The sequence below is a fragment of the Wolffia australiana genome, chromosome 7, assembly GCF_029677425.1.
Source record: "Wolffia australiana isolate 7733 chromosome 7, ASM2967742v1".
Lineage (NCBI taxonomy): Eukaryota > Viridiplantae > Streptophyta > Magnoliopsida > Alismatales > Araceae > Wolffia > Wolffia australiana.
In genome coordinates, this window is record NC_135841.1 from 10,514,095 (window position 1) to 10,585,867 (window position 71,773).

At 37.4% G+C, this 71,773-nt stretch overlaps 4 protein-coding genes and 1 long non-coding RNA gene across 13 annotated transcripts; 3 read left to right on the forward strand and 2 right to left on the reverse strand.

Annotated features, from left to right (window-relative positions):
• The first annotated feature begins 8,627 nt into the window (after positions 1 to 8,627).
• LOC144706070 (endonuclease III homolog 1, chloroplastic-like) lies at positions 8,628 to 12,142 on the forward strand. Of its 5 annotated transcripts, XM_078578949.1 has the most exons (12): positions 8,628 to 8,775; positions 8,881 to 9,116; positions 9,268 to 9,353; positions 9,470 to 9,542; positions 9,914 to 9,988; positions 10,150 to 10,268; positions 10,499 to 10,565; positions 10,779 to 10,870; positions 11,028 to 11,165; positions 11,411 to 11,515; positions 11,592 to 11,675; positions 11,812 to 12,142. In XM_078578949.1, the coding sequence occupies exons 2-12, from the start codon at positions 9,110 to 9,112 to the stop codon at positions 11,971 to 11,973; spliced, it is 1,008 nt and encodes a 335-aa protein (XP_078435075.1). In that variant the 5' UTR covers positions 8,628 to 8,775; positions 8,881 to 9,109; the 3' UTR covers positions 11,974 to 12,142. The 5 variants fall into 5 exon arrangements, with proteins under 5 accessions (XP_078435075.1, XP_078435074.1, XP_078435071.1 ...); XM_078578948.1 differs by having other exon boundaries at positions 8,881 to 9,353; positions 9,923 to 9,988; XM_078578945.1 differs by having other exon boundaries at positions 8,645 to 8,787; positions 8,881 to 9,353.
• Positions 12,143 to 16,293: 4,151 nt separating this feature from the next.
• Positions 16,294 to 19,197, reverse strand: LOC144705696 (uncharacterized). Of its 2 annotated transcripts, none has more exons than XM_078578468.1 (2): positions 19,093 to 19,197; positions 16,294 to 17,751 (listed from the first exon to the last, which is right to left on the reverse strand). In XM_078578468.1, exon 2 carries the CDS (start codon positions 17,694 to 17,696, stop codon positions 16,701 to 16,703), a length of 996 nt encoding a protein of 331 aa, XP_078434594.1. In that variant the 5' UTR covers positions 17,697 to 17,751; positions 19,093 to 19,197; the 3' UTR covers positions 16,294 to 16,700. The 2 variants fall into 2 exon arrangements, with proteins under 2 accessions (XP_078434594.1, XP_078434592.1); XM_078578466.1 differs by lacking the exon at positions 19,093 to 19,197 and adding an exon at positions 18,702 to 18,966.
• Positions 19,198 to 24,335: 5,138 nt separating this feature from the next.
• Positions 24,336 to 28,665, forward strand: LOC144705790 (uncharacterized). Of its 2 annotated transcripts, none has more exons than XR_013582108.1 (2): positions 24,336 to 28,305; positions 28,384 to 28,665. It is a non-coding gene; the product is annotated as an uncharacterized LOC144705790 (long non-coding RNA). The 2 variants fall into 2 exon arrangements; XR_013582109.1 differs by having other exon boundaries at positions 28,397 to 28,665.
• Positions 28,666 to 38,678: 10,013 nt separating this feature from the next.
• Positions 38,679 to 41,155, reverse strand: FTA (farnesyltransferase A). Its single transcript, XM_078578766.1, has 5 exons — positions 40,877 to 41,155; positions 40,372 to 40,481; positions 40,092 to 40,212; positions 39,746 to 39,841; positions 38,679 to 39,263 (listed from the first exon to the last, which is right to left on the reverse strand). Exons 1-5 carry the CDS (start codon positions 41,147 to 41,149, stop codon positions 38,835 to 38,837), a joined length of 1,029 nt encoding a protein of 342 aa, XP_078434892.1. The 5' UTR covers positions 41,150 to 41,155; the 3' UTR covers positions 38,679 to 38,834.
• A 9,293-nt stretch (positions 41,156 to 50,448) lies between these two features.
• Positions 50,449 to 63,478, forward strand: LOC144705378 (protein SEMI-ROLLED LEAF 2-like). 3 transcript variants are annotated; one of them, XM_078578007.1, is made up of 20 exons: positions 50,449 to 50,649; positions 52,372 to 52,550; positions 53,535 to 53,609; positions 55,112 to 55,227; positions 58,038 to 58,152; positions 58,269 to 58,397; positions 58,586 to 58,633; positions 58,974 to 59,146; positions 59,247 to 59,440; positions 59,524 to 59,816; positions 59,978 to 60,127; positions 60,211 to 60,573; positions 60,637 to 60,786; positions 61,326 to 61,401; positions 61,559 to 61,683; positions 61,955 to 62,131; positions 62,193 to 62,315; positions 62,722 to 62,823; positions 62,930 to 63,124; positions 63,190 to 63,478. In XM_078578007.1, the coding sequence occupies exons 2-20, from the start codon at positions 52,416 to 52,418 to the stop codon at positions 63,346 to 63,348; spliced, it is 2,898 nt and encodes a 965-aa protein (XP_078434133.1). In that variant the 5' UTR covers positions 50,449 to 50,649; positions 52,372 to 52,415; the 3' UTR covers positions 63,349 to 63,478. The 3 variants fall into 3 exon arrangements, with proteins under 3 accessions (XP_078434133.1, XP_078434134.1, XP_078434135.1); XM_078578008.1 differs by having other exon boundaries at positions 60,643 to 60,786; XM_078578009.1 differs by lacking the exons at positions 50,449 to 50,649; positions 52,372 to 52,550; positions 53,535 to 53,609 and having other exon boundaries at positions 55,112 to 55,214.
• The last annotated feature ends 8,295 nt before the right edge of the window (positions 63,479 to 71,773 follow it).

A 71,773-nucleotide genomic window follows, 5' to 3' on the forward strand; every position in this document is an offset into this window, starting at 1 on the left:
AATAATTTACGAATCATTAATGATTGTATTCTCATCTCATCATTGATTCAATTAACGATTGCATACTTTTAAGGAATTCAAGGTACGACAATAATGAGTCAGTTTTTATTTCGATGAGACATGAAGTGTGATTGACTTACAGCCACATAATATCATTTTAGAGTCAGATTTAGATGTGTTCTGTAAAAAAAATATACTATCCTTTTAATAATTTTTTTTCCTGTATCAGATATTTCAAAAAAATATCCAAATAAATTTAGTTATATTTAAATAAATTAATTAACTTAAGAATAATAAATATTTCTAAAAATTGACTTTTATTAAAGTATTGGAAGTAAACTATCCATGCAAATGCTAAAATTTCAGTAAATGATAACATAAAAAATTTATAAACAGCGAACATGATATTACTTGAAAATTACCTATTAAATTGCGTATACATTATCTCGAATAAAATATAATTTACATGCCTTATCAAAAAGGTTCCTAGGTCTTTAACTTACATGCATATATTTTGAAGCATAAAATAAGTCTTGACGATTAAAATTAAAATATAAACATATATTTACTTTTTATATGTGTGTTCTTATAATGATTATTAGAAAATTTTAAGTTATAACGATGCTTTTTTGAGTAAATAAAAAATGTATTTTTTACGCAATGGGCTTTTGTTAAAATATTGGATGTGAAATCTGATGGATTCCATTATTCATCATGTGTTGAAGTGGCCAGAAACTTAAAATAAAAAAAGTACAAAATGTTTTTGGCATAGAATGACCTTTGACTCATTTTCAAGCAGATGTGCTAGAATTGTTTTACATAGTTCTTCTTATTCATCATTGAAATATCCCAAATAATGGAAAAGGTAGTATGAACAATAATATAATACATGTTATAACAATAAAATGGTTGGCACATGTGCCGTATTTGATTAAGGTGATGATCTTAGCGAGAGATAGTAAATTGAGACTAGAGTATGTCTTCTGTTGTAATTAATGTGGATCGATATAGAGAATTAATGCATTTTTATATAATAATATCTTTAATACTATGAAAACACATTCAAACATATATTTTTATTACTCATCCCCAGCATGGGTACAAATTAATAGTATTAACAAATGAGGGAACTTGTTCTGATATAGGATGGAGTTTCCAATTTATAGTGGAGATTTATTTTTATGGCGTAAATAAATTATCCACTTCACCTTGTATTTGAGCCTTTTTGGGAGAAGAATAGTGAATCTTGTAAAATTCAACAGCCTAGTTGACTGTTATTTTTTGGCATTCCCTTTATAGTAATGTTCTTTCTGCCATGAAAAAATGGTAAAAATGATTTCATCTCCTAAATACAACACTATGACAAAAACATATGGTAAAAGTTTTGGAAGAGGCTCATACAAAAAAAAATCATCACACCCTCCTTTTTCTAGGTATTTGTTCATCAAAATTGTGAAAAAACAAAATAAAAGAAATCAGACATTCAAAGAAAAATATGCTCAATAATGTAAACTATATAATATTTTTCATGATGAAGTATTTTACCCATTAGATAAAGATGTAAAATTATCCATAAAGTTGAGTTAAATATGTTGTTTAGGTTTTGGATTATGTAATTTTTTATATTTTTTACTTTAATTTAAAGCAAGGGTGGAGTTCACATGGAGCAAATATTGAATAAGCTATTTTTAGTTTTAATTTTTATTTTTGGCATTTAATTTTCTTATGAATTAAATCTTATTCAAAATAAGATGGTGGGAAAATATTTTATCCTAATTAAACTAATTATTCAGAATTCATATAATAATTTTAAGCATTTCAGCAGAAAAGGATAGACAATTACTAATTAGTTCTAATAAATAACTTCATGCCACTTTGGCTACCTGGGGTGATGGATGACAATTTTATTGGCTCTAGTGGGGATAGAAATGGAGGCCGCGGAACGGATTTGGAGGTGGTCTACATGATGGTGAAAACCTAGGTGATCGGTGATGATAACCTAGAAAAAAAGAGCAAGATTTGAGTCAAAAGAGATGAAGATCATCATAACCTCATCGTCACATGTCTGACAGACCTAAATGAGATTTTGAGTGGGAAAATCACTGTATAAGTCCAAATCACACATACTTAGGTACCAAAAACTTGGTCACAACAGTTCCATATTTTGTGGATACGGCCTAAATTTAAGTCTGTTTCTATTTTCCAGATGTGAACCAAAAAAGGGCGTAAATTTGAGTGGCAGATCATCTCATTTTGAGAATCCATTCCTGGGGCATCAAAGTAGAAGAGTTCAGGGGCGTTTGTTGGAACGATGTAATTCTTTTCTCTCATATGTATCAACTACTAACTATCGTTGGATTTTTCTGCTAGTAGCTAACCTTGTGAAAAAAAAATAATGGTCCATTGTTGTTTAATAATGCATTGGAGAAGAAGTTTTAGGATAATGGATCAATGATTTTGGTGTAAGAAGCCATCCAACTAGGTTTGTGTCATCTCCATCATTAATCTTCTTAAACATTGAATTTCATGCTTGATTATTTTGTGCATATACATGCTATTAGATATCAGAACACAGCTTAAACCAACACCAGATAACAATAAACAATATCAGATATCGATAATACTAGCTTTTTAAAATAGTATCATTATCAATTTTCCAATAAAAATATTTCATGACAAAAGGTGCATATCCTTTTAGCTATATAATTGTCATCCTTCCCATTCCTGTCCAGGATATCATTTTCATATCGGTATTAGGATGGGTAAAATCTCATTTTGGAGTAAAAATGATAATGTTCTGAGATATCCTACTCCCATTCTTTGGGAATAGTGGCTCATTTTTTATTATATTCTCTACTATAGCATTCTCTACAATACCTTAAAATTATATTAACGATTCAATATGATGAATTTTTCCAAATTAGACCATGTTCCTTCAAAATTATTTACCTACATCTTATTATGCCCTATCAAGTTGATCTAACTCCTAGTTTCATTTTTTGGAACTGATCACACCTGAATTCCATATTCTAATTGATCACTCAACTATTCTCTTCTTCTTAAATGAAATCCCCATTCTATTATCATTCCCAATGAAAATCTACATCATTTATTTTGAAACTCTATATTTTCCTATATTATCCTTATCAGATTTTTTAAAAATTTAGGTTGAATCAAGGATTGAAATTATACTCTATATCCTTATCTAATATCATTTTTTCTTATAACATATTTCTCTTATTTCCTTTAATTCTTTTTTAATGTCCTGATTTCACTCTCATTCTATTTTATAAATTCATTATATGTTTATGTTAGTTGAAAGTCCAGAGCCCATATTCTATTAAAACCAAAGAGTTAATTATCTCGCAGTAACTATTGTCATTTTGTATGGCACTTCCTTTTCCCTCAAACATTTTTCTAATTCATCAAAATTTACGCAATTCTAAAATGTCAAGCCCTGAATTCCCCTGTGGATTAGCCTAGGCTCATTTTTCACCATTGTAAATTTATTACCAGACTTAGCTTGTATAAATTATCTTGATTGACATTATTTAAGAAATATGAGTAATTATCTCTCAACCAATATGATGTACATATAGTCCATAACAGGCATCAACTCAAGATCTCAAAGTGCCTCCAAATAGGTCATGGGTAGATGCGGAAGGAGAGATGGAGATAAATTTAGTAATGCTATTCAAAAACTTTTGGCTTTTTTGATGAGAAATTAGCAACTCAATATTTAAAGATCAAGGTGGAAGAATACCTGGTAATTGGAAAGACATATTAGTAACTGATGAATATTAACAATGCCTAAAGGAATCATTTGATGAATCTTAAAAATTGATAAGGCCTTTTTCTCATTAATCAAAATTAAGCCAAAATAGTTTTGATCTGGTCATCTCTTTGCCAAATAATACCCCAATATGGACTATGGGCTTTCTCACACAAGGCAAAGCGCTGGACTCAAGTTCATACCTGAAGTTTTATGTACAACTCAGGTAGTCCCCTATGCAACCCACTTAGCAGTAAGTTTATTGCCCATTTATTGGTACACAACCCACTATGCATTGTTACTTACTTTTTTCTTCACTCTCGTCTGTTTATACTTAAATTTTACTTAATATTCTAAGCCAAAATGTTAATCAAATAATCATTTAAGACCATACCATAATTCATACATGTTCTTAATTGCACTTCTTAAATAAATTTCTTTGTTGATTATCTAAAATTTATGAACTTTTACTGCCATATGTTTATGAACCATTCACATGAATATGAATAAATCTTAGCATGTATTCATCGTACCAATTAAATGCAGTATCTGATGCTAAACAAGATGTTGTTGTATCATAATATTTATGTTACCAGCAGGATGCACCATGTGGTTATTTTTTATTGGGCTGGAGACTATTATGTGTCTAGCCCGCATGACGGTGCAGAGAAAAATTTTGTACGTTGTGATAAATTTAGACAATAGTGGTGTGTGGCAGTCAACAGGCTGAGGGGTACGATGTATTTGTCAACAGAAGAGAAATAAGCAGTAGGCAGTGGATATGGAGATCAGTAGTGGGCTAACATATTGGTTTATATATTTGTCAATGATTAAGTGGATTAAGTGAGGATTCAGAACTAACATGGAGCACCTTCAAACCTTAAGAGATGAACGCTGTCAATCTGAAATTTATAGTGTTTAAGAGGAGAGAAAATTAGATAGAAGATGAAGAGATTAACAACACAAAGAAAAAGGATCAAGAGTGATGGAAGTAAAAACTGCTAAATATCCACATAATCTAAAGAAGGAATTTTAAATAAACCATACTAAATCAGTTCTCATATTTTTAAAATATATATTTATAATTGAACTCATGTTATTAATATTTCAATGATATTAGAGCTGAATAATCCTTATTATTTATTAGGTTTGAATGTGCCTTTAGGTGTTGAAAAATCCAATTTGATGTGTGAAATTATACAATTTTTTAGTCATTTTGGGATTATTATGTTAATCTTTGACTGATTACAATGTGAAAGCACATTTCATGCATTAGTTGCTTCATTGTGTTAAATTACGCACAATTTTATTTATGAATTTTGTATGATTTACAGAACTTATATTTTATATCATGGAATCATGTTTATTTTGATAAAATGGTTTATATAGATGGGGGAATTCTTCTATGGATTTCTATATTTTATGGGAGAATGAAAATAAAAAAGAGAGAAAGACAAAATATTGTTGTCGATAATAGACTATGGTGGCTAGCCTAGCAGGCACTCGAGCTAGCCGCCAGCCAATGAGCGAATTAATGCTCACATCGACGGCAATCGCCGAGCACAAGTACATGCAAGCAAGCTGAGCACGACCAATGGTGACACAATGTCCACAGACCATAAACCCCTTGAAAAGAGCCTGATATCAAGGTGGAGTCGGCGCCCATGGGGGGAGGGTTATTTTCAATTCAAAACCAATGAGCCTGATATAGCGATCATACGTTTTCATTTTTCCCATATGGGGTTAAAATGATTTTTCTTTGTTAGTTTCAGCACGTGCTAGGTAGCAAAGATCAATATAAGAATCAAGACCCAAAGGTCGGGATCTTAAGGAGATCAGATAGAAAAAATAATCGGCTTTGAGCCAACCTAACCCAAAATTGTATCTTTATGAGCCATTACTTTAGGTAATGGTAAAGCCATAGCTATCCGATCTTATCATGTAAGATTGGATGGTCTGATTTAAATGTATGACTTAGTTGTATTTTATTTCCTTTTGCATGTGGGTGATTCAGGGCGGTCATTAACTGGGATCACTAGGCGACATGCATAATGAATCGTGATAGGGCAGAACTGATGTGGAAAAAGGGTGCACAATTATTGAAGGATCCATGGCTGCAATTTAAGTACAGCCATTGCCCATCACGAAAGATAGGAGCAGAGTCATCCATTTCTAGCCTGAATGGTCTGTTGGGTCATGTACCTTGATTCAACCATAGAAAATATGGTTGGTTTCCACGATGTGAAAGCGTGTTATCAATTCTCAATAGATCTATAAAATCAATACATCACATGTACCTTACGGCAAACTTGTTTCACCCTTGACCTGGTCTCTTTAAGATCATTCTGAAGCCGTTCATGTGCCGTACCTCTAGAAGTATCCATGCGATCACGTTGCACTTGGATATCTACTTCTTCTTCAGCTCTCATTGAAAAGCTTCAAGATCTTCTCACCATGAAGACACTCTCCTTGGTTGAGTAGAGAAGAGAGCAAAGTGGAGAACGGGTGGGCTCTCAATTATGGTGGGCTTGGGTGCTTGAAATGAGTGCCTCTTCCCTATTTATATTTTACTTGAGTCCCAAAAACCTATTAAAGTAAAATATATTCACAAATGCCCCTATGATCCTATGTGTGTAACCCATATATCATTCTAGTTAATAACTTTAATTGTCTAATAATAATTATTGACTAGCACTATTAGTTCACTATATCAGCATATAAACTAATTAAGTAAAGGATTAATTTAACCTAATCCATAGGTTGATTTTCCAGACCGTGGAGTGCCAATCTACACCTCATGCTCTTAAAGATACAGAGTAGTATTTGAACTCTCTTATGGAACCTTTACCATAATCAGTTACCGTTTATGTTTAATCCATCATCCGCACGAGACTCTTGAACGACTTAGGGTATGGTTGATTTTCAAACCCTAATTCTTCATTTGATTAGTACTGATGCGTAGAGGGAATCATTGGAGAACAACTTCTCCAATATCCTAGAAACTCTGGCCAAGGATTTGCTGCATCGTCTTCTTTGAATCAATCTCCTCGTATACCGAGGGTGAATGATCCAAACTTGACAACTCAATCAGCTTTGTAAACTTCTTCCTACGTCCGAGCTATGACTTGTTTATCCCATGATTAGAGGCTTGTAAGTGGTAGTCAAAATGTAGTTGTTCATCCATGAGATGTCCTTTGTGTCTCAAGTCAATGGATTACTTATACAACTGTGACATGAATCAACCTGATTGACGTTTAGGTATAATACTATTCAGAGATTGATACAGATCAATTTAGTGAATTCTTTCTCCAAAAATACCCACTATCTATACTTAGTGTTGCCACATTAATAGCCACAAGATCAACTATACTCATCATATAAGTAGGATCAGTAGGTGCTATTTTATCTAGATAATTTGATGCCCATCTCTACTATCTATCGAATACGAACATTTAGAATACATGAGACTAGTGATCATTGTATTATGATCTCTTCATAATTAATTATGTCATCGCACGTATTCATGGATTTCTTTATAAACATCACACTGGAATAATAATGAACATAATATTTTATTCAATGACCTTAAATAAAGATGAACATAATATTTTATCTATCATAATCATCTTCCCTTGTTCGGACTGTGATTTTTGAAAGAGGGGATTGCCAAACGGGATCTAGTGGCGCTCAATAAACATCTGGATATGTCTCACACCATCAACCAACATTATTTTTTATGAATTGTCCTTAATTTGTGAAAAAAGGCAATGTTTCATTTTCTTCTTTATCTATCTCTCCAACTCAATAGGAAAGGTGGATCCAATCTGAGGGATGAAATGTTCAATCATATTGAGCACTTGATCGATTGAATCCAAACCTCACTCGGATCAGATTATTGTCAGGGACTTGATCCAATCCATTGGGTCAGACTTGATCGAAGCACATTTCATGCATCAATTTGAACCGCCTGGTTTGGATCATCTAATTAATTAAAAAAAGTAAACATGTATGATAATTGATTTGAGAGATAGAGAGAGAACAAACAAGCCAGAGAGAGAGCACATGAGAGAGAGAACAAGAGAGAGAACAAACTAGAGAGAGAACCAGAGAGCTGGATAGAACTAGATAATGAGAGATGGAGAGAAAGAGAGAGAGAGAGAGAGAGAGAGAGAGAGAGAGAGAGAAAACTAGAGAGAGAACCAGAGAGCTGGATAGAACTAGAGAATGAGAGAGAGAGAAAGAGAGAAAACTAGAGAGAGAACCAGAGAGCTGGATAGAACTAGAGAATGAGAGAGAGAGAGAGAAAACTAGAGAGAGAACCAGAGAGCTGGAAAGAGCGAGAGAGTGAGAGAGAGAGAGAAAAAGAGAGAGAGAAAGAGAGAGAGAGAGAGAAAGAGAGAATGAGAGAGAGAGAGAGAAAACTAGAGAGAGAACCAGAGAGCTGGATAGAACTAGAGAATGAGAGAGAGAGAGAGAGAAAACTAGAGAGAGAACCAGAGAGCTGGATAGAACTAGAGAATGAGAGAGAGAGAGAGAGAAAACTATAGAGAGAACCAGAGAGCTGGATAGAACTAGAGAATGAGAGAGAGAGAGAGAGAAAACTAGAGAGAGAACCAGAGAGCTGGATAGAACTAGAGAATGAGAGAGAGAGAGAGAGAGATAGATCAAAAGGGATCGAAAATCAAAATAGAAAGATTCAATCTGTCTGGATCGAATTTGCTCCTATTCGATCGAACCGTTCGATCAAAATTTAATTGATCCCGCTCGATTTGAACCCGGATCCCTAAAAGTCAAAGATAACTTCAAAAAATAAAAAAATCCATGACGAATTATACTATCAAATAATGTAAGTATCAAGCCACCCAAATAGATTCTAATTGTCCCTAAAATTTTCTGAACCACTGCAGAACCCAAACTTCCAACGGTCCCTCCGGCAATCAGAGTACGACAAGCTTCTTCTTCCATGTTCAATCGAGCTTCTCTGCTATAATCTTCAAATGGGTGTAAAATTTCTTGCAAGATTCCTCTCAAATCTTCCAACTTTAGCTTCTTCGATCGCCATACCATTCTCATATCTCCTTCCTGTCCGTCTTTCACTGTATTTTCAGCACCTGTCGTCGATGTCGGGGGAAACACACGTCCCAGCGATGACCATTGTTCATCTGATTGCTGCTTTGTGATATCTCTCTTTCTCCAGCGAACAATCGGATCCTTCACCATCTTCACCAGTGATATTTGTCCTCTTAGCCGCCGCCTCCCACTAGTTTCATAGAGATTGAAGTCGGTACTGCTGCCCTAGCCTATCATCAGCGAAATCCAGAAGAGAAGGTCGTCGAAATGGAAGGCACGTTATTTGGTGTCATCCCTTGATCGGTTTATGCCCTCTAGCAGACTATTATTTTCAGAAACTCGGGTCATTTAGAATACGATGGATTTGAAGATTTTGTTGTCGTTGCCTCTGGCGCCGAAATTACTCATGGGTTCTCTTAAAGCAGAATTTAGAACTTACGTGAGGAAAAAGAGGAGTAGAAGAGGATTGATTACTAACGGAGACAGCCTGCAGGAAAAGGTCCTCAAAAAGGTGATTTCAATTCACTTCTGTTCGAACATGATTTTTTTTTGGTTACCCATCTGCTTCTTTTTCAATTTTCGATGTGGTTGTATGATACATTTGGCTTAACAATGTCTTGTATTCAGCCCATCAAACAACCGGATGTACTGCCTGACATTGAGGAATTCGCATACAAGAGAAAGGATATGACTGTCTCGAGTAAGAGTTTTAACCTTCAGGCGCCATCGATTATGGAATGCCAACTGAATTTTGCTTTTTTAAGATATTGTCATAATGTTTCTGCTTTTCATTTTTTGTTTTTTCAATCATTAATTATTCTTCTCTTGAGTTGTTGATAACCATCATAGGGTTTCGTAACCATCGTTTCTTCTGATTGTCTTGGAATTACATCAATGTGATCGATAAATTAATGCAGCTGATTCGCGCCTGTATTTCTGAACACACGTCCATTAAACTCCTGATAGAGTTATAAAAAGATGGTCTCTACCCATGAAATTTGTTGGCGCTATTATATTCCGTCATTTAATATCTCTGGCTTCTGTTCTAATTTTTTATGACTTTTGCGAAAGAAATTTCAGGTGAAGAACAAAATTTAATGCCTCTATCACCGCTCGAGAAACACGTTGTTTCACCTGAAACAAATGGTAATTGCTTTCTTCATCCGATATTTAGTAAACAATTTATACATGATTGATATCCTTCTTGATTTGTTTTTTTTGCGCTCAAATTACTTAGGCATTTATATAATAGATGCATTGTTATTTTAGCATATTCTGAATGGAGGTTTAAACATTAAACCTTACAGTGGACTCGCCTTTTAGCTGGAAAGAAGTTCTTGAAGGGATTCGGCATATGAGATCTTCAGGAGATGCCCCAGTAGACTCGATGGGGTGCGAGAAAGCTGGCATTTATCTACCACCAAAGGTAAAATGAAGTCATCTCTTTTATTGAGTTTCTCTGGAATTTTGGCCCGTGAGAATCTGAGATTTTTCTCTATTAAACTGTTGTTTGTGTAGGTCTAATGATATTTTGGATGTTTAAAATATTCTCTTAAAAAGCCATTTGGTGTGAACTTGAAAGAATGAAAGACTTGTTTGGTGCCTTTTATTAACCTTTTTCAAGGAACTAATACATAAATACCTTATAATTTCTAGGAAAAGAGGTTTGCTGTTCTTGTATCTTCTCTTCTTTCCAGTCAGACCAAGGATGAAGTTACGCATGGCAAGTATAGTTTCTTCTCAGTTTTTCTGCTGCTTCTCCCTTAAAAATATAGAAATACTGAGTTGCAAATTGATTTTTATCATTTTTTCTGCGGCTGCAAACAACTCCCCCACTCCCCTGCTGGGCTACCTACCCCATTAAGACTTAATCTTTATTTCATAGCATTCATTTTTTTAACGGTCACAAAACACTTACTCAAACTGAATGGCGCAGGAGCTGTCCAGAGGCTTGCTAATGCTGGATTACTTGACCCCACGGCCATTGTAGAGAACAATGAGGAAACTATCTCAAGCATAATTTACCCGGTAATCTTCAGAATTCCTGGTATTGTGAAAACATGATTAGTATATGAGGGATTTAAATTTATCTATTTCTTTCTTTCTTTCCATCTTAAAACCTTTTCTATCCATTTGATGTTTCATAGAAGTTTTTGTCTGTCACTCTCTTCTTGTTCTCGTTTAGGTTGGTTTTTACACCAGAAAAGCTCAGTACCTCAAGAAGGTTTCTCAAATATGCCTTGAAAAGTACGACGGTGACATCCCCAGTTCTTTGGAGGGCCTACTCTCTCTTCCTGGGATAGGCCCCAAGATGGCACATCTGGTAACACCCCAAATATTCATTAACCCCTAGACTCATGATCCCCAGACATTTGGCTGACCTCTCTCTCTCTACCTCTCTCTCTCTGTCTCTCTCTCTGTCTCTCTCTCTCTCTCTCTCTCTCTCCTTCTTGCTTTCTCTTTTTGGCCTCTCTCTTTTTCCTTCGTGCTCTCTCTTTTTTGCCTCTCTCACTCCCCTAATTGCTCTCTTTTTGCCTCTCTCTCTATCTCTCTCTCTCTACCTTACAGGTCATGAACGTTGGCTGGAATGACGTTAATGGCATTTGTGTTGACACTCACGTGCATCGGATATGCAACCGACTAGGGTGGGTCTCAAAGCCTGGTACTAAGAGGGTTAGTGAACAAATCATTTCAATAAGGTTCCTACCAATGCTGCATTAAAACTTTGAATGATTTTACAAAATGGTAGAAAACATCGACTCCAGAGGAAACGAGAATTTCACTGCAGACGTGGCTACCCAAGGATGAATGGGTTGCAATCAACCCGTTGCTGGTACTGCCACACTCTTGTCGCACAACTCCGTGTCATGTGTCATTATGTTTTTTATCATTCGTTCTTTCTGTTACTTTTCGTTTTTCTCTTTAACTTCTGTCTCATTTGTTCCTTGTTTTTTCTATTTTTTCTTAAGGTTGGGTTTGGGCAGACAATCTGCACACCACTGAGGCCCCGTTGTGCTGAGTGTGGAGTGCAAAATCTCTGCCCATCCGCCTTCAAGGAGACGGCAACGGCAACAGCAACGGCGACGGCAAAGTTGAAGAATTCAATTTCAAGCCCAAAGAAAAGGTCCTGATCTGTTATGCCATTACTTTTGTGGCTTCTCATTCCTAGCCGTGGGGCTTATTCTCTGTAAATTTTGCTTATCAGACTATACCATCATATTGAATGATGAACATATACGATAGAAATGAGACCCCAGAGAAGCATTTTTTGATAAAAAATAAAGATTGGTTTGAGTGATCTCTCTTTCTCTCTTCGTGTAACACTACAATCATCTGTAGGACTCAGCTTCTTCGATGATGTGACAAGAAGACAATGATGAGATATCATCATCCTTGCCATTTTTCTGTGCCAGCAGGATGATGACAATGACAAGGATGACTGATTTGTATGCATATGTAGATGACAAGTACAATCATGATGTGGTAGATGGACTATGATTTCAGCTCTCGGTCAAGAAGAACTGTAATGAGTAGAGAAGAAGATAAAAAAGATTCAATATTTCTATTCAACATAAGAGGGACCGATACAAAATTATCATTAGACCTGATTAGATGCAGCCCAATAAGTGTATAATGGTCATGCATCGCCTAGTCTGGCCTCAAACTGCGAAACTCAGGTGCAACACAATACATCCGTAACAAGGAGTATAATCTATATAAATTAATTTTCCCTTAGTGTGACTATATAGCTCTGCTAGAGACCTTGATGCAAGTCCCTATTGTGAAGGGAAACTATTGAAGTACCAAATGAAAAATAAGTGGATAGATTGAGAAATGGAGCAATAAAAGTCAAGAGGAGTTGCTGTACAGGCTGTGCTGGTATACTTCTATGGAGCATTGCCATCAGCATATGGCGCAGGACAATGTTATTTGTGGAAAGATGATGAAGATCATAATCAACTTCTGAACATTACACACCCATGTTTTTTTCAGTTTTTCAACAATATCATGTTTTAAATAGTTTGATTCTTACATTACACCAATGATGGATGTAACTTTCTTTTCTTATTCTCCATGGGGGAGAAGAAAATTTATGTATGACATTTTAATCAACTAATAATTACATGATAAAAAATTAATGCCGATTGACCATTACTTAATAATATGATACTTCATAAAGCCAGTAGGCAATATAATTGGTTCTGAGTTTAGATTCTAGTGACTTGGATAGTGACTAATAATTCCTTCTGACACCCAAAATAAACTTAATGATCTAACACTAATGTAGTAGAAACAAGGATTTATGTGAGGTGTTAAACATGATGTGCATTAAAAAGGATAATGATGAGTAAAGTTCTCAAACACATGTGAGTTATTTATGGACAACATCGTTTCTCCCTCCCTCTCATATCACTCCCACCCATGCTGACTCTGTCCCCTTCTCTTCCTCTCTCATATCCTCTCCCACTCATTCTGTCTCTCTCCCTCTCTTCCTCTTGTATATTCTTCGCCACTCATTCCCTTCCTCCCTCTATCTCTCTATCTCGCTGTATGTCTTTTGTTAAGTCTCCCTCACATCCCATTTCCATTTCTCCGTCGTATCTCTCTCTGCACTCATACTCTCTCCCTTTCTCTCTCTGCCACTCATCCCGCATCCCTTTCTCTCTCATATTGTCTTCACTTCTCTTTTGTGTCTCATCTCCCACTTTTCCCTCTCTCTCTCTCTGTCTCTATCTCTCTCTCTCTCTCTCTCATTTTCAATGTCCTTCACCCTTTCCCTCTCTCTCTTTCTCTCTCTCTCTCTCTCTCTCATTTTCATTGTCCTTCCCCCTTTCCCTCTCTCTCTCTCTCTCTCTCTCTCATTTTCATTGTCCTTCACCCTTTCCCTCTCTCTCTCTCTCTCTCTCTCTCTCTCTCTCTCTTTCTCTCCTCTCTCTCTCTTTCAGATCTATTATGTCCAACTTTGTTCTCCATCGTCATCTAAGTGGATGGATGACTGATTACTTATGATGGAAGTGACACTTGGTACCCTTGGATGACGGATGATGATTTAGATGACGGAAGTGTGAATAAAGTTTTCAAAAATGTAATAATTTTGTTTTAACACATGCATACTATATTAGAATTACTATATTTAGATATAAAATTTTGTATTGTACAATTAATATTATTATGATAATGACAATGTCAATGAAGGAAAGGATGGTGGCCGCCAGAGATTGGCACGTCAAGTTATAAATGCGGGCTGTCCATGACAGGGACAAGAGTAAAAAAAACCATTAGATGATGAATGTGTTGGGTATTTTGGCCTTGATTTGGATGAAATTGAAGGGATTTCTATAAGGAAAGGTTCTGAACAGAATTATAACAACATTAAAAACAGTGCTAATCAAATCACCTGGGCACGAATCAGATGCACGATTGCTTGGATCCTAGAGTGAGATATGTTAAGCTTATCAAAGTGTAGCCTCTATACCTATCCATGCAATCCCTGGCACATCGAATCTTCTCTATCCTAGCGAGCCCCATCATCGCTCTACCAATTGCATCGGGAATGGAGAGGAGGCAAAAGGAGGAGAAGATAGGTAGGGACTTGAACAATTCTGGCAAGGGATAACGTCATTCAAGGCCTTCCCCTATTTATACTAAGTGAGAATTTTCATTAAAACCCTTAGACCTTAGGTATACTTTTGACATTAAAATACCATTTGCATGTGACCCTCTATGCTCATGTATTAGTCTATTTTATAACTTTGGTGGTCGAACAACCTTCATTGACCTTCCAAACTAATAAACTATATTATAGTATATGTTAAATTAATGAAAAATCAATTTAACAGAATCAACAAATTGAGTCTCTAGCCCATGGAATGCCAAGTTACACCATGTGTTCTAAAAGATACAAAAGAGTGTATTGACTCACTCGTAGAACCTCCTTCATTGGTTACCTTATACATATGGTCCCTCATCCGCTTGATGCTCCTAGGATGATTAGAGTATGTTCAACTATCAAACCCTAATTGGTCATCCAAGTTAGTTCTGATGAGTTAGTACATAAATCATTAGACAGCCCTTCTCAGATAGTCTATTGCCCTTAGACATGTATTTCATCTTCCTTGAGCTGTCCCCTCTTATACCTAGGGTAGATGATCCCATCTTAACTACTCAATCATCTTCATTAACTTTTAAAACAGTATAAATAATTTTGAACAAAAACATAATTAAAAAATAGTCTTCACTCTACTCACCCTGACTTATAAATGTTTGGCAGACATATATCAGGTCCTGTTGTCCATGTTATGGGGCCTTTAAGAAATATAATAAATACTCCAACCTACTCTATATATAGCTCCTTATACCTTAGTTACACATTTATAAATTATTTAAAATGTATTTCTCTTTATATGTCTAATAAAGGTAAAGATGGATATCTTAAGACTTGGACTTGTTGGATCTCAATATGGGCTTACACATAATGTGCTGTATATCATGGTTATTTTTACAAATATTAATCACATTTAATGTGGTTTTATAAGGATGGGATTAAGGCATCATTGATATTGCTATGGTTGCACATATGTGTAGAATAGTGTTCGCCCGTCCCGATACCGGTACCGGGTGAAGGTATCGGGACGGATGCTGTATCGGATACCGAAAAGGTAATTTTCGGTATCCGTTCATTTTGATTTCCAGATATCGGATATCGGTTGCTACAGTGCTGATATCCGATACCGATATCTGTCTCGATGTCGAGATACGTCTCCGTCTCAGGGTGAAGGATGACGATATCGGCTATCGGGTGTGGATATTGGTTTTCGATATCCCACACCGATATATTTTATAAAAATATATTTCATTCATTTTCAGAGAGCGATTAGGCGAATCAACTTGCGGTAGAGGGTATTTAGAGCTTTTAATATGTTTATTGGCTCTGTAATATATACAAGTCGAACTTTTTTTTTTCTTCCATATGGGATAATAGCAGGATTCTGAGATTAACAAACTCTGAATACTTTATCCCATATGGAAGATAAAAGAAATTTAGGCCTGTATTTATTAGACAAAGTATTAATATCATAAATATATATTATATATAAGCCGATTATAATATAAAGAAAATCTATCGATTTAATATTAATTCATTTAATATATATACCTTATATAATATATACAGCGCACGATTTTATATATCTTCCATATGGGATAACAGGATTTGAATTTAAATGTAAATTGCGAATCCTGTTATCCTATATGGAAGAAAATAAAAATATTACACTGTATATATTAATCGAGGTTGATAACTTATCAAAACATAAGTCCTTAGATTTAAATAAACCAATGAATGTGGTAGATAGCTTAATCTTTTTCAGTCGATACCCGTACCGATATCCGGATATCGGTTCCGATATCCGGATATCGAAAACCGATATCCGGCATCCGGTGTCCGTCACGTCCCTCTACCTACAGTATCCGGTACCGATATCCGTCTACCCCTCAGAGACGGATATCGTCCGATGTCCGATATCTGATATCTGGCCCCGTCCCATTTTTTCCCGCATAACGGTACCGGAAGACAGACGGATATCGGTTGGGCAAACCCTAGTGTAGAAACAGTGTCAGTTACATAACTGATATGGGTGGTTTTGTAAACTGATATGCCCATGATGCATTAATGGGTGAGACCCTTCATTGGTCCACTCCAAGCCATCCAAGAGATGGACACACGTTATTTTCTATCAGGACGTCCCCATGTCGTTGACAAGAGAGCGCGAAGCCCCATCTAGAAAACGAGCAATTATTATTCATCATTTCGTTGACATCTTATATCTTTGCCCATGAAACATCTCAGGAAACTCCATCAATGGCCGTCGAATTCTTCCAGGCCAACCAAGGCCTCCACAGAAATCCCTCCGGCAAGGAATACCTGAAAGTAGCCGGCTTCAAACTCCAGCAGCCACTGCACCATAGGCGGCTTCTTGTTCACCCCAGGCTTCTTCCTGATAGAACTCAGCTTGTGGCGATTCCTCCTCTCAGCCGGCGAGCTCTCAGAAGCTACACTCGATCTGCTCAACCTCGACGGCCCTCGAGTCGTACGCGAGACCTGGCTGCATGAAAGCTTAGTCTTCTCTGGCCTGCGACTTCCCAAAGGCGACCGGGAAGCCCGCAAGCTGACGGTGATCCTGCTTGCAATCCGCCGTGAATTATCCTCGCTGCTTTCGCGGACTCTGATCTGCACGGGCTTGAACGAGCTCCGCCGTTGGATCCTCATCACGCTAGCTCTAGGAGAGATACCCAGATAGTTTCCTTGGAACTCCGAGTAGGATCGCTGGTTGAGCGGCCAGAACAGCGGTTCATCCCCGGGAGGGCCTGCAGGAGATAGCTGAAATATGGAGAACGGAGAGGCTGGAGAACTGCCGCCGCTACTGCCACTCCCCAATAAGCTGGAATACCTGGTCTTGATTTTCCGTCGAATGCGGTAAGATGGACTGGGGAAGTCTGGGCCTAATCCTTCGTCTCCTTCTCTTGCCCATTCATCGCCCTCCTCGTCGAGGTCGACAAGCGAGGCTGAGGTGCTGCTTCTTCGAAAGGTTATGTCTTTCATGGCGTCGTGAACGTGAAGCTGGGAGTCGAAGGAATAGTCCATCTTTGAGGGATTCAATGAGTGCAAGTATTCTTCTTTCTCTGAGATTAGACAAGGGTTTGAAGCGTCTCCGGGGCATAGCCAGGTGAATTCATGCTCGTCGGTTAGTCCTTGCTCGGTGCAGAATAAGTGGTTGAAATCTGACTGAGCATAGTTGTTATTGAAATCTAATAGGACGTTGCATCCTGTTAGAGGATAATCAGGTGAAAGCATCTTTTCTGGAAAGCGAGGATCTTTCCTTGGGCTGTAAGTGCCTATACTGTAAAACCTGCGCGCAAGTTTGAGCACTTTTCAATCAGTATGAGAGGCAGGTTAACTCGTCGATAAAGTTGGGAGTATAGACGTAACTAATGAAACAATGAAGTGTTGGGGTAAAAGCGACTTGGTTTGCTTCTAGTTTTGGGCTCAATGAGAGGTTAACTTTTCAGGAGTCGATGAACGCGAGCTGTTAATCGTTGTTCACTCATTATTATTTTTTTGCATACGGAGGATGTCAAAATAATGGTACAAGAAATTAAATTTGAACTTCTAAAAAGATAGTTTATTTAATGTTTGAACTTTAGTGTCTCTCGTGAGGTACTTCGTTCTGAATTGGATTGATGTACATACAGCTTACACGTTCCATTTTCTCTAAGCGAAAACCAACAGAGGAACAAAATTATTACATGCGCAGATAATCGCGATATGTCTGAAATAATAGTGTAAAAGTAATAAAAAGTATTGTAATCATGATAAGTTTTTTAACAATCAAGGAATACATATCTCAGAAATCTTCGGAATGTTACTGAAGACAAATAAAGAAATTTCGGCGTATCAAGATTCAGTTTTTTGAGGGTCGATGTTAGAATTCTATTTCCCTACGTGTCGTTTTCGCGGACCCATCCCGCAGAGACGTAGCCAATGTCTTTGATTAAGCCTTGCGAAACGTGAGTTGTGTCTTAGAAATAACATAACCCAGAAATACTTTTCTAAATCGTAAAGTTGGCTCAAGGGGTTGGCGTTAAACTATTTGTTGTAACAATTCTCAGAATCATTCATCATAATAGACACAACAATGGACAAAGAAGAAAGATGATCACCCTATCGAAAGATTCTATAATCACTGAAAGCGTATGGAGTAAATCAAACAGGTGACCTTGTTTCGTTTTCCACCCACTGGTAAAATTATACGCTTCTACGCAAACAGATTTCGAACAGAAACTTCTACAGAAAACTTACTTCTGCGATTGATGACACGAGATGAAAATTTCCGCATTCCTCACGCGGACAAAGGGTGTGCAATTACATGAAAATCTTGTCAGGAAATTACAAAACCGACATAAATCTAGATGGAGTGCTTCAGAGTGCAAACCCCAGAGTTTTCTTTGATCCATGACATAGAGGTGAGAGTTCAAGGGAACATCATCTTGGTTTTGGAAAACTATAGCAGTACTAACGCGCAAAATTTCCCCTCAACATTATTAACATGGATTCCACAGAACTGGATGGAAAGGCCAAGCCAAAAAATCAAACGTTGTGCTGATTCAGGAGAAACATGTGCATCGTTCAACCTAAAGTGACGCGAAAAAGATAATTAAAGCCACAAAGTAACTATTAGCGGAAGACATACCACGGGATATGGCAGCATGGAGGTCACTCCAACGCCTGTCTTCCTCCAAAGAGGGAGAGGGAAGGAGGAGCGACATCTGTGCGTTCCCCCATTATTTATTAGCTCGAACGAAGCCGGGACAAACAGACATCTGGTGTAATCGTGCAAGCCAGCGAATAATATCCTGTAGATCTAGAATTAGCGGTCATTTATTTTAATGCCCCACGTTAAGTTATTTTATTTAAAGTGAAATCTAACACCGTTAGCCTTTCGATCTGGCTGGACTCTCCGATTTTCTCTCTCTAATGTTCGATCCTTAACTCACTCTCCCTTAAATAAGTTCTAGCGCTTTAGCTCAAGAACAGAACAGAGATTTTCTTGGACCGTTGGGAGACATCCTGTCGCTCCCTCTTAAAAACTTTCTTACCTCCCAATCGACAGACATCCCGGCAAACTAAATTTAGACGCTGTTCTGATTCCTAGGCGGGGGAGCTCTCCTTCTCCGTTAATATCGGCCATCTGTGTGAAAGGCATCATGAACGGGAACGGGAACTCCTCGGGGTTCTTTCTACCACAGACATTCCATGCGATGTAGGGACATCGTTAATCTGCCATTGGTTCAGATTTCCTGAGAGTGAAAAATTCTTTGAGAATGTGATTTTGATCATTTACATCAGATTGATGTTTTCGTTGGTGATGCTGAATCACCAACTTATTTTATTTTAGGGAATTTGAGACGAAGAAAAAGACAATATTGAGAAGAGGAAGAAGAAGCCGAAGCAGCGCAATGTGAAAGAGTTTGTTCCGCTCAAGAACAAGATGAGATGAGAGGACAAGGAAGAAGAGAGGAGAGAGAGAAAGATGTCGAGTTAGGATTGTGGTTTACCCATAAACTTTGGTGAATGACATTGGTTTGTTTCTATAGTTGTCACACGGTCAAATCCCGAGCTAGGTCTCTTGCTCTAATCTGATGTGTGCCGGCCTCAATGCTCGGAGCAAAACACTGAGCAGCCTTGATCTCTTGCAGCGGAAGTCTTGGTAATTGCTTAAGGTCGCATAGAAGGGGTTAGCGGAGATGGTGGGGACGCAGCCCCGTCAGGGAGTAGAGTCATTGCATTTATATCATGAAAGGTTACATCGTAGTTGGGACAATTACATGGGGGAAGACGAGGGTTGATACAAACGAACAAAACGAGGTGCATCGCACCATGGTAGTGTCGCCTCTCCGCCTCAAGGCCGCCGCTCCGTGTGCGCGTGCCTGCTCCGCCCCTACCCATGTGCCCGCGGGCGTGGCGATCACACACGCCACCCTGCCTTGATGATCACACATGCCACCAGCACTCGCACCAACACCATCGCGCGCAGTTTGCGCGGCGCCGCCGCATTCGGTGCCTCGAGCTCGACGTTGTGCACCCAACACTACTCGCGGGAGCGCTACGCGCCCTCTATGCCACCTCGGCACTCTCAGTGCGCCACATGCCTTAGTCTCTTGGCGGGATGTCTCCCTACCCGCGCCCCACACACTCAATGTGCGCGCTGCCAAGCGCAGCTGCTATGTGGCACCCCGCACAACTCCGCACGCTGCACCTGCGGCACGACGCCCAGCTTGCGCAGCACTTCCCGCTCCCGCGCGGTGCGGCGTTTGGCTTGGCAGCGCGCGCATTGTGTGTGCGGGGCGCGGGGTAGGGAGACATCCCGCCAGGAAACTAAGGCATGTGGCGCACTGAGAGCACCGAGGCGGCATAGAGGGCGCGTAGCGCTCCCGCGGGTAGTGCGGGGCGTGCAGCACCCAGCTTGAGGCGTCAAATGCGGCGGTGTCGCGCAGATTGCGCGCGAAGGTGGCAGCGTGGGTGCTGATGGCGTGTGTGATCGTCAAGGCAGGGGTGGTGTGTGTGATCGCCACGCCCCCGGGCACATGGGTAGTGGCAAAGCGGGCGCGCACGCACATAGCGGCAGCCTTGAGGCGGAGAGGCGACAATACCTTGGCGCAATGCGCCTCGTCTCGTTTATTTGTATCACCCCTCGTCTTCCCCCATGTAATTGTCCCAACTACGATGTAACCTTTCATGATATAAATGAAATGACACTATTCCCTGACGGGGCTGCATCCCCACCATCTCCGCTAACCCCGTCTATGCGATCTTAAGCAATTACCGAGACTTCTGTTGCAAGAGATCAAGGCTGCTCATTGTTTTGCTCCGAGCACTGAGGCTGGCACACGTCAGATTCGAGCAAGAGACCTAGCTCGGGATTTGACCCTTGTGGCAATAATGTATTGTTATAAAATATAAAGATGTTCTGTTATAAACGTAGGCATTATAACAAATCATAATGACTATGATCAAACAAATAGTGACCGTTGGATCTTGTCTACGTTTATTCCTATCTATATTTAATTCTAACTATGTTTACTCATATAACTAAGTTTAATCCTATACTTAATCCTAAAAGCTATACTCATAACCAGTACAAGGGGTACATTGGTCGTATTTTACTAGCTACTCTTTATTAAAGTCCCTACTAGTCCACGTTAGCTCCTCGTTGTCTTTTGGTGAGTTGCTGACTCCTCTTTGCAATGTGTATTTTCCTATACACCTCACTTTACATGAGTGAGATACAAATAGTGAGAAGTGTAGATTGATTATTGATAACATGCAAATAAAAGCTAATAAAGTGCAAATTTCATCATATTTTTTTGGGCTTTTAATGCTTAAAGACATTAATTTTTAATGCATATTATCATGATTTTAGGTTAAAAGAATAATTTTCTTAAATTTCAAGTTAAACAACACTTTGGACAAATCATTAGGTCAATTTATACATTTTAAACATTTTTAAAATGATGTTAAAAGAAAATTAATGTTTTAATTGACCTATTTTAAAAAAATAAAAATAAATTAACAATAAAATTTATTTTAGAAGTTAATAAAACATTTTTTCCACATTAATGAACATTTTTTATGATTTGTTTCAATAATTTCTAGATTAAAAGTAAACTTTTTATCAAAACTAGCCTTTATTGGGCCAGTCTAGGCATTAATCAGGCGCTAAATGTGCAGAAAATGCACCAAGAAGCACGGGGGCCAATCAGAACAGCCGTAGATGTCTTCAGTGCGCGACACGCACGTACACAACATTGTGTGTGTCGCTCACCACACGCAGTGTCACGTGAGCCAATCAGAGCAGCCCTTGGCATCTTTGGTGTGCGACACACAAATACATAGTGTCGTACATGTCCCGCACTACACAGTCCCGCGCGGACTAATCCCGTGTGACTTAACTCGCTGTGTGCGACACAGCAAGTTAAGTCGCATTGAGCTTACATGGACCAATGAGATGGCACATCGCCAGGTCCATGCAAGACGAGTTCGTGCGATGCATAGGTGCACATAGCGACGTGGCACCAATTGGCCCAATCGCGTTACGTCGCACACCCTGCGTACAAGGCACAAAAGATAAAAACAATAACAGAATTGGAAGAACTTGTTCTTCCGATTTCGCGGCGATAAGAGGGGGAGAACAAAAATTGGACTCCCATTCTTGATTTCTAAGCTCAAGGAATGATCGCCTAGCTTCCTCAAAGTCTCAAGAATGCATTGGGTGCATTTTGGAGCTCGATTTAGACCGCAATTTTGCAGATCCGTCCGCATTCTTCCCCAAATTCATGCTAAAATTCTTGGAAATCAGGCATTCGTTGTACGGAATTCACCCAGATCACTTACCATCCCTGGTACTTCAAGGCTTCTATTAAATTCAATTTACATTTGATTTTTTGTTCAATTTTAGCATATTCATAATTTAGATTCATGCAAAAGTTCTTATGCATTTTTTATTTAATTGTGTTGATTCTCGAATTTCCTTGATTTTTGAATAGTTTAACATTCATTAGTACAGATTAAATCATTCTGAATCCAAACGGATCTTTAATTACTCACATTAGTTTCAAATTCCTTTATTTACCAGATCATGATTACGATATGCCAATTTACGGTAATTCTTAATCCTGAAAGAAAAAAATTCTTAATTTGATTTCTTAATCCTTGAATTTGCATTATGTTATTCTGCATTAGAGGTCAAACGTATTTGGATTGAAATTAAATATCTGACAACTCGATTAGTTTTCAGTGGTCGGGATTAGCAAAGCATAGCCACGATCTGCTAATTCAGCGTATATCTCCAATTTTTAAATGAATTAGATAAAAATTCAAAACATCATAAAATTTCAACTTATTGGTTTCAAGTCGTGAGAAGTATGATTAGTTTTTACAAAATAAATTCAATAAGTCAATTGGAATTTACTAAAATTGCCTCAACCACCCCCAATTCACTAGTTAACCCGAAAGCTTAATTCATCTGAATTAAGTTTTAGGTAAAATAATTGAGAACAGTAACTAGTTTTTGGGTAAAATAATTGGGTAAAATTATGAGAATCTAAGATCCAATCAACATATAGACAATCTAATTAGAAGATTACTTAGCAATTCTTACCAAGAATTACTAACTAATCATTCAAAAAAGATAATATGGTAAAATAATTCGATGCTTATTGATAAAAGAATTTAGAAATTGAGCCTCTGTTAATTGATATGTTTTGAGTAAAAAAAGAGGTTGAATACAACTTATAGGCATTGTTTTCATTTGGGTAAAAAGGATGCCATCTTAACCAAAATTAGAATCCTAAACCCTATGTTGATAAAAAATTGATTTTGCCCTATCGCCTCCTTAGGTTTCGACCCTTTACTTAAACACTAAGGAATATAAAACATTTCATTGATTAAGTTCAGAAAACCCTTAAAATAGTGACTGATAACATGCAAATAGGAGCTAAATAAATGCTAATTTCATCATATTTTTGGGCATTTAATGCATAAAACATTTATTTTTAGCACATGTTATCATGATTTGATGTTAAAAGAAGAATTTCCTTAAATTTCAAGTTTAATAATACATTTAATAAATAATTAGGTCAATTTACACATTTTAATGGTTTTAAAATGATGATTAGGACAATTTAAATGAATTTAATTGACCTATTTCTATAAATAAAAAATAAGCAAAAAAATTAAAGGTCATTTTGAAATGAATAAATTAGTTTTTTTTGCATTTAGAAATAATTTTTCCAATTTATTTTAAGAGTTTCTTTTAATATAAACTTTTTTTATTAAAACCGGCCCTTAGTGGGCCGGTTTGAGCGCTAATAGTTTTCTTTAAAAAGCGCAGTCCGTAAGAAAGGACGCACCGCACGCAGCGAAGCGTAAGCGAATCAGAAAGGCCGTTCGGGCCTTTGGTGTGCGACACGCACGCACGACATTTCGCGCGTGTGGCGCACGGAGTATAGCCACATAAAGGCCCGAGGAGCCAATCCCATCGCGTTGTACGCTCTGCGTACAACGCGAAAAAGAAAATAAAAATAACAGAATCGGAAGAACAAGTTCTTCCGATTCTCCGGCGATAAAAAGCGAAAAAGGAAGATTATTCCGGCGTTCTTGATTTTTAAAGCTCAAGGAAGGATCCCCTAGCCTCCCTCAAGACTCAAGGATCACCCAAGAAGAGTTTGAAGCTCGATTCGTGGACGAAACTCACAGATCCGTCGCTGCAAATTTTCGGAATTTCAAGCCAAAATCGGAGGAAAATCTTCAGCGTTCGTTGCTCGAAGCTCGCCTGGATCGATTCTCTGCTCTTTCTGGTACCTCTAGGTTTATCAGTGTTTGATTTTTGCACCATATTTTGCACTCAAATTTCTCAAGTTTGCATTTCCGTTCATGTTCGCCATTCTTTTTAATTTCCGATTTTAGTTGTCTTAATTCGTAGAGTTCGGTTCATTCTAAAATCATGTAGTATTAATTTAGTATAAACTTCCTATTTCGAATCTTATCTGCCATTTGCATCACATAAAATTCTTGATTCGTATTCACGATTCAGGAACTCTTAAGTTAGCAAATCGTGAATCATATTCACGATTTGCTAATTTGCGGTATTTTAACAATTTCCAATGAATTTGGGTAAAAAAACGCAATAAAACATTGCTCTAAAAATAGCATAAACGTTAGGTCGTTTATTCTTTAAAAATATAGTAAAACATCTTCTGATAACAATAGTGAAATAAATCAAACCAAATACAAAACACTTAGAATTAAATCACTTTCATATATAGATTTCAATTCACTAAACAAACTTAAAAATATAATTCAAAACCACTAAAGATTTTAAATCAAATATAAAGATAAACTTAAGTGGTTTTATATCTCTGTTATTTAATAACGGAGAATCATTAAAATCATTTAAGTCCAAAAGGATAGAATTTTAGTTAAAATTGACAAGTAGTAGCACTTAAATAAGAAATTAAAACATCATTTCATCTAGGTTTCAAATTCAAAACCCTAATTGGAAAGAAATTTGAATATTTCCTATCGCCTCCCTAGGGTTCGACCCCTTACTCAAGCATTAAGGGAAAAACAAATTTTAGTGATTAAGTTCAAAAAACCCCTAAATAACGACATATAAACGTGTATTTTTGAGCTTATCATTTGGCGTTGTTGCCGGGGAGGCAACAAGGTTAAATTTCATTTTTTTTCGAGTTAGGGATTCATTTGAACAATTATTTGAATGATGAATATTATGCAAGTGTTTCTGTTTGATTTGTGTTTTGTAAAAATTAAAAAAAAAGAGTTTGGCTTGAAATAATGTATAACTGTTATGGAATTAATGAATTCCATAACGGAAATATGGGAACTATGGGAAATAGGGGAAATTATTCTCCTTATTTTTCTGATTTTATTAGTCCATCAACATCCAATTTCCCTGATTATTACAAAAATTCTCACTCACATGCTCCTCATAATCCTCAATTTTCAAATTCATATTGCAATCCTTCATATAATCATATTGACGTTTCCATGACTGAATTTCCATATAGTAGAAACGGGATTTGCAATAATCAATACGACTCAGGAGCTTCTTTTTCATATGATCAATTTTCTTGTAATCCTTCTAATTTTCGTCCTATTTCTCCTAATTTTCATGATAATTTTCCTATCTCAAGGAATATGAATGGATTTAAAGAAAATGAATGTCATAATTCTAGAATTTCTGACAAATTTGCTTCCTATGAATCCCAATCTGCAAATTTCTCTTCAAATTATTATTCCCCTTCTACTATTGATCCTGGTAAGAAAACTTTGCTTGAATTAATGGTTGAAAAAAATATGCAAAATAGTTCAAATATCGCTCATTTTTCTGACAATTGTGATGCATATGCACATGATAATTTTGAATCTCCAAAGTGTGATTCTCCTTCTACTTCTCATCTTGGCAATAAAACCGTGTTTGAATGGATGATTGAGAAAAGTATGAAAAATATGCAAGGAAATGAACTTGCAAATTCTCAGATTGCTGGCATACATTCATCCTATGATTCTCGATCTTCAGATTGTTCTTCGTGATAAAACTTTGTTTGATGTGATGATGGAGAAAGAAATGCAAAGTGCTTCGAGCGTCGCTAAATTTTCTAATAAGTATAATCCATATGCATATGGAAATTTGGAATCTTCAAATGCTTGTTCATCTATTTCTCATGATCAAACTAACCAAGGTTTGTCGGATTTTATTGATGAAAACAAACTATGGAAGAAGTATATAAGATTTCAGGAAAAGGAAATGGCTTGGGATGAGGAGAAGAAGCTCATTACGATGCAGGTCGACATGCTGAAATCAAGACAAAGCAGTATGAGCTATGAGTCTTCAGAAGATTCAGCCCAACTCCAATCTGCACGATCATTGGATGAAAGGGAAGACCAATCTTCACTCAAATATTTTACGAGTTTTCAAATTTCTAATTCATCATCTCCATACCATGAAAATGATTATATGCATGAACTTGAACCTAGTGAGGCACCATTTAATTTTGTTAATAAAGCTCATGAACATAAAATCAGATATAAGGATATCACGCATGATAGTGATGCAAACGAGGTAGAGGAAGACTCATGTTCTGATTTTGTCAATGATTTCAAAGATTTGATTAATGAAGATGAGAGTAAGATTGAGAATGACTTAGTGATTGGAAAATTTTTAGATTTTGGGGGTTATTGTCCACCGATCCCTTTTCCCCAAGCACTTTATTCAAGAGCTCCTAGAAGACAAATAGATTTTATCATGGAGGATAATGGTCATACGATGGAGTTGAATGAAATTCTTATCGATATGCATATGATATTTGAAGATTTTGGAAATGAAATTGAGGAAGAAGATGAACAATTTCTTGAAAAAGATTTCATTGAGGATAGAAAGGAGTTATATGAGAATAAAAATATGAGTATATGTGATTGTCATAAAGAGCAAGAAATAGATTTCATTCATGATATTAAAATAGTTGAAAAAATCTTTTATGATGATTTACCTTTAATATCCATTAATGAACAGTTGAATGTTGCATATTTGCCTCTTCATTTGATATATTTGAAAAGGAATATGATGAGAGAAGTAAATATTATGCCAAACCTAACGAAATTTTTCTTCGCCGATTGTCATAATCATCTTTTCAATAATGAGAAAATGAGTTTTCAAGCTCATGATTTTCAAATAATCATGCTTAATCAATCTATAAGTTCATATTTTCTGTTAAAAATGACTTTCTTTTCAGAGTGGCATGATCATTTTATGGAAAATAAAAGTCTTTCCCATATGGTTATTGACTATAATATCCCATCTAAACAACTTGATATATCATGTCAGGAAAACATCTTTAAATATCTTTTTAGAGGATCATATAGGTATTTCATGGATTATTTTATCTGGGTTAAATCAAAATTTTATTGCACTAGTATCAATATTCTGAAAATTCAACTTGCTATAAAAAATCTGTGGACTTACCAAGGCATAAAACCCACCATGAAATACAAATACATCCATATGGGAATAGAATTACTCGTGTTAGAATAGTAGTATCAAAACTTTCAGCATGAGATCTTTTTTTTAGTGGCATGCGCTTTGTTTGCTTTCATAAAACTCTTTCTTAAAGAGAGAGAGAGAGAGAGAGAGAGAGAGAGAGAGTGCCAAGTTAGGCATAACTTTGGCTTTTATTTTCTTTATTGCAGTTAAATAAGGAAGAAGGAAAATCGTTCAACAACAAAGGGGAAGCAAATCACCATACCCAAGCAAGGTGGAAGAATGTTCCTACATCCAAGAGGTGCCACCATCTCAATAGCAAGTTACAACAACGTCACTACACCCAAGGTTTGTTCTTCTAATTTCTATTTTTGAACTTATCAATTATCTTGGGACAATCAATCGTATTGACCATTGGAGATGAAGTGCACGATGGCAGCCCCAAGTCAGTGATATATTTATCAGCTTTAACACAACCCAGTAAGCTCACAAGGGGGATCTCATTGAGCTTGGATCCAACTCAAAGAAATGGTTTCTTGGTTGGCTCTAGGTGAGGATGTCTGCGGATTGGTTTTTGTGGGATGTAAACATGATGCAAAGGTTCTTGGCTGCAACGCGTTCACTAAGAAAGTGAAAATCAATTTCCACATGTTTGGTAGCTTGGAATACTGGATATCTGGAAAGATAGATAGCTCTAAGATTTTCAAATCAGATAATTTGAGTGATGGAGTGCTCGTTAATGGGAGGCAAAGTTCACGCATTTACAATTGAATCCAAGTTTGTTTTGCTGTAGCGTTCTCCACATATTTTTGTTCTACCTCACTACTGTAATAGTAAACAATAGGTTGCTATTACATTAATGAGAGTTCCATGAGATCAGAACTGAACCAAGAAAAATAAGGTGTCCACTGGTGGATTGACGATCCTCGTCACCACCTGCCCAATTTGCATAACTAAAGACACTTAAGATGGAGTCCGAGTTAGTATAAAATGTTTCCATATGTTTTACATTTAAGTAATGTAACATATGTTTTACAGATTTCCAATGAATGACATGCTCTATTAACTGCATAGCAGATGTCAAGGCATTAGAGTTAGATATCTCTAGAAACCCACAATATGACAATATAAAGTGGCATCACAAAGTTCAGAGATAAGTAATGGGTAGAAGATTATGCATGTATTGACATGCTATATTAACTGCATAGCAGATGTCCAGGCATTAGAGTTAGATATTTCTAGAAACCCACAATATGACAATATAAAGTGGCATCACAAAGTTCAGAGCTACTAGTGGCGGGTTTTTAGTTCATCATATTTTGCATGCCATAGAATTAGAAAGATATTGGGATTGAGAGTGTGTGGGACCTTTGTGATGAGAAAGTAATTCAATGCCGAGGGAATGATGAGCACAACGAAGATCACATATCGTGAAGGCTCTATGAAGAGAGCTAAGAAGATCACTAACACCCTGAAAATCCATATGTAGAAAACTTGGTGAGCCAATCCCAAGGAGCATGTTTCATACCATAAAGGGATTTCCAGATAAGACAAATATTCAAGGGAAATGGGGAGTGATAGAAGGCAGGAGGTCATGTCATATGTACCATTTCAAATCCAAATCCTACATCTTGAAGGAAACTGTGCAAGAAACGCATTAGAGACATCCAGTTGTTGTATGATCCACCGATGGGATATAGCTATAGAAAGAAAAAAACAGATAGACGTAACCTTAGCAACAGGGTTGAATGTATCATGAAAATGCACACCTGCAATTTGATGATAGCCTTGAGCAATGAGTCGAGCTTTGTATCTACGAATTGAACCATCAGGATTAAGCTTGAGGTGATCAATCCACTTACATCCAAGAACACAATATCGTGGTCAAGGGGGGACAAGCACCCATGTGCCATTTCAAAGGAGAGCATAGTATTTGACAACCATAGCTTTGCATTAATGTTGACTCTTAGCAGCTTCAGAGTAGAATTGGGGATTTGGAGGAGCGAGGGTGTCAGTGAAGCAGTCAAGGGATATGTTTGGTAGCAAGATGGCGCATTTAGTTTTAAATGCAAAATGGCTTGACATGATATGGAGGAGAAGATGAGGAAGAAGAGGAGTCGACCTAAGTATAGGAGTATCTGGGGGAGGGGATGGTTTGTTAGGACTGGAAGATATTTGATTTTGATTTGGGCTAGATGAAAGTATATGATTTGGATTAAATGAGGCAAATAAAGGACTAGAAGTGGGGGACACGACATGAGTGCTTAGAGGTATCAGATGAATACTTGAGAAGTATCGATGGCCATGGAAAGGGGTCGAGAAGAACAGTAGACAGAAGAGAAGTCAAAGGTATGAAGGTTGATGTTTATGAGTGACAAAATGGAGATTTATGTTTATTAAAAAACAACTCATATGAGATGTATTTATTTCCAGAAACAAGCGAAAAACATTGATAATCAAGGTGATGATGGATGTAGCCAAGAAACTCATCATTCCGACCTATAGAAAAGTTTGTTAGAAGCATATGATCGTAAGTTGGGAAAGGAAAGACATCCAAATCTTAGTCTCCAATAAATTTTAGTAATAACTTGAAGGTACATTGATGCTATAAAATATGAGAGATCATATGATTGATGAGATATGTTTCCATGGCGGCCATTCATCCCAGTAGGATTGCAATATAGATGCATGATTAAGAAGTACTGTTGTGGTCCTAATGATGTGATGATGCTTGCGTTCTGTGGTGCCGTTTTATTCTGGGATATGAGGACAAGAGACTCAATACTGAATGCCACATGAATTAATATGTTTGTGTAAGGCATGAAACTCTCCTCCCTAGTTGGATTGGAAGGATAAAAATTGGATGAAAAATATCATTAAATAAGTTTTCAAATTTTAACAAAGATAGAGGCATCACTCTTGGCTTTCAAAGGGTAAACCCATGTGTAGCGACTGTAATCATCAACAATAATAACCTACAAGGCAAAATCAAGTGGTGATTGTACTGAAGCAAGACACCGTAGATCTTAATAAGTTGTAGAGGCTTAGGGGCTTTGGTACTAGATAAGTTAAGAGGTAACATGTGAACTTTGCCTAAATAACATGAAGAATATACATAATGTTTTTGAAATTGCATTGGGATTAAACCAAAAAGTTAGATAATTTGAAGCAAAATATAAAAAGAGGGATGGTCTATGCAACAGTGTCATATATTTTAAGATCCTCCTCAAGTGCTTGCGGTAGGAGTTGCATTGGTATGGATTTGATACATCCCAGCCTGAACTTCCTGCTAAGAAATACATGCCCCATAGAATGATCATTAACAGTGGAATTTGGGTTAAATTCCAGAATTGGACTATTGTTAGCAGAAAATTGGCAAACATATAAAAAATTTGTGTAATCTTGGAGACATCTAATATTTATTAAGCTTCGGAGATTCAAAGATGTGTGAATAAATGCTTGACCAGAAAATTTAATGGACAAACCTTATTCATCACCTATGTAGAGTTTGTCATTGGCCAAATTTACTTGAAGTTCAACTAGAAGATTTGGATTGGAATCTCTGAAGCTTAATAAATATTCTGGATACTAATGAGAGGATGGGCTTACAGACAAGGTAGTGTTGTATGATTGTGGTTGAAATCTCATTTTGCATTCATCATGTTGAGGGGTTTGAGAGTATTTACTTCAAGCATCTAAAAAGGTGCCGGGAGAGGCATGAGGATCTTGCGGGATAACCATGTGTCTAAACTGACCATAACATTCTAATGCACAATGACCCATGTGAGAGCAGATTTGACAACATGAACCCGAGCATCCAGAATATTCTCCATTTGACGCACCTTATCCGCAATTGTTCTACCTGCAAAAACCACCACAACTGTGACTGTTGCCTTCACCTTTGCCTGGCCTGTGTTGTTACTTGCTGGAGCTGCTTGGGCTTGATTTTCAAGAGGTAACTCTTGCAGTTCTTCTAATATTTTATTTCAAGTAAGAATCGCCTCATGATCTTTCAAATGAGAAAGGATTGTTTTAAATGACATTGATATTGTGGTTGTATGGACAGTCGTGATGACAAGCGCATATTCTGGTCCAAGGCCACCCAATAATGCATGAGCTAAAATATGTTGATCAACACGTTCATCACGGGCTACCAATGTGCAACTGGTAGCTAGAAAACTAGAGATGTACTCCTACAATGATTAATGACCTTTGATTTGGGTATGCAACTTGTCAAATAGTTCTTGGATTCAGGCCTCAAGTGAGGATGCAAAATCTTCAGCAAGGATATCCCAGGCAGCATTGGTTGTGGGGGCTTCAGTAACACATCCTATGACAGATAAAGTCCTGGATGAAAATAAAAAATCACAGCACAGCAGATTGCAATACAACAGATCATATTAAGGATTGTTGGGTCCTTAGGGACATTCGTTCATAATAGGACTTATCAAATGATGTGACTACAGAGTTGGAAGTACATGTGCTTTCCAAAAAATGTTGTTCTCCTTTTCTAGCTTAATTGACAAAATCATATTCAGCATTTTAGGAGCACCAATCTTCTTTGGTACTATGGTGAACACCTCTCGAGATTATGATTCTGAGACTTCTTGATAAATTTATGCATCAAAGCCTCTAGTTTGTGAAGTGTTGTAGGGAGTAGAAAACAGTTGGCAGGTTTTCCATGTTTAGTCTATTTATAATGTATAATAGGTGTTTTTATTAGGTCAAGATGTAGCCATTGTAGCTATTGTTAATGGAAATATATGTGATCGGCTAGCCAACACATATTCCAAACATCATTGCTTATAATGAAGACTTATAATGAATAATACACATGCTTAAAGACTTATAATGAAGTCCATGAATGCATGATCCAACTTATTGATTATGATGATATCATAGTGCGGATATTTATTTTAAAAGCATTGGTTCTAAATATTCCTATTTGAATGATACTCTAGAAGGCCATCAGAATATCCAGATATAATAGCACCATCTAGTCTCACTTATATGATGAGTATGTCCAATCTCATACCCATTAGTGTGAAAACATTAGTGAAAGATTGCGCTCTTTAGCATAAAGAGTTCACTCAATTGATATGTATGAATCCCGGAATGATATTATACCATACTATCAATCAGTTTGACTCATGCAATGGTTTTCCTTGGACTAAGTGACCAAAGATGTCTTGTGGATGGGTGGTTTTACTTTGACAATGACCTATGGGTTCATATTCATAGAATTCCAAATAGTCTTAGTTTGGGTGCATCAATAAGTTCATGAAGATGGTTGAGTGGTCCAGCTTAAAACTCAAGGAAGATGATATGCTTAATAATTTGGCCAAGGTTGTGTAATATCATAAAAGAGTTCTCCCATGTTTTATCGAAGCATCAGTACTAAGTCGGTAGGCTTTTTGGGTTTGACAGTTGGCCCTACCCTAAGCCATCCTAGAAGTAAGCGGATGAGGGGCCCTATATACACAATAATAGATGACAGAAAGGTACCACAAGAAACTCAATACACTCTTTTGTATGTTCTAGTGCACGAGTTTTGGCGTGGAACCCCATGGACCAAAAACTCAACTTACCGATTGGGTTCAATCAGTTTTTGATTAATCTATCTGTATGATGGTATATGAATAATTTGGAAGGGCATAAAGGTTTAAGGTTTAGGTGTTGTTAGCTAAATTGATCCATGTGCATAGAGGGTGACAATGAACTAGTTTTTTCAAAGTCAAAATATATATAGGGGAACCACTAAGTGAAAATTTCCCACAACACAATTTTTCATGGCCCTAGCCTTCTTCTCCCTTCTCCCTTGGCTCCCCTCCACCCCTAAAAATGATTAGAATGGCATAAGAATGACCTTGGATAAAAAATGGGCATCCTGGAGATGAATTGGGAGAGTTAGTGTGAGATGGATAGTGTGGATAGGCCTAGAGGCTATCAACTTAAAAATCTCATCACAACTCACTTGAGGAACCAATAAATCTTGGATCCAATCCATGCCAATGTGATTAGATTATCAAGTTTTAAATATATATATCAAGATTACATTTTATGTCTTCCCCTGTGAGTATGGTCTTATTTTCATGTGAACTATGGCCCTAGAACCCATCAGTTGTGTGTTCTAATCTAAGAGAATATTGTGGACCTAAGTCCCTAATCACAAATGCTAAAAAAAAATGAATTCTTGTTTTGAAACTTATTTAGTTTGCAGTCATGATTCATTTTTCATATGCACATATGAATAGGGATAACTTCCTATGAATTCTTGCAAAAATATGCATAACTATATGATTTCGACCATTTTACGACTAAACAAGTTATTTCTAAATTAAGGCATTTGAACCATTCTCAAATACATGTTTGATATCACATAACACCATTTGTAATTGTCATACCTGATTCAAAAATGTTAAGGTAGAAAAACCTAATGGTTGGGATATATAGACTGTTTGATTGATATCACCACCCAAAAATCCATTATACACATCGAGCTGATAGATAAGATCATTTTACACATAAGAAAGGGCTAGCAGAATTCATACAAGTTAATGGATTTGGCCAGACTGAATGATTCAAAGTAGTCAAATCATAGTGATTAATCAAATCAAATAAAAACACAGTGATTAATGACCTTGCAGGGAATCAAATCCTTTATATTTTTTTATTTTAATGCATTGTCATGTGTTTCTTATGTTTATGGGCTCTGTATGTACCCAAGTGGTCCTTGGCACATCAAACTTTCTCGTCTTAAACTCAATAAGTGCCACCATCACTTCGGGGTTATCTTCTTATCATTATGGTATCTCTTCACGGATTGCATTCAAATAGAAGAGGGGAACCCAAATAAATATTGGTGTGGAAATATTTTTTAGAGCTTCCTTCCTTTTATACATTCATGGGTATTTTCTCAAGAAAACCCTTGTACTCCAACCATATCCTCTAACATCTAATATACTTTTTGCATGTGACCTTCTACACCCATGAGTTAGTCTATTTGATGACTCCATAAGCCTAACAAGTCTTCTTAAGATGAAAATTTTAATTAATTATATCAAACATATAGATTCTTAATATTATATCTGTTTAACCCGATAAATAGGTCTAGTCACCAAAATGTGAGTAGACAAGCTATAGAAGGTACACGGAGTTCATCCAGACTAGATCACAACTCATCTTGAAAGGTAATGAATGAAAAAATAGCATCTCATAGTAGCCAACAATTAATAAAATTAATTGATTTATAACTTTGAAAAAGAACTTGATGGCCAAGGGGACCTAGAGTTATTTGGAAAAAAATCGTATTTGAGGCTTAGCCTTTGATAGAGGAAAACAAAGATAGGGAGATAGAAAATGTACTCGAGGTCACTCCATTGCTCGCCGTCGCACGAGCCCCCATAGAGGCTGTGCCACCGTGCCTAACATTAGGTTGTTGAGAATTTGAGTTTAATCAATAAAAATTATGAACTTATATTCATAAATAGTTTAATCAGCTAGTGATGAATCAGGGTCGTCTGAAGAGGGAACAGATGTTAGGAAAGGAAATTCTCTTGGTTGGGTGAAGACGAGGAGATTAGGAAAATCACATAGAGCTTACAAGTTGGTGAATGGGGGGAGATAGTCGTTACGGTTGAGTTAGGAGTCTAACTAGGGTTTTAGCAATTAGGGTTTATGATGGATGAGGCTGGAGAGATGAGACAGGATCGTGAAAATGGCGGTGGTTGTGGCATGGTAGGTGATGGATACGTGAATGAGGTAGTGGTATTGAGATGGGATGATGAGTGGAGTAAAGAAGTAGTAATGTTGGCTTAAATGGGAAAGATAGATGTAGGTGACAAGATCATGATGGTTTAAGAGAGGACATGAAAGGGATGACAGTGGATGATAATGGACGGTGATGGAGGTGTATGGATGCTGGTAATGGATGAAGGTGATGGATGGTGAAGATGGTTACACTAACTAAATGTATTGGAGACCATTCAATGTTGGGCGAAAAGCTACCCTTAGATCCCTATGTTCTGTCAGGATCAAGGCATCTTCCTACTACAGATCAACCTTTCCACTTCTTTGTTGAACCTCTCCAAGTACTAGAGACACCAAGGAAAACTTGATAGACCTTCAAAACTTCAATTTCTTTCAATGTGCCTCTCTAAGAAGAAGTGAGCTTCAAGATGTTATTTACAAAGATCGGGGGCTCAAGTTCTAGATCCAACTGTTAATTTATAAAATTTGAAGTGAACTCATCGATCGCGGACAAAACAACAAAGCTTCCCTTAAAATTTCAGCTCAATCCGAATTCTAGATCATTGGATATCTAGCTTGGAAATTGAATGATTCCTAGCAGTTGATTTAATTCAAATATTTCTCTCTCCTCATCCTCATTAGTGCCATTATGTCCTTCTGTTTGGGTTTTTTCTCATCCAAGCATTTAATGAAATCATTGGCTGAGATTCTTCCTTGTCATCCACGATCGACGGCTCTCATTGTGCCACATGGCACCCTAGAGAAAAGGACAAAATAGGACATCATTGTAAATTAATCAACTTTGAAGTTTAAATTTTTTTGTCGTAGCTGAAGTGGTGGCGAGTCAGCGCACACCACGTCAGCAGGCCCTCTTGGCTTATCCAATGAAATACTCCAAATAGGTACCACATGGACATGTTAACGCCACGTGGAAAAATATGGGTATTTTTATTTTCTGAGCAATCAGTTACGCCAAGAATTGCATAAACATGTATGTGTAGCTGAAGTAAAGAAGTAGTAATGTTGGCTTAAATGGGAAAGATAGATGTAGGTGACAAGATCATGATGGTTTAAGAGAGGACATGAAAGGGATGACAGTGGATGATAATGGACGGTGATGGAGGTGTATGGATGCTGGTAATGGATGAAGGTGATGGATGGTGAAGATGGTTACACTAACTAAATGTATTGGAGACCATTCAATGTTGGGCGAAAAGCTACCCTTAGATCCCTATGTTCTGTCAGGATCAAGGCATCTTCCTACTACAGATCAACCTTTCCACTTCTTTGTTGAACCTCTCCAAGTACTAGAGACACCAAGGAAAACTTGATAGACCTTCAAAACTTCAATTTCTTTCAATGTGCCTCTCTAAGAAGAAGTGAGCTTCAAGATGTTATTTACAAAGATCGGGGGCTCAAGTTCTAGATCCAACTGTTAATTTATAAAATTTGAAGTGAACTCATCGATCGCGGACAAAACAACAAAGCTTCCCTTAAAATTTCAGCTCAATCCGAATTCTAGATCATTGGATATCTAGCTTGGAAATTGAATGATTCCTAGCAGTTGATTTAATTCAAATATTTCTCTCTCCTCATCCTCATTAGTGCCATTATGTCCTTCTGTTTGGGTTTTTTCTCATCCAAGCATTTAATGAAATCATTGGCTGAGATTCTTCCTTGTCATCCACGATCGACGGCTCTCATTGTGCCACATGGCACCCTAGAGAAAAGGACAAAATAGGACATCATTGTAAATTAATCAACTTTGAAGTTTAAATTTTTTTGTCGTAGCTGAAGTGGTGGCGAGTCAGCGCACACCACGTCAGCAGGCCCTCTTGGCTTATCCAATGAAATACTCCAAATAGGTACCACATGGACATGTTAACGCCACGTGGAAAAATATGGGTATTTTTATTTTCTGAGCAATCAGTTACGCCAAGAATTGCATAAACATGTATGTGTTCAGGTAAAGGATCTCCCAAATATTGGGTAGCCATTGTAACACAGGGTTGAATACTTTATAAAATAGGGAAAGTACCCAAAAACTGTTGTGAGTTGCTGCAAATTTTACCTTTGAAGTATGTTTCTGATATAATGTCTACAACATCCATTAATATTTTCTTATATAAAATTTGCATCCCTAAAAGTTTTCTCTCTTTGTAAAAATTTATATCCAAAAAAATGTGATCATTATCTGCAAATTTCTCATCACTGAAGGTTTTAACTATCTTTCTAGGAAGTGTTTTTATAGTTAATTCTGATTCTTTATGCAAATTTCATACCACTCAAAGTTTTAGCTCTCTTTCTGAAAACTTGTCTACAGCATCAATTCAGAGAATTAACGAAAGATTTGACATCACTTGAAGTTTCAGTTCTATTTCTCATAAACATTTCTATAGTATCAATTCAAAATTCCATCTGCAATTCCACCGCATCAGAAATTATTTCTCCCCCTCTGCAAATATGATTTTAAAAAAGTGGATATATAATCCTTTGAAAATTGTGGTACTATGTAACGTTACATCTCTCTGTCTATCTGAAATTTCATATTTAAAATCTGCTTAAAAAAATATGCTTAGAATTGCTTTTACTGATTTCAAATTGTCAGAACCGTTTATTTGATCTTTACTTAAACTGAATATACTATATCTTTTGGTGAAGTATTTGAAATTATGAGGTAGATTAATTAAAGATCTCACTCTTAGAAACGTGAGATGCCAGATAACACTGAGGTCGGTAATGCTGGAGTCACAAAGGATCCTAATGCCAGATGATCATAACTTAGAAAGGTGTAATGTCAAAAAAAGTCTTGCACAGGCTAGCTGTCTTTCTACACTAGTGAAAACTCTCTTTTCAATGCACCTTTCAATCAACAAACAGTAGGGTCTCGATGGCAGGGATTTTTCTGTGTTACATGTCGTGTGCATAAAAAGGATAAATTTGAGTTAAATACATTAAATCACATTTGGCTATTTTGAAATGTGTTGAATATTAGAAGTCCATTAAAATTTGGAATGATTTGTCTATAATGAATAATGTTTTTATGTAGTTAATTACCATGACAGCTTCCATTTGAAAAATCAAATAGAAAGTGGTTCACCCCACTACAGCCCCCAAGCTAGAGAGTTTCAAGAAGGAAGATTACCTCTTCGCCACGCCCAGTAACTTGAGCGCATTGGGTCCACTGCTTCCAGGATGGAGCAAACAAGAGCAGCCAGACTCGTCCCGCCAGATGGCAGATCCACGTCAGAGCCCAATCGTCGAATCACCATCGCCAATTCTTCACAGGGTTGTAGGCCATAGCAGAGAAGGTCAAGCACCAAGCTCAGAGCCATCACACAGGGGCCATTATTCTTTAGGACCTGGAGACACGTGTCCGAAATGCGTCTGTCATTGACCAAAAGGTCAATGTGGCCTTTGTAGAGGCCTCTGAGATACCGCCATGGGCTCTCATTCTCCGGATTGGAAGCGATGGCGTCACATGTGTAGCTTACTTCTGAGTCCCTCATTGCCTCAAGTCCACCAAGCAACGGGGACTTGCTTATCACAAAATATCTCTGCAAAATCATTTGTTTATAAGGTGCAAGATCAATCGATTATTAGGAAAACTTTCAGCAATCTTTTACATGACATCACTGGAACGTAGGATTAGTGTTCCTTGTCAACTTGTCAACTGAAACTGTAGAAAATGTTCTTGACTTCTCAATTGGATGTTCTCAGATTTTCTAATCAACTTTTTTTTAAGATACAACTTCTCGTTTCCTTTAAAAGTGAAGAAACTCGAGAGGTCATCATACAAAATTTCCAACTCACATTTGATGTTGACACCATCGTAGGAAAGTGATTCTATTAAAGCATATAAGGGTAGCTGAAATCTAATACTGAGAACCTTTATATCATGGTCCCTGTTCTCCTCATAGAACCATAACTCACTAATTGTAACAGGATCAAAGATCTAAACAAATATTTCATACGGCTCCAATTTATGTTTTTTGAATGTTGGAGCGCATGGACATTAAAATGAAGAAGAGGATCAAACCTGGTTCCAAGCAGAATTGTTGAATACATCATCATCCAACAACTCACAGCAGTATGCCAACTCATCTTCCCAACCGCCAAGAGACTGAAGAGCCCACTGCGATGGAAGGAAAACTTGAAAAAAATGGAAAAAAGAAAATACTAATCCATTTTTTTTATAAACAAATGAGTTTTTTTGGAAGAAAAAAATAAGGAAGATCACCCGAGAACTGTGATCAACCGGATTTTATTAAAATAGATGAACGATTCATACACATGATGACTTGAATGGCCCACCCTCAGCTATATATATGATAAAGTGGTTGGAAGATGTCTGGGAAGTTGAGTAGATGACAGAATAAAATTACCTGCCGGTGAGACCAAGCGTGATAGTTCTTAGCATCAAGGGCGAGAATCTTCCGGGTGAACTGGAGCTCTTTTTCTGCACTTTCAGGCCCCAACTTCTCCGCAGCCCATCGTCTATGGTGCCTACGGAGTTCATTTTTTTGTAAATAGTACATTCCTTTTGCAAAAGCCCGAACAAATGATGAAGAAAAAGAAAATCATCTGCGCCTTAAACACAATGCAGAATCGGAGTAAACATGACTATGAGCATTATAGTCATCAAACTGAGAAAAAAAATCATACCATATTTGATAGTTCTTGGAATTCTTGAGCGCAATCCTCTCGACAAGATCCATCTCTCCCAACAGATCCGCATGAAGTGCATCAACGATAAGGCGTCTGAAATGCCAAATCTAAAGAGAAGTTCTCAGAAAATATTAAAGAAATAAGGTATTCAACAAATAAATGATTTCATTGGATTATTGAATACAGATAATTGGTTTTTCAACTGTCAAGGCCTCTACACACGGGCAACCAAGGCCGGAATCCTGAACACGAGCAAGAAAAAAATTAAGCAAGCGATATTATCAAATAGAGGGGCCAGTTTTTTTGTGATCTCAACCAGAACTGAAGACTAATCAGTCCGATTTTATAAAAGATAGGGTGGGATTAATTTTCCGAGAAAACCCTTGATCCCCATGCAATAGTCTCACTTGAAGGCAAAAAGAAAGTGCGACCTCGGTGATATCACAACGAGAAGAAATGATAAAAAAAAATAACAAAAAAAGGAACACGGAGCGGATCTTACAGTATAATTTCCAGGGTTCATGGAGATTGCCTCAGTGGTAAGCTCTAGAGAACGAGGGCTTCTCTCGTCTGCGAAATAGAGAGCGCGAAAATAATCCATAGTCTCCTTGAACGCATCGCTGTAGGCTATGGAAACCACCGGGTTCGGCCCATCGTCCTGTGCCACCGGTGTCACGTCCGACCACCCCGGCCGCCGGCTATACGGCACCCACTCCTCCATTACCGAGATCCTCCTCCCGAAGGTAGCTCCGGAGAAGACCCTTCCACGAGACATGGTCGTTCTGTTCTTTTTGTGCGAATTTGTAAAATTTTATAAAAAAATATTAAATGAATATCAAATAACATACTTCTAGTTCTGGTCCGGTTTGACCCTTGGACCTAAACCTGTTTGACAAACTAGTCCACCCTCAAATGGAGGACCTATGGTCCTGGTTCAGTCTGGTCAAACCGATCCTCGGTCCTAGATATCCAACCCTAAGTGCAGTGTTGGCCCGTTCCAAGTAGGATGCTACTACCGTTATCTGTTATTGGATCTTGCAAATTCCGATATCTGGGAAAACCAGAAACATGCTCGATAATGATAATGAATAAAGGTAGGTGGTGTCTAATCAGACTATGATGTCGGATATCAGTAAGCAGATAACTGATACCAATATCTAATATGGCTTTCTTTCATTAAATGTTACCGCTAAGTAATTTCAACATAATGTAATTATTAAAAATTGGATTTGATTATCTAAAAGTTAATATCATTAATAATGTTACTGTAAACTTAATAAAATAAGGATGATCATCGCATGGATTATATATGTCGGGATTTATTAATCTGTATGAAAAATTTAAGGAATACAAAACTTTGAAGCATACATTGGGGCCTAGGTTTGAAATGTTCGAGACGAAATGAAATGAGATGGCTAGGATGGAAGAAATCTGGATCTAAAATAAAGATAGGTTTCTTAGAGACTAACTGATGAAGAGTGTTAAATGAAAATAAGATCTTGAGGTGTGACCGAGGCTAGAATGTGTTTCATTAGTAGAGCCATCTGCTGCCACTTATGTATGTTATGTTGAATGGGTCAACTTTTGGCCAGACAATGAGGACGACTTAATGTTCCATCGAGTCAACCATCGTCATTCTAACAGCCACTCTTATGGAGTACTTGTGGCAGACACCGACATATATTCACGAGTACTCTTTGTCAACGTTAGGGTAAACGAGTACATCTTTTGAGCCCACCATTTCCGTGTAGTTTCACCACCTCCTTGATGTGTCGTACGAAAGAAGATGTCAAACTCCTCTAGTGGAGCTGGTGTTGTTGTTTGCATTACAGGTTCAGTGGTTAGAGCTTGATTGACCCAAGCCCGTGAGGGTGGTTCTTCGTAGCTAACAAAATTCACATCACTTCTGCATTCTGTGGCAGATGCACCAACTTGGAAGAGGGCTTGGATATAAGCCACACCCTTCAAGTAGGTCGCCTCATAAAACATTGTGCCCTCGTGAAATGACTCAAGTAGGGCACCAACAAGGGCGACATCCTTGTTCCAAAGCAGGGTCTCATTGACTACAAGGTTTGTCTATGTGGTTGTCTACACGCTCATTTGTCTTGAGGAAACTGCCTCTTGACGAATAATGTGGCATCAAAAACCTATGTCATGAATATGATCTTGTGACATGATAGTGCCCACACTAACTGGAGGACATCTTAGACCACTAATTATATTCACCAACTCACATGGTCTGTTGTATGGGCAAACAGACCCAACAATAAGGTGAACTCGTTGAGCACGTCCCACTCATCATGAGAGATATTTGTTTGCTTCCCTCTTCATGTGAAGAAGGTGACACATGCACCAAATATGTCTCACTTCACAGTAACTTACTCAAGCACATCTTGGGTGATACCCCATCACATTGGGCTGTTAAGAATAGGTAACTTTGGCTTCAATTTGTCCATCTTACAAAGGACTGTAAAAAACACTTTTTTCACATTTTGTATGATGAATGGCTCAAATGAATGTCCTAAAATTGTTCACCACCTCGTCCAAAGAACTAGCGTGTCGACATGATGAGTCCTCATTTGGCCCATCCTCAAACTTAGAGTCATTGTCATACAAGTTGATCGTCTTTGTCACGTCACTCTCCACAGACACCATGGGTGCCATAGAAGGGATATCAAAACTCTCAAGTGCGGACTAAGAGAAGAGGTTCAATATGTGTTCATTGCATGGAAAGCGTTGTGCAGCACTAAAACTGAAATTTTGATTGCATATTTTTTTCCCAGTATGGTTGTCATTGTTTTGTTACTTGATGCATCGTCTTTCGTCATTGCGCAAACATGCCATGGAAAATATTAAAAGAATTTTTTTGTGCCAATAACTTTACTATGATAGATGAGGACATTCTTTATTGTTCACCTTTGTGTCCAAGTCGAATTCCTATAGGAGTATCGCAGCGATAGGAATATCATGCTTCTCACATATCTCTCATACTGAGAGGACATACTCATAGCACTGCCAATGAATACTGGTCTAGTGAATGATTATACATAATAGATCACAACCATTTAACACTGTTGACCCATTAGTTGTGATAGATACCCACTTGATCTCTGCCATCATCATGTGAAATAACTTCATCATCCACAACTTGATGACACGTGTGCTAGGAGGGTCCACGTCAACTTTTGTTGCATATTGTCATTGTTCCTTCCATAGTTTGGAGTCCACCGAACTGCATGGAAGATTGATGAAACAAGCAAGGCGATTAATGGCATCCTTTGTTTCCTCGATTGTTTGACCCTACAACAATCACCTATGCCGAAGAGTTTTGATATCCCATCATCCAAGACCTCTTCCAGACGATGTTGTGTGGTAGCAATGCCATTAAGCACATCATGTTCCTAGGGTGGGTGAGACAGAAAACTTAGATGTATGAATATGTCGTTGTTGTTAATTTCACTTTAATCAAATGAGATTTATGAATCTTTAACAAGACATATGGTTGAGAGCAAGGCCATCTCTGCAGGTATTGGTTCTAATGAGTTAGTGCAGAAGTAAGAAGAGAGGGGTAATAGAATATTGGGATAGTAGTACTAACAGGAAATTTATGACATTTATAGAAAAAAGTAATTCAAAGATTAAGAAAATGTAGGAAGATGTCTCTAGTGATGAACTCAAAATTTGGGGTAAAATTACGTCGTTGTGAAATTGAGTTTAATCAATAATAGTTATAAAGCTACACTCGTAAAATGACTTAGTTAGCTAGTGATGAGTAATGGTCGTCTCCATAGGGAACAAATATTAGGGAAGGAACTCAATCAGGTGAAGTCGAGAAGAGAAAAAAAGTTATGTATAGCGTACAAGCTAGTGAACGGGCAAAGATAGTAATTTCGATAGAGGTAGGAGGAATATAAGAAGATGGACCAGTGATAGGGCTTGTAATGAATCCCTGAGTAGGATGAGAGGAACATAAATGATGGTGTGAGACAATGAAGTGAAATGAGATGGGAGTAAATGATAAGTGGTATCCAACTTAGGGTTTGTGAATTAGGGTTTGTAATGTAGGAATATGGGAAGGCGAGAGGGGATCATGATGGCGGCGGTGGTAGTGACTTGGAGGATAGTGGATGCAATGATGGAGGTAGTGAAAATAAGGTAGAATAGTGATGTGTTTTCTTAAACGAGAGGCGAGAGATAGGTGATGAGATCGTCATGATGTAGGGGACATGTGAAATGAATGATAGATGAGGATGGATAGGGAAGATGAGGGGTGAAGATGGAGGTGGATGAGTGATAGTGATAGATGAAGATGATGTATGATGAAGATAGTTAAACTACTCAAGTGTGCTGAAGAAGACTCAATGTAAGGCAAGAGGCCAAGCTTAGATCCCTATATTCTATCCGGATCAAGGTATCTTCCTGATGCAGATCAACCTTCCCAGCTCTTAGTTGAACCTCTCCAAGTACCAGAGACACCAAGAAACCCTTGATGGACCTTCAAAACTTCACTTTCTTTCAATCTATCTCTATAGGAGGAAGTGAGCTTAAAGATGTTTTTTACAAAGATCGGGGACTCAATTTATGGATACAATTATGTGGATGGATAGAGAACATAATGACAAAGCTACCCTTAAAATTTCAGCTCAATTCGAGTTCAAGATAGTTAGATATCAAGTCTAGAAGTTGGACAATTCCTTACCGTTGATTTAAACCAAAGATTTCTCTCTTCTAAACCTCATCAGCGCCACCACGTCATATGGTTAGGGTTTTGTCTCATCCTAGCATTTAATGCGATGATTGGTTGAGATTCATCCTCATCATCCACAATCAACGGTTTTCTTCATGCCACGTGCACCTTGTGGGAAAAAAGCAAAATAGTACTAACAATATATTTTATTTAAATATACTTGTACACGTGGCGCCATGTGTTGTTTGACACGTCAGCGCAACAATCCTTTTTGACTAGTAAAAAATAACAAGGCAAATGATTAGTTTAAAATCTCGTGCATCGGTCTACGCCAATACATTTATTCCACGAAAAAACCCATTTTCTTTGTTGGGCCATGGCACACGGCGCTAGAACAAGTAAACAAAAAACCAGTTTGCTTTAAATGTCATTATGGCATCATTAATCACAATTTCATAGAAGATTAGGTTAATGATTGGCTGTCGCCAATCATTATCCCTAACCATGGTTGGTCGTCGTTCAATGAATCAAACGGCAACACATGGCTTGCAAAAATAAAGGGGTTTAAAATATTCTGAAACTAATATTAAATTAAATAAAGGCCCAGTAATATATATTGCGACTTTGAAAATTAAGATCTTTAAGAAATGAATGTCAAAACATTTGGGAAAAATTAAATTCTGACTCAAAAAATTATATTCTTTCATAATTTGATGCTAGAAATATCCCTTAAAATACGTAAAAATGCAGAAAACTCAGAATATCATTCCAAAAATAACTTTAATAATTTCAAGCTTGATAGCATACATATGTAATTAATTTAATGCAAACTAACATGTAAATATGGTCAGATTAAGCTACTAAAAATGCATGTTATCAGAGAGGTAAGAGAATATTGGGATAGTAGTACTAGGAGGAAGTTTTATGATATTTATAAATTTTTTGAATTCAAAGATAAAAAAATGCAGGAAGATTAGGCAAATTTGAATTATCAAGGAGAAGGAAAATTAAGAAAAAATATACAGTAATTGATAGGGCACTAGAGGTGTTTGCAAAAATGCCCAAGAGAGAGAAAGTAGTTATCTAGTATTTTTTATGAAGAACTCAAATTATATATGTATTTTTTATTAATTCAAGCATTAAAATAGTAGACTAATAAGGATGATAATGTAAGGGATCTTAGGTATATTTTAGAAATTTTTATTTGAATTAAAATGTGAACAAAATATGTAAAAAAGTAATTTTAGAAGTGAATGATTGCAAGTGTTCGATTGAATGCCTATAAGAGAATCTACAACTTTTAATGTGATATCATTGATAGTCCTAATTTATATTCAGGCTTAGTTTCATTTAAATGAAACTTTTACTATTTATTCAATTTAAGACTTTCCAGATTTTGTTGTTGTTTGATCATCATTGTTTGACGATTGTTGTCGACTTCAAATAGTCAACTCGGCAACGTTTCCTTCAGGTTTGTTGTCTCCACTCTCTGTTTCTTAATCGTCTCCCATCATTCTTTATAGAACCCAAGGATGTCACATCCTCCAATTAGAAGGATCAAAGATTGAATCAAAATCGGATGTAGATTATCCCCACTTTAAAATTTAAATTTTCTTTCAAAATTGGTGAAAAAGATAGTGTTCTTAGCAGGTAAACTCAGGTTTTATAGGAATGGAATGCTCCAAGGAATTCCCTGGTCGATATGGGACCACTCATGGTTGTTTTTTGGCAGCCACTAGGCGGAGATTCACCTTCTTGTCGTCAGAATTGGCATGCCAGCGATGGAGGCAGCTTCCAGGGATAGGAAGAGATGAACTTACCCCTTGGCCATTCAATTGCAGTCGCAGAGGGTTCCACAGCTGTGATATAATCACAATCGTGGACCCTTTTAAAACCCAACCTAGTCAGCACTGTCAAGTCAGTTTTTTTTATAACTAGCCCCTCTTCATTCGTCAGCATTAGTGCCTATCGCTGATTCACCACCTAAGAAATAGAGTGAAATATTGAAAGATGGAAACATATCTTAACCATTTGATCTTCTTAAAAGAATGATAGTCAAGATTAAATCCAATCATTTAAAAGAAGCCCGCTTAGAGACAGGCTTGGGGCCTGGTCGGCCACGAACCCATTCTCTTCCTCTGCCCATTGGCCATAGGCCTAATGCACACCTCTTTGAAAGTGTAAAAAAGGTTATCCCATATGGAAGAAAAGAAAAAATTGTAGGGCTAAACAAATGCTGAAGAAGAATATACCTGAAATTAAGAAAACCATATCCCCTATGCAGGCAGAACCCATTGGACGTTGTGTTCTCCTCGGGGTGACCTGCTGAGGCTATCATTACCTTAAGGCTTGTGGCTGAACTTGGCTGTGGTGGCATTCCATCCTTGTGGCTGCGTGCATATGCAGTTGCCTTAGTGCTCACAACCTTGGCTATGGCAGTCTTAGGGGTGGCATTGGCTATTGCTTCATAAACCCAAGAAACGTCAGACACTATAATGCACTTAAAATGTAGAGGTTATATTGATTGCCTTAATTATGCAAAATTCGTGCTAAATTCATGAAAAATAGGAAACAATGTGGAATATGTAATTTATTTCATGAAATAGGATTTATCCATCATTAACTCAGAGCTTTGTATCATAATTAAGTCTTCTAGGCAAAATATAACCTTCAGAATGATAAAATGGATGCATGATTTTTTATCAGTGGGCAAATTTGAAGTGTCACCAAAAGACACATACTACCATTAGATGGTCGCTTCATTTAGATGATCTTTGCCGCATTCTTAGCACGACAAATTTCACACTCATAAATGTAATCCCCAACCAGGGTAACAAATTTAAGTATTGTGGACCTTTTTGAATGCCAACAGACTTTTAAAATCTCACAAGTAGTGTCTCCTGCAACTTCCTCCTCTGCTAAGTCCTCCATTGTTTGGGGTAATTTGCTCTCTACCATCAGCATGAGAACCGTCAAAGTGAACAATGAACACTAAGCATAGTATGCGATGAGCATAGTAGAGACATTAAACTCCTGTACAATCAAAAACTATTTATGAATACAAAGCGTTATCAACATAATTTTAAGATAAAAAAACAAATATATATTTTTAAAGGAAATGTTTGAATTAAGACAAATGAAGGACTTTCTTCTTCAAATCAACATAAACTTATTTAAAATAACATGATAATTAAATGTTTATGGCATCATTTTATTATTCATCTTCATTGTATTAGAAATGAAAACTTTTATCTATAACTGTATTAGAATGCACCTGAAAATTGAGGCTTCTCAATCACCATCGCCGCCACCCTAGCCCACAGCTAATGCAATCTGTTTATTGTCACTAGTGCCTTTTTTATCACCATTTCCGCCCTCTCCTAGAAGCCTCTTTTAGTGGCCTGTTTGCCACCTCCATTACTGATGACTGTTCACCTACCCTGCTGATGGTTGTTCATTACTACCGTTACCGCCTTCTTCTGCCACATCTTACACCAGGCTGATTGTCAATGCCACAACCCTCGCCGCCACCATTGTCTACTAAATTTCGATGTGCTGTTTGGTGTTGCTACTGCCTGTTTGCTGGTGCTGCCACTGCCGCAACCCTCGCTGCCACCATTGTTATCACAACACTACTGCTGATATCCTATTAGTTTTTTGGTGTCGATACCCCCAGCTTGCTAGTGCCGCCGTTGCTGCTACGTATCCACTGCCGCCATTGCCACCTGTTTGACATGCCGGTGTCACTGCTGCCACCCTTCTCCCAAATCCCAATTAAGTGACTTAGTGACTGAGTTGGACGAACACTTCGGGCATGGCTTTTCACCAAACAGCCATGCCCTAAAATATGGGATTGTTTCAATATGTGATACCATTAATGATATTGAAACATAAAAAATGCAACATATGTGGAACCCATGGATTATAGATACAATAACAAATAAGGTGCAGAAAAGGCATTATTCGTTAGTGTTAATCAATAACAGATAACAAATACCAAATATAGATAATGAACAAAATCCAAACAAAAAAGTTTTGGATATCCTTATTTGACGTCCACTATTTATTTGTTATTTGCACAGTAGCACCCTATACCCAAGCCTGATATTTGATGACGATATCAGGACGGATGCTGAATTAGATATCAGAAATGGGCTATCCGATATCCTTCTTTACTGATATCCTAATAGCGGATGACGAAATCAGGATATTTGTTGCGATATTATCAGTATCCAATTGCATTATTTGTCCTGACATCAGCATCCACCTTCGTCCTAAGGGTTGGATGATGATTTTGGAAACTGGTGTTGGACATTAGTTTTTTGGATATCCAACATATAAATAGACATATCTTTTAAATAATTCATAAATGTGCACTAAAGCTACATGTAGCTATATATAGTATGCTTGAGCATTTAGTATATTTCTTAACATTCAGTTAAGTCTGGCCTGGTCCAAAATGGGAGCAAGAGCATGGGCAATGGAGCCAATAAATGGCTGACAAACATTTATATGCCATGGTGGGTAGAGCTTGAAGCTTTTCTCAACTATGTTTAAAATTTTTCATATTGTGCTGAACTATTTGTTTTTCCATATAGGATAATAGGTGCTCGCTTTTTAATTTGGTTTCCAGATACTTTTTAATTTGATTTCTGGTATTGACATCTGCCACATTCAGAGGCCTATGATATCTGTCCCGATATCTGGTGTCAAATGGATATTCAGTATTTGGCATCCGAACTGCCTGATTTTATCTGGACATTGAATATCTGATATCATAAGGATATTTGAATGCCAAACATTACACTTCTGTTCGCTTTCTATAATAAGACAATTAATCATCTTCTTATGGTATCAAAAAAATCTCATATCCAATGCCCAGGAAACTAGTTCAATATTATTCTACACACATGGCGAGTTGTAAGCTAATTAATTTTATGCCTAATTAGGCCATTTCCCATTATACTAGACATATCAACACTTATTTAATAATGTATTATTGTTAGAACTTAGAATACTAATTTCTTATACTTTATGAAAATATTTTACTTATTTATTGTATTTTATCACTTATGTTATTTAGTGTGCTTTTTGAAGATTATTTAAAATATCTTGAATATATATTAAGTCAGAAATCAAAAACCATTTTCCTTTTAATGCGAGGCCTTTAATTTAAGGCGGACATCTGATAGGGTACTTATTGGGCCAGCGTGTTCGGGCCCATTTTCCTTTTTATTTAAAGACATGAATTTGCTGACCTGGTCTCATTTTTCTTCAATTTGCGGACTTATTGTAGACTACAAATAACAAAATGTGGATTTGCTGAGCTGGCTCCTTTTTTTATTTGAATCGACCTGTTGGAGACTATAAAATGTGAATTTGCTGACCTTTCCTTCCCTGCGAACGGAAGAAAGAGATCTCTCCCGTTTTTGCCTTGCACCCGTTGGACCTTTGGAAGGAGAAGGGAGATCAACCGATCTCTCTCTTCTCTCGAACTTTTGTTCATTGTCCATGGCAACAATCCATTCGAAGGTTTGTCGCGCTAAGAACGACGTCGATGATGCATAGAGGTCAACGCTGTTTCATTGGTAATCTCTTCATCGATTTGTTTTCATTCATTTAATCTCTGGTGAATCGCATACTCCGGATGATTCCACACGCATATCTGGATTTCGCGTGTTTTGACTTGTTATGCCCTGCGTAATGTCTTCTTCTATTTTGTCATGATTTGGCGTTAGAAATTTGAGCTACTGGATGAAATTCAGCGGATCATGATTCACGTTACCGATGGTCGATGTTATAGTTCTGCAGGCCTACTTTTCTTCTCTGCGGATTCGTGTTCCATAGACGTAACCGGTACCTTTGGTTCTGTTTTAGAGATAAGACACCCTTGAGATAGTTATAGATATCTTAGCGTCGTCCAAATCAGCTGGGTCTAACATTTATATTGGTATTTTTAAACAACAGGTGACCTAGTTTTGCTTTAACCTGGGAGGAAATTTATACAGTTTTCTGCTGACACTTTTTCAGAATGATATTTCCACAGAAAACTTCCGTTGCGATTGATGGCCGTAAGATGGAAATCTCTACATTGTTCATGTTGAAAAAATTACGGAATTGTGTAGAATTTAAGCAGAGAAATCACACTAACGACATGAAGTCGGATAAAGAAATGATAATTTCACTTGAAGTAATTTTCGTAAAGCTATGCTCTTCTCCATTCCTAGCTGATATAGATTATCCATGGAATGCTCATAGGTTGCGAGAAAACTTAAATGACTCCGAATGGTGCTGTTGTTGAACTCTTGAAGCAAGGGGGGGAGTAATGGTAGGTGGAACTCTCGAGAAATTAATCGATTATTGGATACCATGAAGGAGTGTGTCACTGCAACGAGATGCTCAACACTGGGTGTGGAAACTAGTGGAAGCACGGGCTGAGAGAGAGCATAGATGATGGTAGGGTGGTGGGAGGAGCCTCGTTGCCTTAGAGAACTCTGCCTAGGGAAACCCTAGGAGAGAGGAAGGTTACGAGAACAGTGAACTACATTGAATTGATTGATCAGAAAGGAGAGATTAAATGTCCTTATGAGAGAGGGCTATGTCCATTCTGAGACGTCAATAACATACTTCCATCCTGGTAAGATCGATATGAGGTAGTCATCCAAATTACACTTTTGTGCAAGAGAGAGGGCCAGGTTACAATGGTAGACCGATTCGAGGAGTAGAAATTCCTTTAATTGTGCAATAGGGAAGACCGGTACACTTTTGTGCGGTTGTTGCACCTTTAGCTTCATTCCTTTGGAGAAAAGGAATTACTCCCCTCCAAAAATATCCTCATTTCTCATAAAAAGTTTCAATAGAGATCATTTAGCGATGGACCAACGTATCTAAATGGAGGATATAATGGTCTAATATCTTGGATCCATGTTAAAAAACCTCAAAAAACTGTCTTCCATTCACATAGCTTTTAGTAGTTCAACTGATATTACCCTAGAGGTTTAATATAAATTTCCCTAGGTAGGAAAACTCATCCGACAGAAAATCTTTTACTCTGTTTTGGATTGAGGTCCTGATTTTAACATTGTTCGATCCAATTTTTTGGTAAAGCATATGAGAATTAAAGGATTCATTGTTCTGTGACTTTGTAAACTTCTATTGAGTTTTCTGGCCATCGGAATATAATATCTGAATTTGGAATCATCTTTACATTTCAAGCTTGCTGGCTACCTTTCATTTCTCGCTTCAGTTTGTTTGTTTCTGTATCAATTCTACTCTCAGACGTTTGTGTGATCAAATCTTTTGAACGCTAGGTTATAGAGAGTAATTTAAGGTGACACCAGAAAAAGGTGGGAAGATGGGTGTCATCTCCAGGAAGGTATTACCGGCCTGCGGAAGCCTTTGTTTTGTCTGCCCATCTTTGCGAGCTAGATCCCATCAACCTGTGAAACGTTACAAGAAGCTTCTAGTCAATAGCTTTCCTCGATCTCAGGTAACCTTTTCATCTCTTATTTCACACTTATTTCTGGCCAAATATTGGAGATTTACATTTTTCAGGGCTATTATGAAAACACTGATAGTTGTTTACAGTACCGCTAGATCTACAAGTTTTTATTCTTTTACATTCTGTGGGTCCAATCACTTACCTCATAGATTTGCGGGGTAACTTCATGTTTATGGCTTCATTGAATAGTTGATGCTGAACTCTTTAAAACATTGGGCTTCGTTTTCTTAAGTCATTTTATGGCAACCTGAAAAAATCATCACTGGCTTTTTGTTGTCAATTCTTCGTCTGGAAAAGGTATCTATGCAGTGCTTCTTTCCTGTTGTTCTAAAAGGTTGTTGTCATCATTTAGATATTAGCCAGAGTCTGGCTTGGAGAAGCTCGATCTCCTCTCTTCATGACGATATGGAGAAGCCTCAATGGAGTCCACACCAAGATATGAACCTGGTCATCTTTGGCAAGTCTATGATAGATATGGACAGAGAGAGAGAGCGGGATGGAGATCAAAAGAGGAAGATGAGATTGTCGAGGAAGAGAATGTGGGGCTTTGAGAGTCTGCTCCCTTTTCTTCCCTAATCTCTATCAAACTCCCGCATGATGCCTCTGGCTTCCATCCTCCCCTTCTCTCTTGGGACTCATTGCCTTAGTAGAGTTCCCGTGGATCCCTCCTGCCATGAGTAGTATAACGAAAGGAGTTTGACAGATATTTTCAGTTACTAAACTTAGCTACCATAGATCATCATTACAGTGTAACCTTTCTGCTCAATTCAATTATTAAAGGATATCATTTTTTCTTTTTCTTGAAAATTTTAACAAACTGTATCCTTGCTTATTCGCCCAAAAGTGGTGTTTGACTTATCTAACATCATCTTAAGCAAAAATATGACCTCGGCATTTTGAAAACTAATTTCTAACTTTTACTGGATATTTCGTTGCTAAGAAAATTCTTGTTTTGGTTTGGCTTCTATCCAGGATGGAGTTCCTAATGAAAGAATGGTCAGCAAGCTTTGTGAGTATGCCTCAAAAAACCCTATGCGCATTCCAAAGGTTTTTCTCCTCACCTTACAATGCTCATAGCTGAAAACCTCAAATCATGTGTCTGGATGTGGCAAATAAAAGTGTGCAGTTTATTTCTCAGGATACCTTTCTAATTCCATCATAATGTCCACTTAGTGTAGGAGTTCGGAATTCTATAATCTTCTTCTTTTTCCGAGAATTTCTTCTCGTTTGAGCCAAGCCACTATAAGATATCTATTTTCACCTTGGGACTTTAAGAACATTGATGAATAAAGCTTCTCTCTCCCTCTTGTTGTCTTTATTTCTGTAATCTGGTAAATGGGTCACATGTTATAAGTGGCACATATCTTTGTCTTTACGTTAAGTCGTTGTAAGTAGGCTACATGTATATGTGGCACATGTTATTGTTTTTCTAAGTGACTTATTCCACGTCAGAGCAAGTGACATAAATTAGTGGGGTCAGCTGTCCTGTTTTTGAATGAGCTGGTAGCTTCCTTTCGACATAGTATGAATATCCAAGCCACCACATAAGCTTCACTGTTAGAGAGGGGGAGGGGCATCGAGTGAGAGAGACCAGAAGTCTTGTTTTAAACATGTTACCCAGAAGATGGTGGGTTGGGCCGTCAGGAATATATCCATACCCTGCTCCCAGTGGGGTGTTGAGCCTTTTCATATTTCTTTATTTAATCCGTGATACGATTATCTATTTCTTTGTTTCCTTTCATTGATCTTTAAATATTGAACAATGGCCCCCAAATGGATCTTCTATAAGGCAAATGTAAGAATTAGTGTTTCTTTTTTTTTAAGAAAGGAATTAGTGTTTCTGGCCCATTCTTTTCTCTTAACCCATATTTAGGCCGTTGTTCCAATAACGATAAGTGATGCTTTCCCATTCATGAAGTCCTCTTCTGGCCTCTGAGTTTCTTAGGTTGTAGTTTCAGGAGATTCGGATCACTAGGAATTAACACATATCAAATGTATTTTTATATATACAGACAAGGTCATAATGCTATAACATTCAAATTTATGTTTACAAAATTCGATCTTTTCAACTAAACCTTTTAGTTTGTTTTTTAAAATTTCTGGATATGGGCCAGTGACGTTTTGGATAAAAATTATGTAATGATGAGACTGTACTCTACAATAAAATTAGTACAATATAACTTTATATGTTCAATGTTTGGGAGTTGCAAAACATGGTGCATGCTTTGGTAAACAAATTTGATAAATTCAGAATATTAGACTAGAAATGTGATAGATGAAATTCACACCAGCATGGTACAGTTGAATATTTCCTCCCCCATTTCGGGTTATCCTCCTTTTTGCCAAATTTCTCTTGATTTCATGTTCTTTAAAACTATCAAATAAATCCATTAGTAATCTCCTCTAAGCTTGTATTCTAAGCTGGTAGAAAAAATGGGAAAAAAGTTGTCTACAGAACTTGGCTGTTGCAAATGTAGGTTCTTTTATTTTACATCCCAGGAAATATTCCAACCATCATGTTGAATGGTCTGCTTTTTTCATTTTTTCAGATCACTATGTACCTTGAGAAGAGATTGTTGAAGGAACTGCAAAATGAACGTGTTGGTTTTGTCAGAGTTGTTCCGTTTATTTACACAAAACTCTTACGTTCCTGTAAGGAGCAGATGTCAGTTCTCCGCCTGATATCTAATTTTGTCCTGATTTTATTTCCTTAGTTATTGGTGAATTTAGTTTTTTTTTTTATAAGCGCAGAAGGGGATTCGATCCCAAGACTTGGTGGTCGGTGGGCGAGGCCCATTACCACCAGGCTATATGAGCCATGTTGATTGTTGGTGAATTTAGTTACATGCATTCTGTGCAACCTGTGAATAGATTAAAATTTTTACACTAAGTTCCTGAAGCTGACATTACAAGATGAACTACCATATTGATATTGTCCTTGTCATGATGTTTCCCTGGCTGCATGGGACATTTCTTGCTTCCTTTGAGGATTAGATGCCATCTTTCTAACATATTGTTAATGAAATCAACCTCTGGTATCAATCTTTATTTACTAGAGCAGTCTCTTCGAACAATCCCAACTACTCATTTGGGTGAATAGGGAATGAGGACGATTTACGGTCACTAATGCCCTTTTTCATCAGTATATCGAGAAAATACTCTCTTTGGGAAATATTTATACCAACGGGAGTGTTAGTGATTTCAATTCTCAGAAAGTAACGTCAAAAACCAAGGTTAATATCTGACTCAGGGTAAGAATTCTGCCATCGACATTCCTGGTAATGATGATATCATTAACGTATGCCAGTAGAACAACATCCTTCCAATCATTACTGGTTTTAATAGGTAAAGAAGGATCTCCATTGTTGGGTATAGATCTCACTTCTTTCATTGCATGGGAGAACTTCCCAAACAATGCCCAGGGGAACTGCTTCAGGTCATACAGTGTTTTTTTTCTTGGATGTGCGTCCTGTGTCTTGCAAATCATACCCAGGAGGTATCTACATGTAGATGGTATTACCATAAAGAAATGCATTTTTCACATGATAATGATACAATCTCCCATACTGGATGACTGCCAAGGCTAGAAGGATTCAAATAGTAGCCAGCTTGGCCACCATAGCAAATGTCTCTCCATTGTCACTACCATAAGACTGTGAGTACCCCCTTCGCCATCAAGTAAGCTTTTTACCTTTCCAATGAATCATCTGTACTGCGTACACCCGTCTGCACCCTTCACTCTTTTTAGCATCAGGTAGGGGCACGATTTTCCAAGTATCACTCCTTATGAGGGTGTCCATCTCCATCTCCATGGCATTTTTCCAGTTAGAATAGCTTAAAGATTCCTTGACTGTCCTGGAAGTCGGTGAGGACTGAATTCCAGCAGGTTTTGTTCGGTAGTCTATAGAGTTATGGTCATATTGGACGAAGTGAGAAATTGGGTTTGCAGAAAACTGAGTACACTCTCTCTTCCCCTTTTGCGGTGCACTTTGTGAACTATGATCATCATCCATCCTCTCCGACTCAGATTAGTGCTCAGGCTTATTGACACTTTCATCTGACTTTTTCTGTGTGACACATACTAGTGGAGCATGTTGGTTCGACTTTGTCACCAGATTCACTGGTATCATATAAGGCATCTCTTCAATCATTGGTAAAGTTTTCATATCCTAAACCTTGCAAGACTCAAACCTCAAAGACAGAGATGACATCATAGCCAAATCCACCCCTGTTAACATCATATGAGATGTACCATTTTGGACCTGCGTATAGCAACAAATTCACACTTAACTGCTTGCAGATTGAGCTTGTCATTGTGATTGTATACATGGGTAAAGACCATAATTCCAAACGACCAAGGTACCAGCCAAGAGAACAAATGTTGCGTGGTAGAAAGGGAGAGATGCAAGGGAACAATGCGGTGGAGATGACAAATGAGATGAGACAGGAAATCTGGAAGACCAGCTCCCCTCTCTGGATCGCAGGCCTGCTCCTGCTTCCCAGCCTCCAGTTGCAGCCTGCAACTGATTCTTGAGAACTAATTCTTCGATTCCCTTTCTCTAGCCTTCCCCCTTTATTTTTTATCTTCCAAGTCTCCTTATTGGACGATTCTTCTTTTCGTTCTTTCGTTATTCTTGGAAAAGAAGCGACTCGTATCAATCTTACGCTGACTCTGTTATAGAAATCCCTTGATCTTCTAGTAGTCGATCAAATTGTCTAATGTATGAATGCCACTGGACAACAAACAGACAAATGTCTCTCTGCCACCAATCTCAGAGAATCAGTGAGGAAAAGGAAACTGACAATAGGTTGATGAGGGCCCCGGATTGTTCTTCTTCTGGTGGTTTCTTTACTCGAGCTCCCTCATTTATATAGGGTCTGAAACCCCTTGGTCAGCAAGACTTGAATTGTCTCGTATCTTTGCACATTACTGGGAGAGAGAGGTTCCTTGCACGCTTACTCTGATAGGAACGAAGGAGGTTCCTATCAGGTACACAGTCTCTCTCTCTTTCTCAACCTTTCCCTCTCTCTGGAACCCTCTACTGCCTTTGCCAATGATCTTGCCTGTACTGTAGATGACATCCTCTCCTCTCCGTGATATTTGGGTCTGCTCATGTCTCCTATAAGTTGGTATATAATCCACTGAACCCTAAGCAATTAATTTAGAAGTTCTGTTTGCCTCCTAGTCTTGTCCACCGACTGGTGAACAAGAGTGGCAGACAAACAAAACAAACAGTCCAGAATGTCATTTTTAACTAATGATCAGATCAAGATAGTTTTTAAGTAATAGGAGTATCTCGGCAAACTTTGTTTTACTACTGGTGTATGTAGCATCATACTCAAATGTTCCTTTTTCTCATGAGTAACGTTTTTTCACCCAATTTTTTGGAAAATAAATTGTTTAATGCATGTCTCGTTGTTAGCTAGTTTTATCCATTCATGCCTCAATTTAATATTTTGAGTAAAATTACCCAGTTCGTTGTATGCCTCTGGAATGCTGGCCACAATAAAGACACTTCTAGAACAATCTCAACAAGATGAGTTGCGTATTTTGGGCTCTAATACTCTAGTGGATTTCCTCAACGTTCAGGTGAGTTGTAGCTGATATTATTATTGCAAGTTTATCGAGCTCAATATCTATCTCGAATTATTATTGGAAAAGAGTCCAAATAAAATGATTCCTACATTTTTGTTGTATTAACATAGACAGACAGCACCTACATGTCCAGCGTAGAAGGATTAATTCCGAAACTTTGTCAACTTGCTCAAGAAGTGGGAGAGGATGAGCGGGGGCTTTCTCTCCGTTCTGCTGGACTTCAGGCTCTTGCTTCAGTGGTATTTATTTTGCTCAAGGATTACTCTAACTGTATAAAACCTCAAGTATTTGAGGTCCAATAAAATCACTTATCTCATATTCTAGGGCTACTGAGGGGGATAAATATTTTGACTCTTTGTTGGTCCCTAGTCACATCTTTTAGAGTCTTCGTCATCCATTAAATCACTTTTCCTTTTTGTGTTTTTAGCTACATTTTTTTGGCGAGAACTCCCACCTCCCGACGAATATTGACGATGTAAGTACAGTTCTTACTTTTTATTGAGTATGATAATTATTTCGCACTGGAACAGTTATATGCATCTGTATGTGGATGGTTGTTCAGTGCCTCGAAATGTTGTGTGCTGCACTATTGTGTTTCTTATTTTAAAACTCATGAGAACTACAGCGCATAAAAAATTATGTGATATAGGTCGGACGATTTTCATGCAGGCAAGCTTGAACTGGTCGATTGGAAGCTGTCGTATGTCGTTAGACTCAATTAATATTGATAAATGTGAATTGTGTTTTCAGCCTTGTGGAAGGTTCGAAATTCAAACTATTGACACTATCGTTTTGTTTCCGTCTGCTTGAAACAGTTCGTAACGGCTGCATTAAAAAATTATGAAATTCCAAAATCAAATTCGAACCAAAACAAGAAGGTTTGTGAACATTCTCAGGACGAAAGTCATGATAGTTCGGTTTCTCCAATGGTCGATTCAAAGTCTGTTACTACCGAGAATGATCTCAGAATCAACGCTGAGAGCCTAATGTGAGTTCTTATCCGTACACTTATCTTTATTATTTGATTCTTTTTCCTCTAATTGTACGTTCCCCATATTCTGATTCAAAAAACCTTTCTCCATGACCAGGGACATCCCTAATAATCCAACTTCCTTGGCACGACTTTGTCTCCGTAACATGGCTGCACTAGCCAAAGAAGCAGCGACTTTACGGCGTGTCTTGGAGCCTTTTCTTCTCCAATTTGATTACGGCAATCACTGGTCTTCCGATGGGGGAATAGCCTTGTCAGTTTTATGCGAAATGGCAGTTTTGATGGAATCAGGTTTTGTAGAAAATTCCTTGTTATCATTTGACCTATCTTCAACCCGCGAATGATACATTTCGATTTTGATTTCTGGTTATCAGGGCAGAACAATCATCAGCTCCTTGCAATGTTGGTAAAGCATTTAGATCATAGGAATGTGTCAAAAAAGCCATCTGTGCAGGCAAGAATTGTAGATATTGCGGCATATCTTGCAATGCAGATGAAAAGTTTGTCTTCAGTGACTATTATTGCCACAATTTGCGATGTAATGAGGCATTTACGGAAGCATATGCAATGTTTCCTGGATTCATTGGACCGAGAAGATGAAAAATGTAAATGGAACCCTGCCCTCTATTCTGCCTTAGACAACTTCCTCATGACTTTGTTGAACAAGGTCAGCGATTGCCTCTCTATAGTTAACGACAATGTTATCATCTTCTGTATGTTTTAGCTGTTAGATGGTGGTAGTGGTAAAGCAATTATAATTATAAATGGTTATTCCTTCTACCTTTATTGATTTATTTTGGAAAGTAAATTAATCGCTCAAATCACTAGGTTGGAGATGTTGGCACTATTTTGGATGTAATGGCTATGTTTCTGGAGAACATCCCTGCTGCAGCAACATCATCGAGAGCAACTATAGCTGTTGTTTATCGATCTGTGTTAATGTTAGCTTCCATTCCTTCTGCATCTTCTCATAACAGGGTAACATCTCTACTCGATTTTATAGAGATTCAAAGGAATTAAATTGAATACGTAATATGGCATCTATTTTTGTTTTCTTTTAGGAGTTTCCAGAGGCTTTGTTTCATCAGTTGCTCTTGGGAATGTCACATGGAGACCAAGAAACACGAGTGGCCTCTCATCGTGTATTTTCTGCTGTCCTTGTGCCGGAACTCAACTGTCCCTGGTCAATACCATTATCCTCCTTTAAGATAATGGGCTCCGACCCAGCTTTTATGGCCCAGCTGGTTTTCTCATCCTCAGAAGTCATTCAAGAAAAGGTGCAAGAGAATAAAAATATCGGTGTCTTAGATTGGAGGGAAAAGCTCCAGAGTTCGTCATATCGAGACCCTGAGTTCCCGCATGCTCAACTCTACGAATCCAATGATCTTTTACGATCTTCAAAGGGAAAGATATTTGAGAACTTAGTAAGAATGTCTAATATGTTAGCTCCTTTTTATTTTTCTCTCCAGTCATCAAATTTTTTATAGTTTCAGGGTACTTTACGTCTTAGCAGCCACCAAGTGGACCGTTTACTCTTGTCAATTTGGGCTCAAGGAACGTCACAAGAAAACGGTCCAAGCTGTTATGAGGCGATGTCACATACCTTCTGTCTCTCTGTAATATGTGCAGAGTCTAAAGTAAGTTTCTATCATCTGATACCTTTTTTTCAGTGAATTTTTTTTTTGAATTAATTCAATCAATGAAAAAATTAGTTAAAATCATTTCATATTTAATAATTTATTAATATACCAAATACAATATGAATGATTCTTTGTCTGGTTTATGAAAAAAAAACACAGCAGAAGACTCGGATGCCAGCTATGGAGAAACCGCAGGCATTCACCTAGAGTTCTTGATGTCTTGGTGATTACAGTAATTTGATGCCTATGCAGCTGTTTTTTATTCTCGAAGTATATGATGAATCTCTCAAAATTTTAAACTCCATTTTTTCACCAAAACTGGTTATTCATTCACATAAAAAACCTGTGACATCCTTAATCAATACATCTGATGGTTTACTCATAGCTGATTCGGACCGCAGATAAATTAGTTCGCATTAATCGTTCTTTCAAAATTTAATCTTTGTCAGAATTTTTTTTTTGAAGAAAAAATCTTCCTCAGAATTAACTGCTACTTATCCAGTTTGGTCTTTAAATGATGGATCGAATCATTACAGACTTCAAGCTGTTTGGAGCTTGTTCGGTGTTTTCAGCTTGGATTTTCTTTAAGGTGTCTATCCCTAGATGAAGGCTGTAAGTGTATTGTTTTCAATGAATTGATTTCTCTATCATGAATCATTGCTGTCTCCTGAGACATGCTTATGCATTCAAATTTATCAATCACTGCCTCTAATGGGGTTCTCTTCAAAATTTCAGTCTGATCTAATGACTTCTCGTTTTTGTGTGGAAGGTTCTTTACGGCCGTCACATCGGATGTCTCTGTTCACCCTAGCATCCTCCATGCTTGTGTTCTCAGCAAAGGCTTGTGGAAACTCTCAACTCTCTTCTTCCATGACAGAGGCATCAGACGGGCTGGTACTTTATGTTTTATGATTTAGGGTTGTGGTAGGGTTAAGCATTTAAGCTTTGGATTTGAGGCTTTAGGGTTAATGGTTTAGGGTGTTAAGGTAAAGGATTTATGTTTAAGGTTAAATGTTATATAGAATTTAGGCTTAGCTAAAGGCTAAAATTTTAATAACTAAGATTTAGGGTTTAGTTTGAGGGATAAGGATTTAACTTTAAAGGGTTTAGAGCAAAAACTTTGTTTTTTTATGGATTTTAAATCCTCGTTGATTTTTTGATGCAGCTTCATCCATATCTTCAAGGAGCCTTCGTTTCACGAGATGCTCTGAAAATCTGCAATTATTACTCCACTGAAGACGATCTCACTGCTCAAAAATCTTTGTTAATGTTAAGGAGAGATGTTGAACACCTAAAGCAGATGGTGGAATCCCACTTGGAGAGATATAAGCAGCTTACAAAGGTGGGTGTACTTAAGATTTTATGGATTTTTAATGATGTGATTTTAAAAAGGCTTTTTTCAGGAAGAAATATCAAGCGTGAGGCTGCAGCTATCAGAACCCTTTTCAGCAGAAGACGCGATACTTGTTGGGACTCCACGGCTATCTGACCGGTTTTCTGGAAAGGATCTGCAACCCATGGAAAAGGTTTGTTCTTTTTCAGTCCACAAACTCTTTCGACATCAAATATTATTTTCTCACATTCAACAAATAAATGGGTTAATAGCAAAGTGTTCATGTATGATTTTATGTGTAATCCACATAACTGCAAAAAATTGTCGAATCTCCTTGTGAAACATAGACTACTTCCATCCTCTCCAGCTACATAATCGAACGGCTTACAATGCAGAATTCATAATCAGTTTTCCATGTTGTAAAAACAAAACGATTTCTCAATTCCTCATCATCAGGCCTGCACAAGCTTAAAACCTGATCAAGATTATACTGGTATTACTAATATTAAAATCATCCATTATGTAATCAGCTCCAGACAAAAAAAGTGATCAATAAAAGGTATTTATTGCATTGCCATTTGTTTATCTTTCTTCTTCAGATTCTGCCTTTGGCCTCCTTGGAGGATGAAGAAGCACCGGATGAAACCAGCCAGAACCATCCTCGAGATGACTTTCTTAGTGCCGACCAACTCATACAATCTGTAAGCGTGCCTACCCCTTAAAAAACCGTAAAAAATCCTCCCTCACAAAATTACGAGTATGATGAGATGGAGAGCCCGTGAAATTACAAAGCAAAATCTTTTGCAGGTTCTTGAAACTTCTCAACACGTTGCAACCCCGCCGGAGCCCTCTGCGCCTGTTCCATATGATGAGATGAAAAGCCAGAGTGAAGCTGTTGTGGCCGGGAAGCAACAGAAGATATCAACCCTTCTGACCTTCCAAAGATCCATCGGGGATTATCCAAAAGAACAGGGTCCTCCAACTTTGGTTATATCACACAAGGTAACATTTCATGTTTTACAGTCGCACTGGCTCGAAATGGGTATGATGGTTTGGGTTTTGGGCAGGAGGGGTCTGCCCCCGTGTTGGAAGCTAAGTCTGAGGAAATGAGACCAGACCATGGTGATGGGTACAGTTCCTTTAGATTGCCCCCTTCGAGCCCTTTCGACAAATTTCTGAGAGCAGCCGGTATTGGAGAGCAAGGCGATGTACATGCCCGACACTGATTTACACGTAACAATTGATTTTTTTGTAGAATTTTTTATTGCGCAGAGACGGCAATCGATCGGGGAATAACATGTGAACATGAATGAATATTTGAACTTTCTCATATAAGATAATGTGGTAGAAATGCTAGATGATGGTACATAAAATTTGGGTACTATTTCATTTGTAGGTGCTTGAACTGTAAAAGTAAATTTTGTTGAAGCTATTTTCTGGAAAGCTAGCATTTCAGTTGCTTATTTTATGTGGAGCACCTGATGCAGGATATAAAACACAATCATTGTTTCTCTAAAATTTGAGTTCTAATTTTCTCAGACAGCACCTACAAGTGACAATAAATCTATAGCCAGATCTTTGGTGATTGAAAAAAAATACATTGGCGTATTCCATTACCGTAGATTTCTTCATAGTGTTATTCTTCAGAGTACGTGCACAAGTTCATTCATCGGTAATTTCCTAAGCTCTCTTCTCCACCTGCTTTAACATCTCGCTCACACCATTTGGATTAAATTTTGATACCAGTTCTAGGCTATAAAGAAAATTACTCTGAAATACATCCACTTGATGGCTTTCAATTAGAAACATACTGTGAAACACAATGGGGGCATTGGTGTTCTGGATGAAACTGTGGGATGTTAGGGTTTGGAAATATGAACATGAACTTTGTAAATCAAAGACCACTGTCTTAAATTTGTGAAGAGCCCAATAGGAGTAGGTCAATAATGGACCTAGATTAATAAAGACAACATAGCTTATCTAGCATGGGCCTAGTCACTAATGGCCCAATATTAGTTTCAAGGAAAATAGATAAAGCAAAACATGGAAGGATGCATGTTTAACACATTACTACGAAGGTAACTGTATGTTGTTGCATATGTAAATGCAGTGTTAATTCTAATGGTGCGGTAAATCTAGTTCACCTAAGTCAAATAAAATTTGTAATTATGTAAACTCACTCAAATATATATTTAGGAGTGAGGTTGTCTCCACATGGACCAAGTATTGAATAAATGAATTTAGCTTTAATTTTAATTTTCATATTTATATTAGGAATTGATTATAATCTAATGAAACCAAACTGGGGACAAGAAAATCAAAGTAAGTCTAGGAAAGTCAGAAGTTATTAATTCTATTTATCCTAATTTATTTAAATTTATATAAAAATTTTGGAAATATCATAGAAATTCTTAATTGAAAATACTAATTAATTCTAATTTAAATGCCCAAGACTGTGCTTTTGGAAAGTACAGTGATGGACGTGAGTGAAGTGATAAGAATGAAAGTGATTGTGACTCACATGATGCTGGCTACGCCCCAACAAGCGACCGAGTGTGCTGAGTGATGACAATTTTATCATCACCAATGTCATGGAGGTGGACACGGACGAACAATGATGAGGGCCAGAGTAGGAGGTGTGTGTGAAAAGGTCAAAACCCAAGCTATCGTTGATGATAACTAACGAAAAAGGACAAAGATTTAAGTCACAAAAGAAAAAATTCGCACTGATATTGTTGTCACCTCTTCAAGCATATAATTTAAGAACGAGACCAAAATGAGTTTGGAATAAGAAATTCACTTTGCTATTCATACTTAGGAAAAAATCCAAGGGTGCCTCTTTTACAAGAATAGGGGCACTATTTATGGATCTAGCATGGTGCATGGATAGAGAAGGAAAATATGGAACCACCACCTAAATTTCAGCCTGAAAATCCTCTTGGATTGTTACATACCATAGTTTATATTGAGAGAAATCTGAGCTACCCAATTTTCTCTCTCCTCCAATTATATCTTTCCTTCTGATTTTCTAACAGAGTTCCGGCATGGTACATAATCCTATGAGTGAAAAAGTCATCAAATTCATTAAAAATGTATAAATAAATATAAAATTATATTTTTTTACTTATAACATTTATTTTCTATGAATTTCACCTAAGAAAAATCCATAAAAATACCATAAAATCCATAACAATCAGCATATCAATCTCAAAGCACCAAAAAATCCTAAAAATATTTAAATAAATTATGGTTAAATACTATAGAATCAATAAAAATCATAAATTCATTATAATAATGTAATAAATTATTTTAAGCTTCAATAACATGCATTTATGATAATTGGAATGAAAATATGCATAAATTACATGAAATTACTTCTAAAAATAACATGGTATTATGGTTATTATTCATCTGTGTAATGCTTGATTTTTAGGAGATTCCTGAATGATTTATGGTTTGGTTAGTTATCAAATACTAACCAATCATTCTAGTTTGTACTAGTATGGAGTAGGGACCATTGGAGAAGGTTTTTTCTGATGTAGGACCGGTTTAGCTAAGGACTTAATGCATCTTATTTCTCTTAACCAGTCAATTACTATTATATACTTCTTGCTATATATGATTTCATACTAGTTTGAATCCCTTGAAAGGTCTTCATAAGTCCTAGTCAAAATGTAGCCATCAATTTAGAAGATATCTTAGGTATCTCAGCTCTAAGGACCACTTACACCACTATGTCATGAACCAACTTGATTACCATATAGGTTTAATACCATTGATGGATTCACATAGATCAATTTAGTGATTCCTTCTCTAAATAACACCAGCTAACACACCAACTATTGGGCTAATACTGTGCAATTTTTGTGTTTCTATGCAATAAATTTGGTATATATGTGTATTATCAAACTAAAAATATTTAAATATCTTTTTAGAGCAACATTCTAATTTTTTTGTACTTAGTAGTATTTTTAAGAAATTTTCTGAGGTGACACTACCAAAGAAATTAATGTTATGAGTTTGAATAATTTTATGACTCTTTTTACAATACCTTTATCAGACATCTTAAATTTCAAAGTCATAATATAAATTTACTATATTATAGCTTATAAATTATATAATTGGGATTATTTAATACATTTAGTCTAATTTTTATGCTTTCAGATGTGGCGCCATTTGATTCAATTGAATAGTGAGTGATCATTTTAAAAAATCTGCCATTATGGCATTAGAAATCATGATATCATAACAGATCAATGATTGAATGACACAAATTATTTTTATGTCAAGGTGTTGATTCCAAACATCATGCGTGATTGAGCTTAGATCTAGATATGTGATCGGCTTGAAAGTGACAAAATCCATCAAATAAATCAACCATTTTTATCATATGTTATTCTATTGAATTATTTGTTTATATGATTGAGTTCACAAGTTCATATCAGGGCTGACTTCATAGTTTGAAACTCTTGAGACCCTCCTAATCAATAGAGAAGGTTCTTTTTATATGAACAAATGGTCTGTCTGGAAATCAGTTAATAGATTCATCTACAAGTGACCAGAGACCATCCCCCTTGGAATACAAACCAACAAAAATAAAACTCCTTTTAGCGATCCAATCCACTGAGTGGTCAGATCGTCTCAAGTGAAGAATATTCTTATGTACACCTATGATGTAGCTACTACTACAAACACATTAATCAAAACTATGTTGGAAAATCAATTGGAAATATGGACAAAATAGTATATGAATGATTCAAACAGAAGAGGAGATCCTTTGAGGTTCCCAAAAAAGCTAGCAGTAGCCGACAATACCACCCGACCAAAGGATCCTCAATCGGGAAGACCTTGCCACTTCTAATTTGTCACCATCTGCCTCTATTGAGAAAGTAGAGAGGCATAATTCTTATTGTCCAATGTAACCGAATGTGTCAAATGGTGGCAAATGCATCCGTCTTACCATCCAATGTAACCCCTAGCATGACCCCTTTCGCTTACTCAAGTTTAATGTCTCACAATCGACTTAAAGAACATTGGCAATCACATGACTTATAGATTGTAGATTCAAGGGAATTAAACACATGATCCATGTGATGGAAAATGTATGTGGCCTACAGTCCAATCACACATTCGATATATGGTTTCATATTCATTCATACAATATATTTGTTATAGTCCATGAATGCATAATCAAATTGTGAATTATGATGAGATCATGATACAAAGATCGCTAAAATTTAAAAATATGTTTTAAATATTCATATTTGAATGACTCTTGAGAAGGACATCCATGTATCCATGTAAAATAACACTATGTAGTCTCATTCATATGATGAGTGTTGCCAATCCCGTCATTATAAGTGTAGAGACCCTAGGGATATATAGTGGGTAATCTTTAGTGGAAATATCTCATCGAATGGATCAGTACAAAAATACCTAAATGGTATTATACCAGACTATCAATTAGATTGATTCACATCACAATTGTGTAAGTAGTCCTTAGACCTGACGATGATCGGAAATTACAGTATTGTTAAATGTTGTATCATTTTAACTTAATTTGTAAAAATTAAATAAAATTCATCATTATAGTAAAATTACTCAAAGGTGTACACTAGGAGTGATGTTGGCTCCACAGGGACAAAGTTTTAGAGGTGAATTTAATGTTTGAGTTATAGTTAGGGAGAATTAGGATTATATGTAATAATAACTAATCGCAGTTAAAGTAGTCACATGGTCTTGGGATCCCCCCTCAATTGAAAGCTGCCATCCAGTTGATGTCAATGACCACGGGCAGAGAAATGTGAATATGTCCCTGGCCATCTGATCTCCTTCATAGGAAGTCCAAAGGCTACAATTAAATCACAACCATGGACCCATTAAGTTTGGTGCACCCCTCTTGCCATGTCAATGCTCGTTAGTGTATGCTATCAGCAGCCACTTGCTTTTTTGTCCATTGAAGGCTCCTGCTGTAATCATCAGCCATCACAACTAGGGAACGACACGTCTGGGACGTGACGCCCCAGAAGTGACGAGAAAGATGACGATCTGTGACATACGTTGACGCGACAGAATTTTTGTCGCACGTCCATGGATTTTGGACAAATCTGTCACAACAGCATCAAACTCCCTCTTGAGGTGTGCTGTCACATCCCCATCACCGAACGTCACCACTGTCACAACTAGGGAATGACACATCTGGGACGTGACACCCCAGACGTGACGAGACGGATGGTGATCCGTGACATACGTTGACGCGACAGAATTTTCGTCGCATGTCCATGGATTTTGGAAAAATCTGTCACAACAGCATCATGCTCCCTCATTGTCGTGTCCCGTCACGTCCCCATCACCGAACGCCGTCACCATCACATGTGACTAGAAGAACAACCCTAGCTTGGCGCATTTTTCCCATATGAATCATGTTCATAAAAAAGTGAGAGGACACACCAAAGTAGAAGAATTTTAGGTCAGAACGAGGAAGAAACCATCTCTTTGGGAACCGTCGATGGCCGGCGGAACCCAACAGTAGAACAACAAAACGAACCAGAAGGGTTGCGCAGGGAACAATGAGCAAGCCAGCCAACGCGTACACACCACAGTGCACAAAATAATATCTCCCGTTAACTATTCCAGCCCATACTTCTGCTCGTTATTCATGCTCGTCCCCGCGCCAAGCAGCATGCTCGCCACGCTAAATCTCACCCTGAAACAAAAGAAAACATCTATTAATCCCTCTCAAAATAATAAAAATCCTTTCTTTGCTTTTGCAATCTATGGGATAATAGCAGAGAGAGGTTTCTGGCACCAGGAAATGGCGAGCGATGCGATAGGGCATCTGTGGGTCACTTTGGGCAGGCGCAGCCAAACAAATGCCAGGGAAGTGCCGAAGATCTGAGAGAGAGATAGGGAGACGAGTGCGGCGAGGCCAAGACCGAAGGCGGTATTTCTCGGTAGACTGCATAGTGTCCCCTCCACCGTCAGATCCTTCTCTTGCGGCGCAGATTTTCCCGTCATGACAGGCGCAGCCAAACAATATTTATGATAGTATGCCACTGCCGCGTGCTTCATCACGACCAAAGATATGCTTCACACATACATCATGATGTGTTGAACGGCAACGGGCACTATGGTGTGGCTCAATGTGCAATGATGGTGCTTCAACATCTGCACAGGGCTCAAGGTATAATGGATAGTGCTTTAACAATACTGGAACCCAGCCCAGAATTTATAGTTCTTTTTTTCAACAAAAAATAAGATAATTAGGTGAAAATATAATCAATGTGGAAGAATTGCAGGGAATGGGAGAAAATATGGGAAAACAAAGAAAGTTCTATATTGGTCTTAGGAATACCATCAGAATCCAATCAAAGATTTAGCTGAATAAATTTGATGCAAGACTCGTGATTGTGGTATTGAAAAACTCCTCAAAGTATAAAGCAATAATAAGTTGCCATGTGATTCTCCAATCTGAGCCGGAGCTTGACCAATTTTATGCATATACACATCAAGTGCCTTGATGTCAATAAGAGAATTAAAAATGGATTGGTGTATACAGAACATATCGGCACACACTATATGATCTTGGGTCTACTTACCAGAGGCTTACTGCCTAAGGCATTCTTAGAGCATACTTCTCATATGTGTTCTAGTACTGATCCACAGTCAGCTTGGGAGGTGGATGTGATCGTTGTCCATGTTATTTCTCTCTTGATTTTTAATTTAGGGCATACCCACCATGTGCACCAATATTTTATGATTTAAAATGTAAGAAACATCATTAGCTATTTTTTTATGGAGAGGGTAGATTTAACATGGCTGAGTTCGCTGATAGGGGCCCATATGAATCCTACTAGGTCGTCACCACTTTGTCGGGTGATTGTCCCTTTTGTTTTTTCAAAAAGTTTTCAATCAGCTAAGCATTATTCGTAGATATTTAATGAGATATTTGAGGGAGAGAATTTGAAAGAGGAATAACTAAACAAAGTCTTCTAAAAAGAGTTTACTACAGAAACTTAGTATAAGATTATGTTCATTAACCTTATGGTTCAAAGGTTTAAACCCTTCCATAATAGGGAATGCCTAAGAATGGGTAGATGATAAATAGGATAAACAAGTAGACAAGTAAAAATAAAATAAAAGATACCTCATAGACAAACAAATAAATAAGTTCTAGACAACACTTGCATGCTTTTGTGTCTAAGGTATGACCTAAGAGATGACTAAATTACTAAATCTATAATGAGTGATTAAACTATCCAATCTGTTCCTGTCAATAGAATGAGGCAGATGATAAGATACACTTAATGATTTTTATACTAGGTAGACCAGAATTTAATCTTGTGCTGGGCATATCCAGCCTAGAGTTTTGAAATCTGTAACCATTTCCTGTGAGGCCATCCCAAAGCCAAATCACTTGATAAATAGGGCTTTGCAAATAGATATTATTAAAAGTACAGCTGTCAGAAAATCTCAACCATTCTCAATTTCCTATTCATCCACCAAAGAAGAGATCAAGTCTCCTTCAGCTCGACCCCCAAAGCCTTCATGAACGGCTTCCAAATCATTTCCTTGTTGGGTCCCAAAGCATTTTTTGAGAACTATCTTTCTATTCACTAAAATACAGTGATCAGATTAACAAATGATCCAAGATATGGAGTGTAGCACAATCACAGAAGTCTTCCGCTCATAATTTCTCAAGTAATCTCAGGTTATGAGGAGAGTATATATACTTCATAAATTCAAGTTAATAAATCTCTGATCAACAGTATCAGGAAAACTAATATCCCAATATTAACTTACATGTAAGAAACAACAATTAAAGAAAATCCATAATATAAAGAATTTTCTCTTGTTTCATTTCTACTCCCTTCTCCTTTTGTGACTCTTTCACTATCTACCTCTGTTATCTATTATTTTCTTCTTAGATTTCACCTGGTACCTGTGTGCTCTTTGTTTTTGTTCTAAAAATAATGTTCTTATTTCTCTTCCTATTTTTTAATAAACCATCTCCTCATCTTTTTCTTCTTTCAAAATTGATCTACTTCCATTTTCCTTTCACAAATAATCTCTTCCTCGTGTCCCTTATTACGATCTGCTCTTTGGACTCTTCTTCCAGATTTTTTAATCTTTACTCAGTCAGTTCCGCCTTTCAATCTCCCGTGAATGAAACTGGATGGGTTTAATAGCCCCCCTTCTTTCGACCTTCCTTTGATAAGCATGACGACCATGATTAAGTCATAATCGTTGACCCATTTTCTTTTCGGTGTAGCCCCTTTGCTCGGTCAATTGCCCTGTCAGCAGCGTCATCAGTGGCTGGGACTCCCACCCCCCCACCCCCCCCACACACATCGGCAATGGGTGACCAATCTGGAGCCTGCAAAAATGAAACAAAGGTGAGTATTTTATGTATTTAAATGTCACCTTCTGATCCTGTCTAAGAAGATTGGGCCACAGAGATTAAGTTCAATTTAAAACAGGCCTGTTAGGGCAGGGGCTTTGGGCTGGGTCAGCTTGAGACCTGGTCATTGACTTCTTTTATTAATATCGCAGTCCATTGGGCACGATCCTTTTCCCCTCCGTTAGGCCCAAGCAGGCGCAGGGCTGAAAGAAGCTGGTTAGAGGCGATTCCATATAAGAAAATTTGAGAAG

Coding starts and splice junctions, on each gene's coding strand:
- LOC144706070 (XM_078578945.1), top strand. CDS start 9,201: ATGGATTTGAAGATTTTGTTGTCGTTGCCTCTGGCGCCGAAATTACTC. Junction 9,543..9,913: donor AAAGGATATGACTGTCTCGA/GTAAGAGTTTTA, acceptor CTTTTGCGAAAG/AAATTTCAGGTGAAGAACAA. Junction 11,676..11,811: donor TTGCAATCAACCCGTTGCTG/GTACTGCCACAC, acceptor TTTTTTCTTAAG/GTTGGGTTTGGGCAGACAAT.
- LOC144705696 (XM_078578466.1), bottom strand. CDS start 18,856: ATGGATCAAAGAAAACTCTGGGGTTTGCACTCTGAAGCACTCCATCTA. Junction 17,752..18,701: donor TCGTGTCATCAATCGCAGAA/GTAAGTTTTCTG, acceptor ACTTGCGCGCAG/GTTTTACAGTATAGGCACTT.
- FTA (XM_078578766.1), bottom strand. CDS start 41,149: ATGTCTCGTGGAAGGGTCTTCTCCGGAGCTACCTTCGGGAGGAGGATC. Junction 40,213..40,371: donor TCCAAGAACTATCAAATATG/GTATGATTTTTT, acceptor TGAACTCCGTAG/GCACCATAGACGATGGGCTG. Junction 39,842..40,091: donor ACGCTTGGTCTCACCGGCAG/GTAATTTTATTC, acceptor CTTCCATCGCAG/TGGGCTCTTCAGTCTCTTGG.
- LOC144705378 (XM_078578007.1), top strand. CDS start 52,416: ATGGGTGTCATCTCCAGGAAGGTATTACCGGCCTGCGGAAGCCTTTGT. Junction 60,128..60,210: donor CTGCATCTTCTCATAACAGG/GTAACATCTCTA, acceptor GTTTTCTTTTAG/GAGTTTCCAGAGGCTTTGTT. Junction 60,574..60,636: donor GAAAGATATTTGAGAACTTA/GTAAGAATGTCT, acceptor AATTTTTTATAG/TTTCAGGGTACTTTACGTCT.